Source organism: Mirounga angustirostris, unplaced genomic scaffold, assembly GCF_029215605.1.
Source record: "Mirounga angustirostris isolate CCGP_5_RB_7025 unplaced genomic scaffold, mMirAng1.0.hap1 SCAF_6, whole genome shotgun sequence".
Classification (NCBI taxonomy): domain Eukaryota; kingdom Metazoa; phylum Chordata; class Mammalia; order Carnivora; family Phocidae; genus Mirounga; species Mirounga angustirostris.
The window spans coordinates 43379042-43438990 of record NW_026991714.1 but is presented as its reverse complement, the minus strand read 5'-3'; the positions used below and the strand labels follow the sequence as shown (position 1 = coordinate 43438990).

At 38.4% G+C, this 59949-nt stretch overlaps 1 protein-coding gene and 1 pseudogene across 1 annotated transcript; one reads left to right on the top strand and one right to left on the bottom strand.

The window, feature by feature from the left end:
• The first annotated feature begins 9115 nt into the window (after nucleotides 1-9115).
• Nucleotides 9116-49896, top strand: SHCBP1L (SHC binding and spindle associated 1 like). The gene is made up of 10 exons (XM_045877282.3): nucleotides 9116-9811; nucleotides 11740-11889; nucleotides 24014-24228; nucleotides 25101-25187; nucleotides 25263-25481; nucleotides 41561-41666; nucleotides 46202-46355; nucleotides 47480-47730; nucleotides 48519-48641; nucleotides 49455-49896. Exons 1-10 carry the CDS (start codon nucleotides 9401-9403, stop codon nucleotides 49704-49706), a joined length of 1968 nt encoding a protein of 655 aa, XP_045733238.2. The 5' UTR covers nucleotides 9116-9400; the 3' UTR covers nucleotides 49707-49896.
• Nucleotides 49897-50463: 567 nt separating this feature from the next.
• LOC123846154 (heterogeneous nuclear ribonucleoprotein A3-like) lies at nucleotides 50464-59386 on the bottom strand (annotated as a pseudogene).
• Nucleotides 59387-59949: the final 563 nt, after the last annotated feature.

Sequence of the window (59949 nt, the reverse complement as noted above, 5' to 3'; positions counted from 1 at the left end):
CCAAGATGACCTTCTATTTTTACACTATATCATTTTCCCTCCTATGGAACGGATGTCCCTCTAGTACATAAATACATTTTATTTCAAAACATTTAAGTCATTCAGAATTATATAGGGTAAAACATTGAAATTTCCCTTTTACAAACACCCCCATCCCCAAACCCACTCTCTTCCCAAAGGTTACAGCTAGTACAGTTTGATGCCTGTAATGTCCTTCCATCCTTTCTCTATGCTTGTATATATGTCCAAGTACAAATTTGAAATTTAAAGAACCATAAAGGGAATCATATTATATATATTATCCTGAGAATCGTTTCCCTCCTCCCCCTGCCCGCCTGCCATTTTCCCTACAATATGTCTTTGGGGCTCTTTCTGAGTCAGTGCATCTAGGTTGACCTCATTTTGATAAGATGGATGTATCATCCGTGATTTAGGTATTCCACTAGTCATGGGTGTAGGTTGTTTCCAGTTTTACACTATTAGAAACAATGCTACAGTAAATACCCTCTACTGCCCAATGTCTTGGTTAAGAAAGCATAAACTCTGCAATCAAACTGCCTGTATTTGAATTGTGGTTGTCACTAACCTCACTGTGCCTCTTTCCTCATCAATGAAGAGGGGATCGCTGGGCTACTTTTAGAATTACATTAGTCAATGTACATGGAGTTCTACTATTATCTACTATAAGTGCTATTATCATCGTTATGATTATTCCATATGCCTTTCTGCACAAGCCATTTCTGGGGAACTGATTTCTAAAGATGGCATTGCTGGATTGAAGTTAAGCACATTTGACACTCTGAAAGATTTTGCCAGATTGCCTTCCTAAATGTCTTTAACAATTTCGACTTCTATCAACAGTGGTCGAGAGTGAGTTTCTTACAGTGGTCATTATCAATATTACGTGTTTGCCCTACTATTAGATATCTAGGCACCTTTTGAAATGTAGGCTAATTAGCCATTGTCCCTGTCATTCTTAGTGTCCTTTACTGTCAGACTGAAATGTAAGACTTCTGAGCACTATTCAGGCAAGTTTGGCCTGTTAGCTCTTTGCCCGGGAAGATATTGTCAGCGGTTTTAGGCTGTTCCCTGTCCATATCCCGTATTGCCTCTCTTTAGTGGAGCTCATGTGCCCCTAGTATGTCTGCTGGTTAATGTAAAATTAAAATCCTGTATTTATCTCAAAAAGAGCTAAAAATAAAAGCAGAACACAAAACAAGTATCAGGGAGTTAGTACACACTGTCAAAGTTTGAAGATTTAGCAGAACACCACATTTGTGGTTAAAGAAGTGTGAGACATTAGAGAGATGTGTCTGAGCTTGTCCCCTAGCAAAGTGGTGCCCAGTCTGACTCTGAGTCAGGACTGGGGCGGGCTGGGCTGAAGGATGGCTTCAGGCTCCACCTAGCCCTTTGGGATTAGGGCCCTTAAAACGGCCCAAAAGCTCTCCAGTGCCCTCCTCTGGCAAAAATGAGGAGTTACATGCTTCCAAGAGAGCTGCTCCTCCCAGGTCCCCCCAGAGTATTCTTTTACAAAGTTAAGGTCAAAGAGTTAAGGAAGAGGGGAAAATTCGTGTTCGAAGAGAGGAAAAATGAAAGTGCTTGAGAATAAATTGCTGATTGAAGTGCTTATTAATATTTACTTGTTTATTCAATTGAGAAAACCAAGTGGAGAAACAAATACAACAGCATTTCACAAAACAATATCAAACGTTTCACCAAAATGATAAAAACCAATCTCCACCAGACAAAACTTCTAAAATTCCTAAATCCCCAGATGTACTCATTTAGTGTTTTCTGACCAATGTGAACCTTATTTAAATGCTTATCGTAAGGAAATGTGAAAATAATATGCTAGTTGTATTACAGACTTTCTAAAACTGTAGTTATCTGTGTCCCTTTTATCCAAATTGCCCTCTGGAAATAACTGGGTGAATGAAAAAAGTTTCTTTCCCTTGTACTGTCAAAGTCCAATATTTTCCTCTTGACCTCCTGTAGATTTGTACTCACTCAAATGTCACCTATGGGTGAGACCTACCCTCCCTATTCTGTGTAAAAATTGTATCCCCAGCCCTACCCTCCAAAACTCCCCCATCTCTGCTCCCTGCCATATTTTTATCATTCTCATAGCACTTATCACTACAAATTTTACTTTTTCAAATTGACTTTAATTCACATACCATACAATTCATCCATTTAACACCAATAACTCAATGATTATTAGTGTATTCTCAAAGTTGTGCAACCTTCATTATAATCAGTTACAGTATGTTCACATCACCCCTAAAAGAACTCCTGGACCCATTAGCAGTTAGCAGGATTTCATTTCCCCTCAAGCCATCCCACTGCCCCTAATCCTAGGCAATCTCTAATCTGCTTCCTGTCCTTATAATTTGCCTATTCAGGACATTTCATATAAATGGAATCATACGTCCTGTGGGCTTTTGTGACTGACTTCATTCACTTAGCATGTTTTCAAGGTTCTTCCATGTTGTGTGTATCGGTACTTCATCTGGAATAATATCCATTATATGGATTATACCACATTTCCTTTTTCTGTTTATCAACTGAGGGACGTTTGAGTTCATTTCTTGGTTATTATAAATAATGCTGCTCTGAACATTCTTGTGCAACTTTTCGTGTGGACAAGTGTTTGTTTCTCTTGGGAATTTTACTTAAAAAAAATGTTTATTGTCTATCTCCCTTATCCAGAACGCAAGCTCAGGGATTTTTGTGTATTTTGCTATATTCCCAACACCTAACACCACGCCAGCACAAAGTAGGTTGACAACAACAATCTGTCTAATGAAACAACAGCACTTCTCTTTTCTCTTTGCTACATGGGATCCCTCAGTTCCTCTTAATTCTGGTCCCCAACTCTTCCCCTAAGTTCCAGTTAGTCATCACTAGGAGGAAAGGAAGGTGAATACTCCCAGTCTCTGCTGTCTCTCCAGTCCATCTCCCCAGTCCCAGAGCTGGTTGCATTACACTCCAGCCCCTGTAACATCTCTGTACTTATATCCAGTAGATCTGTCCACTCTTGAACCCAAGTCCCTACTCTACATAATAATGAAACCTCAAGGAAACTGAGTCTGGGTGAATCTCTGAAATGTCAGTGAGTCTTATCTATTCCTTTTTTTAAAAAAGATTTTATCTATTCATTTGAGAGGGAGGGGGACAGAGAGAGAGTGAGCACAGGAGCAGGGGGAAGGGCAGATGGAGAAGCTGGCTTCCTGCTGAGTAGGGAGCCCATGGGGGCTGGATCCCAGGACCCAGAGATCTTGACCTGAGCCAAAGGCAGATGCTCAACCAACTGAGCCACCCAGGCACCCCAACTCTTATCTATTCTTGTTTTGTCTACAGCTAGGTGTTATTATTCATCAGTGCTTTGCTCTTTCCCTCTAAGAGCAAAAAAGAAAAAAGAAGATCTCAAAGAGTTAATTTTCAGAGACTGGAAGACTGAAAGCATTTATAAGCCTACTTTCTGCTTCAGTGACCTAGGAAGAGAAGTTTTGATCAGAAAGATTTTTCAGGTAGACAATAATGAGTTCTAACTTTTTTTTTTTTTTAATCAGAGAGAGAGAGTGGGCACAAGCAGGGGGAGTGGCAGGCAGAGGAAGAAGCAGGCTCCCCCGCTGAGCAAGGAGCCCAATGCGGGACTCGATCCCAGGACCTTAGGATCATGACCTGAGCTGAAGGCAGCCGCTTAACCTGCTGAGCCACCCAGGCATCCCTAATTTTTAAATAAACTTTTGTAATGTAGATTATTTATATATTGGAGGCAGCCTGTGGATTTAACTTAGTGGTCCCTCAGCCCAACCCGAAGAGAATAAAAGCCTGTGAATATTCCCATTAATTTGTAAAACGTAAACCACATGCTAAGTAAGTTCTGCAATGGACATAAAGATGAGTAGACCTGATCCTGGGTGGGCATCAAGGAAGTGACGTCCTAGGGGAAGAGAAGAACGGATACACACTTCAACTCAGAAATTGGAAAAAATGTTGATTATACTCCTATAGTGGTACCGTTCTTAAAACTTTTACTTGTTATGTGTCAAGGACTGTGCTAAGTACTGGGGATAAAATATATCTGTCCCTGTACATGAAGTGTTTTCAGTGTTTGTAATACTGGGCAGAAAGTACTCTGACAACAGAGGAGAAAAAGCTTAGTTCTCATGAGGGCTGTGTGGTGGAACCTGGCCTAGGAGAATTCTGACAGGTAGAGACAAGCAGGAAGGGCATTCAAGGTAAAGAAGATGGCCTGAGCAAGGCAGGACAGTGGCTACTGGTTGGATCCCTGGAAACAAGAGATAAAGAAAGATAGCCAGGACCTTAGATTTCTCAAATTCAATTCTGCCACAGCCAGGCAGAGGTCTTTGTGAGAAACAAGATAAGGCCAGCAGGTTTGGGCCATAAAGCCCAATGTGGAAACTAGCCCACGTATGCAGGAACCACAGACTCTCTTGCCCCTCTTAGGCAGGCCTGAGTCCTGGTGCCCCCACAAGCCAGGGCCCCACTCAACAATCACCCTCTTGTATCTCACCACTTCAATGGGAAGGAAGAGCCAATTCAAGGAAAAGCCTCCAAGGAGAAAGAAGGGAAATGAGTTTTTCCACCCCAAGATGTAGAACAGAGCTGGCCTCATTTAACACCCAAGGCCTTGTTAGTTAGAATCACTAATCAAATGCAACAATTGTTTTAACTGCTATGGGAAAGCAAAAGTTGACTGACCATTGGGTGGGATGGGCCTCAGGCACTACTAAAAAAGTAGAACACTGAGGGCACAGAAACTCCTTACCACAAATTGTTATTTAAGTCCCATTTTACTGGCAAGGAAAAGGCCTTGAAGAGGAGAGAAATTTACCTTTATATCAGAACCACACCATAGAACCCAGGCAGTCTGGCCAGAGTCCCTGCTCTTGACCATTCATTTTGCAATATAACTTCACCAAAAAAATGAATGGAGAGAAAGTGCTGGAGGAAAAGAAAGCTCAAAGACATGAGTCCAGTGAAATCAGCTACATGGACATTCAAAAACTCTGCCTGTGTCCATCCTTCAAATCCCTTGAATCCCAGGCTTAGGGAGAGCATGACTAACACTTTGTATGGTTTCCCATCAATACCCAGAGCTAAAACCAACTGACTTCTAGACAATAATCTCAAGTGCTGGACTAAGGCTGTGTTCAAGGCCAACGGCTCAGAGGAGTCAGCAGCAAGTCCACTTTGGTAGAGTTCTGTTCTTATATCCCAGTCTGATAACTGTGTGGACTGGATGCTATGGCTTCCTGCCCCAAGCCTTCTTTTAGAACCAAGACATTCATTCTCTTGGATGTTGGGAGTGTAGGCTGCTGAAAACTCACCTCTAAATCCCTCTCTGGGAGTGACCCTCAGCCAAAAGGTGCTGCCACTACCCCACATCGGTTAGAACGGCCAGAACACTGACACCAAACGCTGGTGAGGGTGCAAAGCAATAGGAACTCTCATTCATTGCTGGTGGGAACGCAAAAATGATATAGCTGCTTTGGAAGACAGTTTGGCAGTTTCTTACAAAGGGAGCTGCCACATCAAGATCATGTCTCTCTCTGTGGGCAGCTCACCCCCAGTGACTAGAAGAGGCATGGATGTAAAGGCCCACCCCTTGCCATAACTCGAAAGGGCCGTCCTAGTCCAGAGCTTCCAGGAGGAAGGGCTGAGAACTCTGTTACAAACACATTATAGTTCCACAGTTCTCCTTGCCCATTCCTGAGTCCCCCATTCCCTTATGGATACTGTTCTCGAAAGCACCCCCCCAAATTCTCTTTATGCAAGTCATTGCCTCTGCTCCTTCCCAGGAGACCCAAGCTAAGACAAACAGTATGGAAGCAGATTATAAAATGATATGTTGGAGCTGAATCACCTTCTAGGCAGCTGTCAATGAGGACGCTGTCATTGGTGGCACGTGGAATACTGATCACTCCTAGCGTGCTGTGCTGGTGCAATTGTTCAAACTTCCACTCTGGGTGAGAGGGAAGAGAATGCCCTGGTGGTGCAATGTCAGGAGTTGGAGAGGTTTGGTGGACATAGTGTTTATAAGGACTATGGAATCAGTTGTCTCTTGCTGAGTATTATGTATTTACTGGCATAAGATAAAGAAATGCTGAGATAACCAATTTAAGGTGAAGTATCAAAACCAGAAGGCCTCCATTGCAGCACATAAAGAGACTCATTTCCAGCTGAAGGGCAGAAAAAACTTGGGCTCCAGGTTTTTTTTTATAAGAGTAATGGTGCTCCAGGGGCACCTGGGTGGTTCAGTCAGTTAAGCGTCTGATTTCAGCCTCAGGTCATGATCTCAGGGTCCTGGGATTGAGCCCCATGCTCAATGCTCCATGTTCAGCGGGGAGTCTGCTTGAGATTCTCTCTCCTCTCCTTCTCCCTCCCCATTCATGCTCCCTCTCAGTCTCAAATAAATGAAATCTTAAAAAAAAAAAGTAAGTTCCAGAAAAGGTTGAGTTCTCAGAAGCAGGATTGCTAAACCAGTCAGGCTCTGATTGGGAAGGAGAGATCCTGAGACTTGGTATGAGGACATCCTGGTTGATGCACTGGGAGATACTGAATCCCCAGATTCCCCTGAACCCTCTGAGCTCACTTCTCCCCATTAAAAGCTAGAGTCCCCCATGCTGGCAGATGACACAGGCTTCTGCCTTGGAAGACTACATGCACCACCGTTGAGGATCTACCCTATATTCCCTCCTGGCCACCAGTCCAATAAATAGGGTTAAGACACAACATAACCCAGCAGAGATGTATTGGGTCCTCTAAGGGAGAATAAGGACTGGCCAACATGTACTAGCATGACCTAGGAAAGTTTATGTGGGATTGGATACTGAGGGTGCTAAGTCAGAAAATGGAATAGCAAGTTAGATAAGGGAGAGTTTCTCAATATGGTTAGAATTCAACTCCTTGGGGCGCCTGGGTGGCTCAGATGGTTAGGCATCTGCCTTCAGCTCAGGTCATGATCCCAGAGTCCTGGGATCGAGCCCCACATCGGGCTCCTGGCTCAGCGGGGAGCCTGCTTCTCCCTCTTCCTCTGCCTCTCCCCTGCTCATGCTCTCTCTCTGTATCTCTGTGTCTCAAATGAATAAATAAAATCTTTAAAAAAAAAAAAAAAAGAATTCAACTCCTTTATCTACATAACATACATGACCTCTGTGAGATGGCTTTTGTATGTCTCTCCAACCTGAGAATTTGTCCCAGTTTGCCCCCTCTATTCCAGCCATACCAAGCTACCTAGACCAAATTCTTTTACTCTTCCGTAAAATCACTAACAACTCTCTCTGCCTGGAATGTTTATCCTACTCCATCTTCCATTCTATTCCCAGCTTAGGTGCCTATAATCTACTATTTCATAACACAGCCCATCTGGGAATTATATCTGCTAATGGAAGTAGAAATTCATACACATCCTTTCTGGGAAACAAGTTGGCAATACTAGCAGCCTTAAAATGTTTACACATCCTGACTTGGGAATCCCACTTTTCCCTGGGGGTGAGGGAGGGGGATACAAAATATAGGCAAAACTTATGCACAAATATATCAAAATGGTCAATTCATTATTATAAAAATTAACATAACCCAAACATCTGAAAGTATGGGTTTATGGAAATATATGCAGCTATTGAAAATAATGTATTTAAATAATTTGTAATAAGAAAATGCTTATCCAAACAAGCACCCTGAAAACGTAAGAGAATTTTGAGCATATATATATTATATATATATATTTTTTAAATCAGGGTCTTACCAAACACAATCATCTATTGACCCATCTGCACCCTTCACTAAGATTATGAGGATAGGAATTCTGTCTTTTGTTTCTGTAACTTTGGCATCTATGCATTGTCTGGCACATGGTAGATTCCTACAAATATTTGTTTGCGTTTGTGTTGGTTTGTTTTTTGGAAAGAGGTTGTTGTTTTTAAACTTTTGACTAGGACGAGTAGTCTCTGTTATTCTGAATCAAACCCCACAATTTATTAAAAAACAAACTTTTTGAAGAAATGCTAGAGTAAATAGATTTTACTTCTGGTGAGTGAAATCTGTAGCTAAGTACAATTTTAAACAAAATCCAGGACTCCTGACAAAAGGAATAAACTTAGAGTCAACACGTGAAAAATGTTGTAATTATTCCCTGAACGTGATATTAAGACTAAGATTTTCCTCAAAATAAACTCCAAATTCAACACAGTGTCCTTCCAGATGAGTGTGAGGGAAGGCAGGTGTTTTCCCAGGGCTGCTCTTTGTGGGAGCTGCTGGCCCCCCCAGGGCAGTTACTTCACAGCTAGAGAGCAAACAGAAGTTACTCCAACTGGCTCCAAGCACGTTTCAGAGTAATGTAACAGAAACGAGTGGTCTCTGTTCTTCTCCAAAATGTATTAACTTGAGCAGATTTTCATCGTGAGGGTATTCATCGTTCGCACACATTCCTCCCCGCTGGAAATCTGAGTCTACTTTAACAATTACATAACATGGGCGCCTGGGTGGCTCAGTTGGTTAGGCGGCTGCCTTCGGCTCAGGTCATGATCCCAGGGTCCTGGGATCGAGTCCCACATCGGGCTCCCGGCCCAGCGGGGAGCCTGCTTCTCCCTCTGACCCTATCCCCTCTCATGCTGTTTCTCTCTCGCTCACTCTCTAATAAATAAATAAATAAAATCTTTAAAAAAAAAAACAAAACAATTACATAACATGATCTTCAATGAGAATTTTGAGCAGCACAACAGAGACATGGAAATAGACTAACCTACCGTTTTTGGCAAAAAGTGTCTTGTTCAAAACGTAAAGGCAGTTTTGTATTGGGAACCGTGTGAATAGGTTGGGGAAAACCTAGGTCGCTGGATATGTCACTAGAGTGACCTTTGGTCATTCATGAGCGGAGGGCTCCAGTCACTATCGGTCTCCAGCGTAAAACTCAATTTTCTTTCAGACTGTGTTTGTGCAGATGCGCGTGTGTGCAGCGGTAGGCGGCGCATGAGTTAGGTCATGATGACCTGGGGGTGACTCACAAGCACCCTGAAAACGTAAGAGGACCCTGGGGAGAGAATTCTCTCCTTGGGTGGGTCCAAGGGAGCGGCGCAGGGTTAGGGCGAGCGCCCTGCGCGGGGGCGCCACCTAGTGGGGGCGCAGCCTTGAGCACCACACCGTCCACCGCGGCCCCCTCCGCAGCACCCGCGCCCCCCAGCACCTCGCGGGCCGCGGTCTCCTCCACCCCCGCCCTGCCCGCACACCCATCCCCCAACTCACCCGGGTCGCCTCCCCTCGAGGCCCCGCGCTCGTTGCGGACTCGGCGGGCGCCGCCCGCTCGTTGGCCAGCGGGCTGAGGGCGGGAAAAGTGACTAACGGCTGCAGCGGGCCCTCGCGGTGTGAGGAGATGGCGTCGGGGGCCCGGGCTCCCGTGCCGGAGGACTCCGTCCGAACCGCCAGCCCCGGCAGGCGAGGAGGGAAGGGGGTGTCCGCGCCCCCCGGGGACTCGGTGGCGGTAGGGACCCTGAAGAGCGCCGCATCCCCGGCGCGGGCGGTGGCGGCGTCCCCGCGGCCCGCGAAGGGGAAGGCGGGCCGGGAGGCGGCCCGGCGGCGGCTGCAGCTCCAGCCGGCCTCTCAGGCCGAGGGCCGGGGCGAGGGGGCGCAGGAGGACGAGGACGAGGAGCCCCTTCTGTCGGTGCCGGAGGAGGTTGAAGAGGAGGCGCAGCCACTGCCCCCGGTCTGCGTGTGCCCCATGAGGGGCATGTGGCGCGACGAGAAGGTGGCGCTGTACTGCGACGAGGTGCTGCGCGGCTGTAAGGTGAGGGGCCAGCTGCCGCTCCAGGAAGGACGGGCGCTCGGCATCTGCAGGGCCTCCGCCGAGCCCGAGGCACCGGCCCGTCCCGGCGGGTGACCGTTGGCTTTTCCCGCACACAAACCATTGTCAGTGAGGGGGCAGCCCTGGTGGAGCGTGCTCCCGGTTTCTGGCAGCTTCCAAGAGATGAAGATCGATAGGCTAATCAGGGCCCGGGTTTACATCTTAGATCGATAAGCCTTATCAGTGCCCAGGCTTGCGTCTTAGTTTTCGCATTTAACGGCTTGCGTCCACAGATAACGATACGATGACCCAGCCTTGACTTTTACCCGACAGTACTGCCCGGGTCTACACTCGATGTTCCCAGACTCTGAGTCTGGGAAGTGGAATGATGTTTCGTATCCAAGATACGTGCCTCGTAACACTGCATAGAGCAAATATATGTTTCTAACCTTTTTTTTTTTAAGTTATAGTAGAAGAATTGGTGTAGAAAGATATTCGTTGCACTGATATGTATTAGAATTAAAAATTAGGAACTAACGACTATGGGGGCAGTAAAGAACTTGTGGTGGCTGCATATACTGGAGACCCATGCAGGGGTAAAAATTAGGTTTTCAAGAACAGTTATATCTTACGCGATAATGTTAAAAAAAAAAAACAATCCAGGAGACAAAAAAAAACATGATTCATATGAATGGATGAATACAAACATAGAAAAATGACTGGAAGGAATTAGCAACAAGGGTTATTTGGGCTGTCAGGATCAAGAGTGGGTTTTGTTTTCCTTGCATTTTGTGCGTTTTTCAGATTTTGTTGTAGGCGGACCGTATTTTATAATCAGACGGAAATTTTATTTTTAAGAACACAGTTACCATAGGGGCGCATGGGTGGCTCAGTTGAAGTGACTGCCTTCTGCTCAGGTCATGATCCCAGGGTCCGGGGATCGAGCCCCGCATCGGGCTCCCTGCTCGGCGGGAAGCCTGCTTCTCCCTCTCCCGCTCCCCTGCTTGTGTTCCCTCTCTTGCTGTCTCTCTCTCTCTGTCAATTAAATAAATAAATAAAATCTTAAAAAACAAACAAACAAACACAGTTACCATAAAACTAGGACAGTATTAATGGCCAACTTATATCTGATAACAAGGGTTGGAAAAGAGGAAGTCTCTGAAAGGCAATTGAAAAACGTTTATAGACATTTTTGTGCCCTTAATCAGACGGGGTCTAATGACTGGGTTTCACAATAGCTTAGATGATTATCATCCTTGAGGTAGCTGATTTAAATTTAAAAAATAAAATGGGTAGTATTTTTTGAATGCTTAATATGCTCATTTGTTTTATAGAATGGAGTGCTGTTTTAAATTTTTATGTACTATGTTTTAAATAGGTTACTGTATCTTTAAAGTTTAGAAAAAATAATTGCTTTTTTTTTTTTAAGATTTTATTTATTTATTTGAGAGAGAGAGAATGAGAGACAGAGAACATGAGAGGGAGGAGGGTCAGAGGGAGAAGCAGACTCCCCGCCGAGCAGGGAGCCCGATGCGGGACTCGATCCCGGGACTCCAGGATCATGACCTGAGCCGAAGGCAGTCGCTTAACCAACTGAGCCACCCAGGCGCCCATTGCTGTTTTTTAAAAATGATAATTACTATTTTTTTAAAGTATAATTACAGTTCTTTGTCCTCAGTGGATTAATAAAACAGATTACTTAAATATAAATAACAAGTAGATGTTTCAGCACTGAATTACTCTATTGAGTGAATGGATCTCTTTTAAGTTTTTAATGTTTATGATATTTTCCAGTAAACATTGATTCAATTAAAATCTGTTACTTTCCAGGTTTTTTATTATTTAAGGGTATATTTAAATAGAAATCAGTAAAAATATTTCTATATAAATCTATAATTTTATATATTTATACATATTTTTTCTGTTGCTAGGCAGAAGATGCTGATGAGGCTATGAGTAATTATCTATCAGAAAAATTAAAGTTGAAAGACAAATGGCTTGGAGTCTGGAGGACGAATCCTGAGTTATTCTTTGTGAAATATGAAGAAGCTTCTATCCCTTTTGTTGGTGTACTGGTTGAGGTAAATAAATTTTACCTGAGCTTTGTTCTTTTGAGTGAAATTATCAGTTCTTTTTAAGACCAAAATATGACCTTACTAATTTGGGGCTTTGATACTTAAACACAGATTGACAAAGGTTAATGTCTATTTTAAGTTTCTAAGCAAATTAATAGCATAAAAAGAAGGGGGATATTAGCATTCATTTACCTGGGCACAGTTAATTATTACATGGAATCTAGTGTATCAGACAGTATTTATTAGCTTAGTTTCAATTGCTCAAATAGCAAAAGTGCATTTCTTTAAAATTAGTAATTTAGGCTTTAACAGATTTGGGCCTTCTTTTTCCATCATTTTCCTTTAATCTTCTTTTGTCTGAATTACGAGGTTTAGTTAAAGTAAGACAGAAAAAGTGGATCAGAAAACTGTTGGTAAAATTTGAAATTTCTTCCTATAAAAAGTACTCTTTTAGTATAATACCTCAACTTCCAAGCCTTCATCTGATAAGATTTTACTTTTTTAAGTCTATAGGTTAAATATTGTGGCATATTTGATGTCATAAGTTTGATTCCCTTAAAGATTTATTATCCTTGTATAGACATTAATATTTATAATTGCAAATGGTATCCCTGCCTCAGATATTTCAAGTTTGTTGTTTGGTCACAAGAAAAATTTGTGTTTGAAATTCATTACATTGCACACTACCTGAAAACAATTCAATTCTGTCTTCTATGGAAAAGTAAGTTTGTGGTATTTTTACAGATAAAAAATGGCATATTTTTTATCATAAAGACTATACAAAAAATATAATAGAGACTTGGGATTAGTTTTCCAATAATATTCTGTTTTTAGTGTTTCTTTGAGGTTTGCTCAACTTCACATTTTGAGTAGCTTTTCCCTGGAACTTTCATAACTTCTCTGGACTTTTTTCATGTGGATAAAATAAGTGGAGGTATACTATATTGGTATCTTTAACATTTTGGGGGGGGATTTTTTAGTCAAGTTTTATGTGGAATCCTGACGTATACAACACATTAAAGCAGGACATTTCTGATTGAAATGAAGGGGATGGCATTCTAGCAATTACTTGGCTTTTCTTCCGATACCTCATGATAGCCCCTATTCTCCATAAAACCTGGAAGATCCTTAAATTTATATGAAAACTCACTGGATTAGATTATCTAGAAAATATATCAAGTCCTAAGGTTTTACATGCAATACATTGATTGTTTGCTCTCTTTCTTACTCCCAAAATAACAAGATTACAGATAATTATATTGCTTTAGAATCCTCTAGGGATTACCAATCCTCTAGAGATTGCCAGTGTCCGTTTAAACATTAGAAAGGTAGGAAGGAAAGAAGAGAACAGAGCAAAAAGCAGAATAGTATGTTGGCAGATTCTAATTCTTTGAATTATGTGGCAGTAAAACTAGATCTTGGGACCTCTTAAGGTAGCTCTTGGGATCTCTTAAGGTAGTGCTGCACAATTCAGATGTTGTTTTGTCTGCCAAAGCTTCTTAAATCTTACTTGGATTGAAGTATCAACAGTTGCTATATGATACTCCTTGTTCTGAAGTCACAATAATTTATTTCTATGGACCTCATTCTCTTTTTCTTTAGATGCTCAATTTTCTATTGCTGCTGCAAGAATTTACCATGAGTTTGGTGACTTAAACGATACAAATTTATTATCTTACAATTCTATAGAAAAAAATCTGACATGGGCCCAGTGAGCTAAAATCAAGATATAGGCAAGGCTGCATTCCCTTTTGGAGGCTGTAGGGGAGAATCTGTTTCCTTGTCTTGTCCAGCCTCTAGAAGCTTCCTGCATTCCATGACTTCTGGCCCCCTCTCTCCATCTTCAAAGTCTTTCTCGGACTCTATCTGTCTGATTCTTTGCAGGCTGAAAAAGTGCATGTCCTTTAAGATTCATGATTAGAATGGGCCCAACTGGGTAATTCAGGATAACTTTCCCATCTCAACTCCTTAACCTTAATCACACCTGCAAAGTCCCTTTTACCATGTAAAGTAACATTAATATATTCACAGGTTCCAAGGATAAAGGCATGAATATCTTTGAGGGCCATTATTCTGCCTGGTACAAATTCACACAAAAACAAAGAAAAAATTTAGAAATATTTGACTGGAAGAAAATCTAGCATATTCTTAATCTTGGTTACAAAATGGTCCAGAAATTAAGGAACTTTTTTATAACCTCTGCAAAAAGCAGTTTGCCAAAATATATTAAGAATTTTAAAGTAGGGGCGCCTGGGTGGCTCAGTCGGTTAAGCGTCTGCCTTCTGCTCAGGTCATGATCCCAGGGTCCTGGGATCGAGCCCACTTCGGGCTCTCTGCTCAGCGGAGAATCTGCTTCTCCCTCTCCCTGCCTCTCTGCCTACTTGTGCGTGTGAGCTCTCTCTCTCTCTCGCTCTCCCTCTCTGTCAAATAAATAAAATCTTTTTTTTTTTTAAAGATTTTATTTATTTATTTGAGACAGACAGAATGAGAGAGACAGAGAGCACATGAGAGGGGGAAGGGTCAGAGGGAGAAGCAGGCTCCCTGCCGAGCAGGGAGCCCAATGCGGGACTCGATCCTGGGACTCCAGGATCATGACCTGAGCCGAAGGCAGTCGCTTAACCAACTGAGCCACCCAGGCGCCCAAATAAATAAAATCTTAAAAAAAAAAAAAAGAATTTTAAAGTAGTTCACTCATTATGTCAGTTATCTCAATAAAGCTAGAAAAAATAAAAATAACAAAAATAAATAAATAGACCCCACTGCACATAAAAACAAATAAAAATGAAAATGAAAAAGTTCACTTAATTTCTAGAATTTATTCTACAGAAATCAGAAATACAGAAAAAGATTTATATATTGAGTGATCACAGTGCTATTTATAAAATTAAAAATACCATAAGACTTTAATAGTAAGATGCTGGTCAAATAAATGATGATATATCCATAAGATAGGATATTATGTAGTCATAAAACTTATATTAACAAAAAACTTTTAATGATTTAGAAAAGCGCTCATTGTATATATAAGGTAAAGTAAAAGATTAGAGAACTAGATATGCAGTATGATCCAATTATGTTAATAATATAAGGACATAGGAATAAAACTGGAAGATAAAAAGGTTAATGGTAGTTGGTTATCTCTGTTGATAGGATTATGGTTGATTTTTAAACATTTTTTACAAAGAGCATGTGTAGTCACTATCAATAAATTTAGAGACTATTTTATTTATTTTTTTAAGATTGTATTTATTTATTCGACAGAGAGAGTGAGAGAGTACAAGCAGGGGGAGTGGGAGAGGGAGAAACAGGCTTCTCGCTGAGCAGGGAGCCCGATGCGGGGCTCGATCCCAGGACGCTGGGATCATGACCTGAGCCAAAGGCAGACGCCCAACCATCTGAGCCACCTAGGCGCCCCGAGAATCTTTATTTTTTTAAAAGTTTATTCAAATTCCAGTTAACATACAGTGTAATATTAGTTTCAAATGTATAATATAGTGATTCAACACTTCCATACAACACCCAGTGCTCACCACAAGTGCACTCCTTAATCCCTAGCACCTATTTAACTCATTCCCCGCACCCACCCTCCCTCTGGTCACCATCAGTTTGTTCTCTCTCTTTTTTTTAATATTATTTTTTAAAAATTTTTAAAAGATTTTATTTATTTGAGAGAGAAGGAGAGAGAGAGAGCACGTGAGAGGGGGAGGGTCAGAGGGAGAAGCAGACTCCTTGCTGAGCAGGGAGCCCGATGCCGGACTCGATCCTGGCACTCCAGGATCATGACCTGAGCCAAAGGCAGTCGCTTAACCAACTGAGCCACCCAGGCGCCCACCATCAGTTTGTTCTCTATAGTTCAGAATCTTTTTCTTGGCTTGCTTCCCTCTCTCTTTTTTTTCCCCCCTTTGCTTATTAGTTTTGTTTCTTAAATTCCACATATAAGTGAAACCATATGGTACTTGTCTTTCTCTGACTGACTTATTTCACTTAGCATAATACTCTCTAGCTTCACCCATGGTGCAAATGGCAAGATTTTATTCTTTTTTATGGCTGAGTAATATGCCATTGTATATGTACGTATTTATACATATATCACATCATCTTTATCCATTCATCAATTGATGGATACTTGGACGGTTTCCATAATTTGGCTATTGTAGATAATGCTGCTATAAACATTGGGGTGCATGTATCCCCTTGAATTAGTATTTTTGTATTCTCTGGGTAAATATTTAGCAGTGCAATTGCTGGATCATAGGGTAGTTCTATTTTTAACTTTTTGAGGAACCTCCATACTGTTTTCCAGAGTGGCTGCACCAGTTTGCATTCCCACCAACAGTGCACAAGGGTTCCCCTTTCTCCACATCCTCACTAACATCTGTCGTTTCTTGTGTTGTTGATTTTAGCCATTTTGACAGGTGTGAGGTGTTATCTCATTATACTTTTGTATTTCCCTGATGATTAGTGATGAGTATCTTTTCATGTGTCTGTTAGCTGTCTGGATAACTTTGGAAAAATGTCTATTCATGTCTTCTGCCCATTTTTTACTTGGATTGTTTTCTGGCTGTTGAGTTAAGTTCATATATTTTGGATACTAACTCTTTATCAGATATGTCATTGGCAACTATCTTTTCCCATTCAGTAGGTTGCCTTTTAGTTTTGTTGCTTGTTTCCTTCGCTGTGCAGAAACTTTTTATCTTGATGAAGTCCCAATTGTTTATTTTTGCTTTTGTTTCCCTTGCCTCAGGAGACATATTAGAAAGAAGTTGCTATGGCTGATGTCAGATTACTGCCTGTGTTCTCTAGGATTTTTATGGTTTCAGGTCTCACATTTAGGTCTTTAATCCATTTTGAGTTTATTTTTGTGTATGGTGTAAGAAAGTGGTCCAGTTTCATTCTTTTGCATGTAGTTGTCCAGTTTTCCCAACACCATTTGTTGAAGAGACTGTCTTTCTTCCATTGGATATTCTTTCCTGCTTTGTCAAAGATTAATTGACCATATACTTGCGGGTTTATTTCTGGGTTTTCTGTTCTGTTCTATTGATCTATGTGCCTATTTTTGTGCCAATACCATACTATTTTGATCACTACAGCTCTGTAATATAACTTGAAGCCCAGAATTGTGATGCCTCCAGCTTTGTTTCCGCCCCCCCCACCGCCCGCCACAGTAGTTTTGGTTACTCAGCATCTTTTGTGGTTCCATACAACTTTTAGGATTGCTTATTCTAGCTCTCTGAAAAATGCTGTTGGTATTTTGATAGGGATTGCATTGAATGTGTAGATTGCTTTGGGCAGTATAGACATTTTAACAATATTTATTCTTCCAATCCATGAGCATGGAATATCTCCATTTCTTTTTATCATCCTCAATTTCTTTTATCAATGTTTTGTAGTTTTCAGAGTACGGGTCTTTCACCTCTTTGGTTAGGTTTATTCCTAGATATCTTATTGTTTTTGGTGCAATTGTAAATGAGGTTTTTGCCTTACTTTCTCTTTCTGCTGCTTCATTATTGGTAAAGAAATGCAATAGATTTCTGTATGTCAGTTTTGTATCCTGCCACTTTACTGAATTCATGTATCAGTTGTATCAATTTTTTGGTGGAGTCTTTTGGGTTTTCTATATGGAGTATCATGTCATCTGTAAATAGTGAAAGTTTTATTTCTGCCTAGCTGACTTGGATGCCTTTTATTTCTTTTTGTTTTCTGATTGCTGAGGCTAAGACTTCCAGTACTGTGTTGAACAGCAGTGATGAGAGTAGACATCCGTGCCTTGTTCTTGACCATAGAGGAAAAGCTCTCAGTTTTCCCCATTGAAGATATTAGCTGTGGGTTTTTCATATATGGCCTTTATTATGTTGAGGTATGTTCCCAGTTTAGAGAATCTTTAATTTGGAGACGTTTAAGGGATCTCTCAGTGGATTCCGAAGCTGGTTATTTACCTGATTCTACTGTATCATAGTTCTAAAGAGGGAATAGTCACTTTGAACTGTTCTCAACATTTACATCTTGCATTGTGGCTATTTCCACAAACTCCCACCTTTAGTTATAAAATCATTGGTTTTATTTATTATTTATTATTTTTATTTTTGGGGGGGGAGGGGCAGAGGGAGAGGGAGAAGGAGAGTGAGAATCTTAAGCAGGCTTCACACCTAGCATGGAGCCCGATGTGAGGCTCAATCTCACAACCTTGAGATCATGACCTGAGCCAAAATTAAGAGCTGGACACTTAACTAACTGAGCCACCTATGCACCCCTAGAATCCTTGATTTTATTTTATTTTATTTTTTATTTTTTTTAAAGATTTTATTTTATTTATTCATGAGAGACAGAGAGAGAGAGAGAGAGAGAGAGGCAGAGGGAGAAGCAGGCTCCCCGCGGAGCAGGGAGCCCGATGTGGGACTCGATCCCAGGACCCTGGGATCATGACCTGAGCCGAAGGCAGACGCTTAACCATCTGAGCCACCCAGGCGCCCTAGAATCCTTGATTTTAAAGCCTGTCTGTAACTTGCTTTCTGAACAAATTGGGAGGCATTTAAATTCACATTTTAGACTGCTTGGGACCCTTCTCTTCCCTCTAGCTCCTACTCTGTCTCTTTCCTTTATTTCATCGTAAAGTCCCCCAAATAGTAGTTTATATTAAATGTCTCAATTCCTTATCTTTTGTGTACCCACTTATTGCTAAATGTTTTCTTATTGTTATTAAAATTCAATATGCACATAGTTAATAGAGTCAAATACAGTTACAACTTTTGTTATGAAATGTTGTGATCACCCAACCTCTATCCACCTTCTGCTGCAATTTCTTGTATTTTCCAGGTGCAGCCAATTTTAACCAGTTTAGTTAATTATTATAGTATCAATTCCCTATCTCCAAGAGACATGCTTATATTTCTTCCCATTCAGTTTTAAGAGAGGGAGACAAACCATGAGAGACCCTTCACACTGGGAAACAAACTGAGGGTTGCTGAAGGGGAGGTTGGTGGGGGGATGGGATAACTGGGTGATGAGCATTAAGGAGGGCACGTGATGTGATGAGCACTGGGTGTTATACGCAACTGATGAATTATTGAAGGCGCTTGGGTGGCTCAGTTGGTTGAGCGACTGCCTTCGGCTCAGGTCATGATCCTGGAGTCCCTGGATCGAGTCCCGCATCGGGCCCCCTGCTCAGCGGGGAGCCTGCTTCTCCCTCTGACCCTCCCCCCTATCATGTGCTCTCTCTCTCTCTCATTCTCTCTGTCTCAAATAAATAAATAAAATCTTTAAAAAAAAAAAGAATTATTGAATAATGCATCTGAAACTAATGATGTACTATATGTTGGCTAATTGAATTTAAATAAAAAAAGAAGAATCATGCTTATATTGCTACTTCTTGATTTCTCTGTTTTAGGTTTTATATATAGGCTCCCACTATGGAAAATGGGGATTTAGGTATTTTATATACCACCACCAATACATTCCCTGTTCCACCTTATACCCATATTTTTTACATGCTCCCATCCTCCCAAAACACTTAATAATTTTGGTTCTATCATATACTCAGTGTTTACTTCATTTGTATGTAGTATTCATTTCAGAGATAGATAAACTGGTATACTATGATTAATTTTCCTTTCCTGGACATTTAAAAAAGTTTTCCTAGAGTTGATTACCTTGTTTTTTTTTCATTTCTTTTAGTTTTCTTACTAGTTTGTCCTTAGACTCTTCCCCAGTTATGTAAGTCTTCTCAACATAAACATGTCTATCAATTTTGTCTTCTTAAAGAGGTATCTCTTGCATCCTTATGATCTGCAATCTGGATTGGTGATCTCTAAACCCGATGGATAGCTGTCTTTTTGGGATCTCCCTCCATCATTATCTTAGGAATTCCTTTTGCCATTCTCTTGTATAAATAACCTATTTCCCAGAATTCCTATCTTCCTTTTTCTTAATTCTTTCATTTTGGCTGGGACCTTATCCTAATAGCTTCATGGGTAAGGACACAAAGAAGATAAAATTACTGCAGTCTTGTGTTCTTGAAAATATCCTCATATTTATTTGAAAAATTGACAGGGTACATGATTCTAGGTTTGATTTTTATGACCAGAATTGGAAAAATACTGTTCATTGTCTTCAAGCCTCCAGTGTTGTTGGTTGAGAAGCCAATGTCATCAGTCCTCTGATAACACCTATATATTTTTTCTCTCTGGAAACTTGTAGGAGCTTTTCTTTATCCCTAGAGTCCTCCACCAAATGATAGCAAAGGAATTTTTTAAAAGGTATTTAAGGACAAGAGATGGGAAAGGTGATAATGGCAACAAAACTTAGAAGGCATAAAAGAGATAAATAAGTGGCAACCGACAGTAAAGCTAAGAAAGTTGAATTCTAAGTTTGTAGTAGGGAAAGCCAAAAAACAATTTGATATACACTAAATACCCTAAAGAATTGACTGTACTTACATCTCTGGAAATAGGGTTTAATATGGAGCTAAGAAAGAATTGTTGAAAGCTATTTAAGAAACAGAGATTTCCACTCCCAGAAAGATGGAGTAGACATATTTTTCCCTATTCTTCCTACCAAGTATAACAAAAAACCTGGATAATTAATATAAAACCAACATAAGACTCTAAAAGATGGATAGAAGGCAGAGTGCCTAGGGACCTCATGACCCAAGGAATAACAGTAACTTCCTTGAGGTTTGCTTCATATATCCTAGACTGGGTACCAGAGAATCTGGCAACCTAAAAACACCAATAGGTGTAGACTAAAAGTAAAAAATAAAAATGAAAAAGCCCACCCCCCCCAACTCCCCACTCCCAAAGGCCTGCTTTCTCTAGCCAAAGGACCAGGAAAGGGGCAGCCAAACACCACAGGGAAAAAAACCCCAAACCTGCTGCCCCTTTTTCCCCACTGCAGGAAAAGACCCAAGTGAAGAGCCTAGACTTCCACCCTTGTTAAGTTGAAACAAGGCAGTCTAACCCCACTGCCAGAGTGGTGTTAGAGAAGACCTAGTGGGAAGAAAATGGGGAGTTGGGTGATAAGGAACTTCCCCTGCCCCCGCCGGTGTCAATGTAGACTACGTAGGAAGACTATACTTCCACCCCTGCGAGTAAGGAGAGACTCCTTCCACTTCCTGGAGCAGTGGTGTCAGAAAAAATCTAGTGGAGAATCAGGACTCAACACCCTACCACGATGTCAAAGAAAACATGGGGAACAATAATGAGGTGCTCCTCTCTCTCCAAGCTGGTATTAGTGGAGATCTCATGTTGAACCTGAGCTCTCACCCCAGAATAGCAGTAAAGAAGAAACACTCCTCACCCTCCCCCAGTCAACAGACACAGAGTGAAGAATCTGGACTTCTCTCCCTATCTGGCAGTAACAGGGTGGCAACTTACTTTCTATGGCAGATTGGTGTCAAAAGAGGACTGATAAAATAAAAGATTTAAATAAAGTCAAGAATCTCACATAATACTCAAAATGTCCAGAAAAATCACTTGTCATCTCTTCTCAATCCCTCGTAAGAACTAGGATGATCTCAACTTGAATGAGATAAAACAATAGACACCAACACTGAGGTAACACAGATGTTAGAATTATCTGACAAGGACTTTAAAGCAGTCATGATAAAAATGCTTCACTGAGGGGCGCCTGGGTGGCTCAGTTGGTTAAGCGACTGCCTTCGGCTCCGGTCATGATCCTGGAGTCCCTGGATCGAGTCCCACATCGGGCTCCCTGCTCAGCGGGGAGCCTGCTTCTGCCTCTGACCCTCCCCCCCCCCTCATGTGCTCTCTCTCTCATTCTGTCTCAAATAAATAAAATCTTTAAAAAAAAAATGCTTCACTGAGCAATTATGAATGCATATGCAACAAATTAAAAAATAGAAAGTCTCAGCAAAAAATAGAAAGTCTCTACAAATAAATGAAATATATAAAGAAAAACCAAGCAATGTTTTAGAACTAGAAAAATACAGTAACTACAATAAAAAACTCAAAAGAATGTGTTGAACAGCAGAATGAAGACAGAGGAAACAATCAGTGAACTTGACAATAGAAAATTAGAAATTACCTAATTGAACACCAGGAAGAATATAAACTGGAAAACAAAATGGAGAGAGCTGTAGGGACATGTTGGACTCTAACAAAAGACCTAACATTCATGTCTTCTGAGTCCCAGAAAAAGAGAAGAGGTGTGGCTGAAAAAATATTTGAATAAAATAATGGCTGAAATTTCCCAAATTTGGCAAAAGACATAAATGTACAGATTTCAGAAGCTGGCTTGAGAAGTATGGTTAAGGATAGAAGTATCCCATTGAGAAGAAGGGAATAGGTCAAAGTTTATTGGTACTGAATGTTAGGATCTTCTGCCTTCTACTCTGACTCTGAACACAAGCAGCTAAGGCATATTCCTTCAGGCATGAGAGTTGGAAGATTTTTCTATATTCAGCTCAAAAGAACACATCTAAAGGTAGTTGTCATATTGAGTTCCCATGGAAAGAGCTGGTGCAGAACATCCTACAGATGTTCTACATCTACAGATAGAACATCTGTACTTATTCCACCTGTATACACAGACCTCCTTTTTAGTGCTCCACTTTTAAATATGAACAGACAGCCAAGGATCACCAGGCATTTGAAGAAACTCTAATATCAAAATTGTGGTTAAAACAGCAGAAAAGAAGACATTTTGAAGAAACAAATGATAAGGAAAAGGAAAATATATATATACACACACATATGTACATAAATATATTTAAAAACCTATTAATCTCAGAAATTAAAGACAAGATAAAAGCATCCATGAATCAATAACTGGAACCTATTTAAAAAAAATAGATGAGGAAGGAAAGCTTTCAAATTCATTCTATGAGGCCAGCATTACTCCAATACCAAAACCAGATACCAAAACACTACCAAAAAAAAAAAAAGAGACCTGCAGGCCGCCAATATCTCTGATGAACATAGATGCTAAAATCTTCAATAAAATATTAGCAAACTGAATCCAACAATACATGAAGAGAATTACTCACTACGACCAAGTGGGACTTATTCCTGGGATGCAAGGGTAGCTGAGTATTCACAAGTCAGTTAATGTGGTACATAACATCAACAAGACAAAGGATAAAAACCATATGATCATTTCAATAGATGCAGAAAAAGCATTTGACAAAGTACAACATCCATTCATGATAAAAACCCTCAACAAAGTAGGTTTGGAGGTAACATACCTCAACACAATAAAAGCTATATATGAAAAGCCCAGAGCTAACATCATACTCACTGGTGAAAAACAGAGCCTTTCCCCTAAGGTCAGGAATAAGACAAGAATGTCCACTGTCACCACTTTTATTCAACAGTACTGGGAGCCCTAACCACAGCAATCTGACAAGAAAAAGAAATAAAAGGCATCCAGATAGGTAAGAAAGAAGTGAAACTTTGACTATTTGCAGATAACATGATACTATATATAGAAAACCCTAAAGATTTCACCAAAATACTAGAACTGGTAAATGAGTTCAGTAAAGTTGCAGGATACAAAATCTTTATACAGAAATCCATTGCATTTCTATACACTAATAATGAAATAGCAGAAAGAGAAATAAGAAAATCCTTCCATTTACAATTGCACCAAAAATAATAAGCTACCCAGGAATAAACTTAACCGAGGAGGTGAAAGACCTGTACTCTGAAAACTATAAAACACTGATGAAGGAAATTGAAGGCAACACAAAGAAATGGAAAGATATTCTGTATTTAGGGATTGGGAGAACAAATATTATAGAGGGAAGGTGGGTAGGGGGATGGGTGAAATAGCTGGAGAGGATTAAGACTTATCTTGATGAGCTCTGAGTAATATATGGAATTGTTGAATCACTATATTATACACCTGAAACTAATATAACATTATTAACTACACCAGAACTAAAGGAAAGGAAAGGAAAGGAAAAGGAAAGGAAAGGAAAAGAAAAGGAGAGAGGGAGGGAGGGAGAAAGTTTGAAAAATTGTTATTTTATTTAATATTGAGCTATAATTACTTTGTGTGTGGTTAAAGAGGTCATAAAATTTAAAAGAAGAAATTTTATAAGCAGATCATGTGTGAGGAAAAAAATCCTGTGATTTATTTTGATTTGTAATTACAAATTTTATAATATTTGTCGTAGGTAACTTGTAAACCACACCAAAGCTTATCGTCTTGTTTCAAAGTTACTGTATCTGTTGCTGAGCCCTTTTCTTCTAACATTGCAAATATTCCAAGGAATTTAGTCAATGAGATTTTGGAAGAACTGGAGCATAGTGTGCCTCTCTTGGAAGTGTACCCTGTTGAAGGACAAGATTCTGATATACATGATATTGCTTTGGCCTTGGAAGTTGTAAGGTATTAGAGCTTTTTACCTCTTAAAGTTAAAATTCTCCTATTCAAAAAGTTAATACGTAAGTATATAAGCGCTTAATAAATACTTATTGATTTAATTTTTACTCACTTCTGAATTCAATTTGTCCATTTTTTTAAAGTCTATTTATTTATTTTAAGTAATCTCTACACCCAACATGGGGCTTGAACTCATGACTCCAAGATCAAGAGTCACATGCTCCACTGACTGAGCCAGCCAGGTGCTCCTGTCTGTTCTTAATGAACACATATTTGTAACTCCTTTAACATTCTCTTGCAGAAGTATTATATATGGGCAATGAAAAGTTTGCCATTTTTTTATCTTGCTTTTTCAAAAATTGATTTAAAAAAGTTCTAGAGACAAGTAACATTAAATTTTGTTCATATTTAAGCATCTTAAGTATATTAGATTTTATGTTTCATGTGTAAGGGCATTACAAATGCTAGATGTCATCATCTACATTATGATTGCTTCTTAAAAGTTGATACAATTTGAGAGAAGCTGTCTAAAAATATAATACAGAATATTTTGGGGGCATATTTTTGTTTTTCTAATGCTTTCCCTGAATATACAAATTTGATTATATCTTAAGTATTATTTCTTTGTTGAACAAAACCATAGCCAAAATCTAGGAAATTTGGAAACATTTTTCATTCCCACTTCAAGGAACATTATCTGTAGTAACCTCAAATAGAATCTAGATAATCTAATTTTTAAAGGTTTGATTTTAATATTAGTTCACTGAGAAGTCATTTTTCTTAGAATTCATACAAAGAATTCTGACATGACAGTGTCTTTAATTATATACATGGTATTGGCTCTTTTTGATCACTTATATTATTTTGATTCATTATAGGTTTTTTTATGACTTTCTTTGGAGGGACTGGGATGATGAAGAAAGTTGTGAGAATTACACTGCTTTGATTGAAGAAAGAATTAATTTGTAAGTATAGTTAAAAACGAACTCAGCACATTATTATTATAAGATAAACACTGTAATTATATTGATACTTTTCAGGTGGTGTGATATACAAGATGGAACCATACCTGGTCCTATTGCACAACGTTTCAAAAAAACTTTGGAGAAATATAAAAACAAACGTGTTGAGCTCATCGAGTATCAGAGTAATATTAAGGAAGATCCATCTGCAGCAGAGGCCGTTGAATGCTGGAAAAAATACTATGAGATAGTAATGCTCTGTGGATTATTGAAAATGTGGGAAGATTTACGCCTCCGGTAATAATTTGCTCTATTTTAAACAAAAAGATTACATGGTCATTCTTTTATCATATCACTTGTCATATATGTTACCCTGACTGAAGTAGATTATAAAATTAGATGTCCAGTTTTTGAGATAAGAACAAAGTGCAACTACCAGTATTGGAAAGTTATTTTTATATAACTGAGTTCACTGAAATCATTGGCTTTTTGGATTAAAAAACATGTCATCAAACTAGTTCTTTCCTTATCTTTCATCTTTACACTCTTGATTTTGGCCAAAGCCTAAGAAAAGAGGAGGTAGATCTCCAACACATATAATATGCAAAGTAAAGAGAAAGTTGAATAATTTGGCTGCCTCTTCATTTCTTCTTTTTTAACCAACATAAGTTGATAAGTTCTTTTTGTGATAAATAAAACAATGTAGATTTAACTAGCATCATTCTCCAGAATACTTTAAAATGTCTTAAAATATTTTTACATTACTATGTAGTAAAGTACATATTTCTGTTTTAGATAGAGAGGAAACAAGAATTCTTGCTCATGGTTTCAAAATTAATGGAAAATTTTGAATGGAGCCAAAGGACATATGACTATTTCATACTAGATAGTTAAACCTCTTCCTTTGTGTTCCACCTGTACACGTTCTGTGCCATAGAAATTCTGAGCCACATTTTATTTGTCCAACAATTAACTATTAGCCTAAATCTTTTCTTTTTGTACTTTCTTTCAAATTTGACTTACTTTTTTAATCATTAAGAATCCCATTTCAGTGCCTATTGTTGATGTTGTTATTGGGATTCCTATATAAGAAAACCTTGGGATTACTTTGGGAAGTCAGTATAGATAAGATTTTTGAAATCTATTTATCTAGAAATCCAGATTCAACAAAAGTTGAATTTGAATACAAGCTATCATCACTAGACTTCAGATTCTAATGGCATAGAGCACAGGGTTCTCTCATCTTAAAAGTTATAATCACAGAGAATCTAGGTTTGGGAGTGGTGGAGTAAGTTAAATAAGTTGGCCAATCCCTTACATAGATAACAATTATAAAATTTGAACAAAAATGTATTAAAAGTATCCAGCTATTTGAAGGTACTGTCAAATAACCAAAGCAGGCAACAGCCTTGAAATGTATTTATCCTTGGAATGGGTAAGAAATAGGAATTTGTTGCTTTTCAGTCTGAGAGGGATCACCAGTTCTTTTAGCTCTGGCAGCAAAAAATGCAGTCCAACTATTTCATGATGGCAAAGGACAGAGTTCAAAGCTGGCAGAAGAGCTGGAAATATAGGTGGGGCATCCTGAAAGAAGAGAGTTGTAAAAGGGGTGAGATCTAGAATTTTAGCATAAACTCTGCCCAAATTCTTCACTGACCACTAAACTGTGCTAGCACTGGTTGGGGAGAGAAATTTGGGAACCATGCTTTAAAAAAATATGTAGTTGAAGCATGGAGGTTGAGAGATGTCAGCTGCATTTTGAGCCCAGACAAGTTAACTGCCTGCTAGAATACAAGAATAACAATCCTCAGAAGAACAAAACACAATCTAGAGTTATGAGAATCTATTTTCCAAAGTCTCCAGTGTTCAACCAAAAATTAATGGGCATGGAAAGAAACCAGAAAATAAGATCCATACCCAGGAAAAAAGATATTTGATAAAATATGAGTTTGAATAGACCCAGATGTTAGATCTGAAAGACTTCAAAGCAGCTATTATAAATATGTTCAACAAATTACAGGAAAACTGGTGTTAATAAGTGGATGGAGAATCTCAACAGAGAAATGGAAACTAAAAAACAAATAAAATATTTTCAGATGTAGCTCTGACATGTAAAGAGCTTGTTAATTATCGCTCCCATCCTTAAAAAAAGAAAAAAGCTGAGCAAACTGAAAATGACTTTCTTCGACCCATAAGAAAACTGAGGTCATAGGGCAAACTGCCACCTTGAAATCTGGAGAAAGAAGTAAATTCAGAATCACAACCAAGATCTGCTTACCTGAAACAGATAACCACCTAGAGCCATAAACTGTAAGAACACAAGTGGTAATTTTGATGAACTGCTGGTGGTTGAGTGTGGACTAGTATGCAAGTGAGAAACTCCTGGAGGGATGAAATTCCTAGGGAGATACCCCACATCTCTGTGGGGTTTTGCCTCCAGGAATTCTGGTGAAGAGTCAAGAAAAATCCCATTATGCCTCTGGTTGGGGATGGGAAAAGTTACTATTATGAAATATACCCATAAATCGTAAAAAAAAAAGGGGGGGGGGGGCGCCTGGGTGGCTCAGTTGTTAAGCGTCTGCCTTCGGCTCAGGTCATGATCCCAGGGACCTGAGATCGAGCCCTGCATCGGGCTCCCTGCTCTGCAGGAGGCCTGCTTCTCCCTCTCCCACTCCCCCTGCTTGTGTTCCCTCTCTCGCTGTGTCTCTCTCTGTCAAATAAATAAATAAAATCTTAAAAGAAAAAGAAAAAGAAATATACCCAGAGCATCTCCATGACAAAGATTTATTCACCAGAGGAAAAGACTTTACCAGAGCCTTTTCCCACCTAGGGGAGCAGGGCATTTCCTTGACTCCAGTCCCCTTTAGCCTTCCTATCTGGGAAGTGGATGGCACTAAGAAACTTGTGAAGGTTACAGTCCAGGGACATAGATCCCCTCAAAGACTAATATTTAATCATAAGATTATAGGACAGTTCCTCTCCACCATACCATACCAACCACATCAGCCAGGCTCCAGTATAATAACTGGATTATAGCAAAAAGAACTACAAGACACAAACTCTGTTTAAAGAGGAGTTCTTAGGGAAGCTCAAAGGCAACAGGGGAGACACAAATATGGAAACCATAGGAATGTGAGGCCTCTGACACCTACAGCTATAGCAAACATTAAACACAGTTTACCTCCTGGCCAGATTAATATAAAACCTCACTCTAAAAGCCTATTTGCTTCAGTTTCTAGTCAATATATCATGCTTGGCTTTCCACAAAATATTACAGGACATACTAAGAGGCAAGAAAAAAACTAAGCCTGAAGAGAGAAAGCAAGCATCAGAACCAGACTCAATTATGATTGTGGAATTAATCAGATGGAATTTAAAATACCTAATTAATATGTTAGTCTCTAATGAAAAAAGGATACAAAATGTAAGGACAGACATAATGTAAGCATAAGAACACAAACTCTAAGAATGAATTAAAAGAAAATGCTAGAAATAAAAAAAATAAAAATGATGAATACCTTTGTGGGTTTACTGATAGATGGGATGAAACTGAGGAAAGAATCAGTGAGCTTGAAGGTATGTCAACAGAATCTTTTCAAAAAAAATGCAAAGAAAAAAAAAGAATGAAAAAAGAAAACATCCAAGAACTATGGGACCATTTCAAAGGGTGCAGCATATGTGTAATTGGAATGCCAGAAGAGAAAAAGAGCAAATGCAGCAGATGAAATGTGAATTAATAATGGTGAGAATTTTCCAAAATTAAATGTAGACACAAACCCATTGATCCAGGAAGCTCAGAGAACACCAAGCAGGATAAATACCAAAAAAAATCTATACATGGGCATATCATATTCAAACTGAAGAAAACTATACATAAAGAAGCTGAGGGGGGGAAGGAACACCTTATCTATAGGTGAACAAGAATAAGAATTACAATGTGCTTCTTACAAGAAACCATGCAAACAAGATGAGAGAGGAGTGAAATATCCAAAGTGTTAAAGAACTACCAACCTAGAATTCTATGTATTTGGTGAAAATATTTTTCAAAAGTGAAATGATAATAGCTCTTTTAGACAAAAAGGGAAAAAAAAAAAAAACTTGAGGGAATATATCACCTTGCAAAAAAAATGAAAAGTTCTTTAGAGAGAAGAAAATTGCTAAAGGTCAGAAACTCAGATCTATGTATAGGAAGGAAGAAGAGTTTGGAGAAAGAATAAATAAAGGTAAATTAAAATCTTTTATTTTTCTTTATCTCGATTGAAAAGATACTGTTTAATAGTAGTTTTGATGGTATTGGGTGATAATAGTGTATAGACTGGTAAAATAAATGACAGTAATATACTGAGGAGAGAAATGGGACTACTCTCTTAAAAGGTACCTGCACTATATATGAAGTAGCATAGTGTTATTTGAAGGTGGACTAAGATTAGTTTAAAATGTATATTGCGAGACTCCAGGCACCGAGCATGTGCCATGAGACAGCTTTTCTGGGACAGAATGGTGCTGACTGCACTGCAAGGCTCTCCTCCAGGGGAGGGAAGCAGTCCATGCCTTGCCAGGCCCTTTAACATTTGGAGTTTTGAATCCCAGCCATGTGACAGAGATAAAACACAGGAGAACTGGGGTCTCCGGTGTGCTGACAGTTGGGCACAGACATGTTGAGGGCAGCGATCTGACAAAAGCCTAGGACATAGAAGAGGAGATTGTTTGCTTTTCTGTGAGGGCCTCCTGAACACCTGTGGCCATGAGTTCCCCTCCCCAGGGACAAGAGGGCAGGGTGACACCATCCCTCCTCCCCTCCCCCCACCAGCGTGGTTGGACTTCAGAGAGAAACACAGCACCTCCAGTGGAGGCTGGAGTCACTTGCACAAAACCCTGCCCCCCTTGCACCCAGCAGGGGATTCTATGCAAAGGCAGGTCTGATTGTGAACCAGCTCATAGGGCCTCTCCCTCAGAAGACCAACACCCCCCTCCTACCCCCCCCCCCCACCGCATGTACCAGGTCAGCTGATCATGGAGTTCTCCAAAGTGTCAGCCCAATCCTGGTGGAAATAGGACCAGGCTGGCTTTCCTTCCTTCCTCCCTTCCTCCCTCCCTCCCTCCCTCCCACTCCTTCCTCCCTCCCTCCCTCCTTCCTCCCTCCTTCCCCCCCCTTCCTTCCTTCTCCTTCTTTCTTCTTTCTTTCTTTCTTTCTTTCTTTCTTTCTTTCTTTCTTTCTTTCTTTCTTTCTTTCTTTCTTTCCTTTTCTTTTCTTTCTTTCTCTTTCTTTCTTTCTTTCTTTCTCTCTTTCTTTCTTTCTTTCTTTCTTTCCTTTCTTCTTTCTTTCTTTCTTTCTTTCTTTCTTTCTTTCTTCTTTCTCTTTCTTTCTTTCTTTCTTATTTTATTTATTTGTCAGAGAGAGACACACCAAGAGAGGGAACACAAGCAGGAGGAGTGGGAGAGGGAGAAGCAGGCTTTCTGCCGAGCAGGGAGCCTGATGTGGGGCTCAATCCCAGGACCCCAGGATCATGACCTGAGCCAAAGGCAGATGCTTAACGACTAAGCCACCCGGGCGCCCCTCTTTCTTTAAATTTTATTTTTTTATTATTATTATCATTTAATTTCTTATATTTTCTTTTTTCTTTTTCCTTTGGTATCAAGCTTATAGTTTTTTTTGCTCATTTGTTGGTTTGTTTCTTTTTCTTTTTTTTTCGATCAGGCTTTTTCTTTTTTCCTTCTTTTGTATTCTTTAGAATTGGGTTTATAGTTTTTTTGTTTGCTTTTTTTGTTCCTTTTCTCTTTTCTTGGATCAGATTTTTTTTTTTTTTATTCAGGCTTATCTTAACAGACAAATCCAAGACACCTAGTTAAAGGTCTGAACATTCCCCCCTGCAAGCAAGGAGGAACTCTGTAGAGGATTGATCTGTGGGAAAGAGCAGCCAAAACACAACAGCAGAGAGCACACAGCATACACAGAAACACTTGCTGAAGCACCAGGCCCTGGACAGTGTATGACCCCTTCTTAATATAGTATTACTCTCAAGAGCAGAAACGAAACAAGCTTTGATAACACGCAAAAGACAGAAACCTAGACATAATGACAAGATGGAGGAATTCTCCCCAAAAGAAAGATCAAGAAGAAATCACAGCTAGGATTTGCTCAAAACAGATATAAGCAATATACCTAAAGAATAATTTAGAACAGTCATAAGAATACTAGCTGGGCTTGAAAGAAGCATAGAAGACACCAGAGAAACCCTGGCTGCAAAGACAAAAGACCTAAAAACTAGTCAGGCCAAAATAAAAAAATGCTTTAGCTGAGATGCAAAACCGACTGGATGTAATCACAATGATGATGGAAGAAGCAGAGGAACAAATAGGTAATATAGAAGATAAAATTACAGAAAATAATGAAGCTGAAAGAAAAAGGAAAAGAAAACTATTAGATTTTGAATATAGACTTCGGGAACTCAGTGATTCCACAAAGCACGATAATATTATAGGAGTCCCAGAAGAGATAAAGGGGCAGAAGGTTTATTTGAACATATTGTAGCTGAGAATTTCTCTAATCTGGGGAAGGAAACAGGCATTCAACTCCAAAAGGCAGAGAGACCTCCCCTCAAAATAAAAAAAAAAAACAGGTCAACACCAAGACATACCATATTGAAACTTGCAAAATACAAAGATAGAGAATTCTGAAAGCAGCTAGAGACAAAATGTCCTTAACCTACAAGGGTAGACAAATAAAGTTAGCAGACCTGTCCACGGAAATTTGGCAGGCCAGAAAGAAGTGGCATAATATATTCAAGGTGCTAAATGGGAAAAATATGTAGCCAAGAATATTTTATACAGTAAGGCTGTCATTCAGAATGGAAGGAGCGAGAAAGAGTTTCCAAGACAAGCAAAAGCTAAAGGAGTTTGTGAACACTAAATCAGCTCTGCAAAAAATATTAAAGGGAACCCTCTGAGCAGGAAAGAGTGACCAAAAGCAACAAAGACTAGAAAGAAACAGAAACAATCTACAGGAACAGCGATTTTACAGGTAATACAGTGCTACTAAATTCATATCTATCAATAATTACTCAGAATGTAAATGGATTCACTGCCACAGTCAAAAGATGTAGGGTATCAGAAAGGATTAAAAAAAAAAAAAAAAAGACCCATCAATATGCTGCTTACAAGAGAGTCATTTTAGACCCAAAGACACCTCCAGATTAAAAGTGAGGGGGTGGAGAACCATCTATCATGCTAATGGACATCAGAAGAAAGGGAGCAGCCATACTTCTATCAGATAAACTAGATTTTTAAAAAAGACTACTATAAGAGATGAAGAAGGTCTCTATATCATAATAAAGGGTTCTATCCAACAAGAACACCTAACAGTTGTAAATATTTATGCCCTCAACTTGAGAGCAGCCAAATATGTAAATCAATTAATAATAAACTCATTGATAATAATAGAATAATAGTAGAGGACTTTAACACCACACTCACAGCAATGGACAGATCATCTAAGCAGGAGATCAAGTTAAAGATCATCCTACTAAAGAATGAATGGGTTAACCAGGAAATTAAAGAAGAAATAAAAAAATACATGGAAGCAAATGAAACTGAAAACACGACAGTCACAAACCTATAGGACACAGCAGAGGTGATCATAAGAAGGAAGTACATAGCAATATAGGCCTTCCTCAAGTAGCAAGAAAAGTTTGAAATACACAATGTAACCTTATACCTAGAGGAGCTGAAAAAAGAATAGCAAATAAAATCTAAAACCAACAGAAGGGCAATAATTAAGATTAGAGCAAAAATAAATGATACAGAAATAAAAACAGTAGAACAGATCAATGAAACTAGGAGCTAGTTCTTTGAAAGAATTAACAAAATTGATGAACCTCTAGCTAGACTTACCAAAAAGAAGAGAGAAAGGACTCAAATTAATAAAATCATGAATGAAAGAGGAGAGATCATAACCAACCCCACAGAAATACAAACAATTATAAGAGAATATTATGAGCAATTATATGCCAACAAATTGGGCAATCTGGAAGAAATGGATAAATTCCTAGAAACATAGGAAACATTCCAAAGCTGAAACAGGAAATTTGAACAGACCCATAACCAGCAAAGAAATTGAATCAGTAATAAAAAATTTCCCAAGAAACAAGAGTCTAGGGCTGGATGGCTTCCCAGGGAAGAAATAATACCTATTCTCTTGAAGCTGTTCCAAAAAATATAAATGGAAGGAAAACTTCCAAACTCATTCTATGAGGCCAGCATTACCTTGATCCCAAAACCAAAGACCCCACTAAAAACGAGTATTACAGACCAATATCCCTGATGAACATGGATGCAAAAATTCTCAGTACTAGCTAATTGAATCCAACAGTACATTAAAAGGATTATTCACCATGATCAAGTGGGATTTATTCCTGGGCTGCAGGGGTAGTTCAAAGTCCGCAAATCAATCAATATGATACACCACATTAATAAAAGAAAGGATAAGAACCATTTGATCCTCTCAATAGATGAAGAAAAAGCATTTGACAAAATATAGCATCCTTTCTTGATAAAAACCCTCAAAAAAGTAGGGATAGAAGGAGCATACCTCAACATTATAAAGGCCATATACAAAAAACCCACAGCTAATGTCCTCAATGTCCTCAATATCCTCAAAACTCTGTTTTTCCCCTAAGGTCAGGAACATGACAGGGATGTCCACTCTCACCACTGTTGTTCAACACAGTTCTGGAAGTCCTAGCCTCAGCAATCAGACAACAAAAAGAAATAAAAGGCATCCAAATCGGCAGGAAGATGTAAAACTTTCACTATTTGCAGATGGCATGATACGCTATATAGAAAACCCAAAAGACTCCATGAAAAAATTGCTAGAACTGATACATGAATTCTGCAAAGTTGCAGGATATAAAATCAATGTACAGAAATCTGTTGCATTTCTATACACCAATAATGAAGCAGCAGAAAGAAATCAAGGACTTGATCCCATTTACAATTGCACCAAAACCCCTAAGATACCTAGGAATAAACCTAACCAAAAAGGTGAAAGATCTGCATACTGAGGGGTGCCTGGGTGGCTTAGTCATTAAGTGTCTGCCTTCAGCTCAGGTCATGATCCCAGGGTCCTGGGATCGAGCCCCGCTTCGGGCTCCCTGCTCCACGGGAAGCCTGCTTCTCCCTCTCCCACTACCCTTTGCTTGTGTTCCCTCTCTCTCTGTCTCGCTGTCAAATAAATAAATAAAATCTTAAAAAAAAAAAAGATCTGCACACTGAAAACTATAGAACACTTATGAAAGCAATTGAAGACACAAAGAAATGGAAAGATATTCCATGCTCATGGATTGGAAGAACAAATATTATTAAAATGTCTATACTCCTGGGGCGCCTGGGTGGCTCAGTCAGTTAAGCATCTACCTTCAGCTCAGGTCATGATCCCAGGGTCCTGGGATCAAGTCCCGCATCAGGCTCCCTGATCAGTAGGGAATCTGCTTTCTCCCTCTTCCCATCTCCCCTGCTTGCACTCTCTCTCTGTCACACATTCTCTCTCAAATAAAATCTTTTAAAAAAAAAATGTCTATACTCCCCAAAGCAATCTACACATTCAATACAATCCCTACCAAAATAACACTGGCATTTTTCACAGAGCTAGAAAAAACAATTCTAAAATTTGTATGGAACCAGAAAAGACCCTAAATAGCCAAAGTAATGTTGAAAAAAGAAAAGCAAAGTGGGAAGCATCACAATGCCAGACTTCAAACTGTATTACAAAGCTTCAATCATCAAGACAGTGTGGTACTGGCACAGCAGAATAGAAAACCCAGAAAGGGACCCACAACTGTATGGTCAACTAATCTTCAACAAAGCAGGAAAGAATATCCAATGGAAAAAAGTCTCTTCAACAAGTGGTGTTGGGAAAACTGGACAGCGACATACAGAAGAATGAAACGACCACTTTCTTACACCATACACAAAAATAAATTCAAAATGAATGAAAGACTTATACCATCAAAATCCTAGAGGAGAAAATAGGCAGCAACCTCTTTGACCTTGGCTGCAGCAACTTCTTACTAGACATGTCTCCTGAGGCAAGGAAAACAAAGGCAAAAATGAACTATTGGGCCTCATCAAGATAAAAAGCTTCTGCAGGGCGCCTGGGTGGCTCAGTTGGTTAAGCGACTGCCTTCGGCTCAGGTCATGATCCTGGAGTCCCAGGATCGAGTCCCGCATCAGGCTCCCTGCTCAGCAGGGAGTCTGCTTCTCCCTCTGCCCCTCCCCCCTCTCATGTGCTCTCTCTCATTCTCTCTCTCTCAAATAAATAAATAAAATCTTTAAAAAAAAAAAAAAAAGCTTCTGCAAAGTGAAAGAAACAAGCAATAAAACTAAAAGGCAACTGACAGAATGGGAGAAAATATTTTCAAATGACATATTGGATAAAGGACTAGTATCCAAAATGTATAAAGAACTTAATCAAACTCAGGGCACCTGGATGGCTCAGCTGGTTGAGTGTCCAACTCTTGGTTTTGGCTCAGGTCATGATCTCATGGATCATGGGATCAAGCCCTGGATCAGGCTCCACACTCAGTGGGGAGTCTGCTTGAGAATTCTCTCCCTCTGCCCTTCCCCCCTCAGAAATCTTTTTTAAAAAGATTTTATTTATTTGACAGAGAGAGAGAGCACAAGTAGGCAGAGCAGCAGGCAGAGGGAGAGGGAGAAGCAGGCTCACTGCTGAGCAGAGAGTCCAATGCAGGCCTCGATCCCAGGACCCTGGGATCATGACCTGAGCTGAAGGCAGATGCTTAACTGACTGAGCCACCCAGGCACCCCATAAATAAATAAATCTTAAAAAAAAAAAAAAAACTTATCACACTCAACATCCAAAAAACAATCCAATTAAGAAATGGGCAGAAGACATGAATAGACACTTTTTCACAGAAGACTTCCAGATGGCTAACAGATAAATGGAAAGATGCTCAACATCTCTCATCATCAGGGAAATACAAATCAAAACCACAATGGGATACCACTTCACACCTGTCAGAATGGCTAAAACTAACAACTCAGGAAACAACCGGTGTTGGCAAGGATGCAGAGCAAGGGGAACCCTTTTGCATTGTTGGTAGGAATGCAAACTGGTGCAGCCACTCTGGAGAACAGTATGGAGGTTCCTCAAAAAGTTAAAAATAGAACTACCCAAGACCTAGCAATTGCAGTACTAGGTATTTATCCAAAGGATACAAAAATACAGATTCAAAGGGGCACATGCACCCCAATGTTTATAGCAGCACTATCAACAAGAGCCAAATTATGGAAAGAGCCCAAATGTCCATTTACTAATGAGTGGATAAAGAACACAATGGAATATTACTTGGTGATCAAAAAGAACAAAATCTTGCCATTTGCAAAGACACAGCTGGAGCTAGAAAGTATAATACCAAGGAAAATAAGTCAGAGACAAATATATGATTTCACTCATATGTGGAATTTAAGAAACAAAACAGATGAACATAGGTGAAGGGAAGGAAAAATAAAATAAGAAAAACAGAGAGGGAGGTGTCCCAGCATCAGTAATCACTTTTTTTTTTTTTAAGATTTTATTTATTTATTTGACAGAGACAGAGAGACAGAGGGAACACAAGCAGGGGGAGTGGGAGAGGGAGAGGCAGGCTTCCCACTGAACAGGGACCCTGATGTGGAGCTCGATCCCAGGACCCTGGGATCATGACCTGAGCCGAAGGCAGATGCTTAATGACTGAGCCACCCAGGCACCCCCATCAGTAATCACTTTAAATGCAAATGGTCTAAATATATAAATCAAAAGATAGAGATTGTCAAAGTGGATAAAAAGACAAGATCCAACTGTATGTTATATATAAGAAATCAACCTTAAATATAAAGGCTTAGAAATGTTAAAGAGTCAGAGAAAGATACTGCATGCTAACACAACCATTAAAAAGCTAGATTAGCTATATTAATTTCAGTCAAAGCAGGCTTTGGGAAGAACCAGTTAAATTATCAGGGATAAATAGGGGCACTGCATAATAATAAAGGGTGCAGTTCTCCAAGAAGACATAGCAATCCTTAATGTGTATGCACCCAACAAAAGAATATCAAAATACATGATACAAAAACTGACAGAAATGCAAGGACAAATAGAAAAATCCACTATTATAGTTGGGAGACTTCAGCATCCCTTTTTCAATAATTGATAGATCAAGCAATAATAAGGGATAGAGGAGAATTCCTCAAATTGATGAAGAACATCTACAAAAAACCTACAGCTAACATAATACTTAATGGTGAGAAATTGGATGCTTTCCCCCTAATATAAGGAATAGGGCAAGGACATTTTCTCTCATCCCTCTTATTTAATATCATGCTGGAAGTCCTAGATAGTGCAATAGGACAAGAAATGGAAATAAAAGATATACAGATTGGGAAGGAAGAAATAAAACTCTTTGAAGGTGACATAATTGTTTACATAGAAAATCTCAAAGAATCATCTCATCATCAACAACAACAATAAAACCCTGGAACTAATAAATGAATATAGCAAGGTTAATATTTGAAATAACTTGCTTTCTTATATTCTAATAACAATTTGAAAATTTAAAAATATCATTTATAATAGAGCCAAAAAATTAAATATTTAGGTATAAATCTAACAAAATATGTATAGGATCTATATGTGGAAAACTATAAAACTATGATGACAGAGAAAATTGTAAATGAGAGCTATTATCTGTCAATATTGTTAAGATGTCAGTTCCTCCCAACTTGATGTATAGATTCAATGCAATCCTAATGAAAATCCCAGCAAGCTATTTTGTAGGTATTGACTAGTTCTAAAATTCATATGGAAAGGCAAAAAGCCTACAATAGCTAACACAGTACTGAAGAAGAATAAAGTGAGAGTACTCATATTACCCAATTTTAAGGCTTATTATAAAACTACAGTAATCAAGAAAGCATGGTATTGGTGAATAGACACATAGACCAATGGAACAGAATAAAGAGTCCATAAATAGATCCATACAAATATAGTGGACTGAACTTTAACAAAGGAACAAAGAAAATTCAGTGGAGAAAGAATATTATTTTTAACAAATGGTGCTATAGAGTAATTGAATATCCATATGCAAAAAGATGAATGTAAACACAGACCTTACATCTTCACAAAAATTAACTCAAAGTGATCCAATGACCTAAGTGTAAAATAAAACTGTAAGACTTCTAGAATAAATCAAAGAAGAAAACGTAGGTGATCTTGGGTTGGCAATGAGTTTTTTAGATAAAAACTGACAATATGATCTGTGAGAGAAAAACATTGAGAAATTGGACTTTATTAAAAGTAAAAACTTATGCTCTGTGACATTGTTAAGAGAATTAAAGACAAGCCAAAACTTTGAAGAAAATATTTGTAAAATACATATCTGATAAAAGGCTTGTATCTAAGATATACAAAGATCTCTTAAAATTCATCCCAAGTAACAAACAGCCCAAATAAAAATGGACAAACATTTTGAACAAACACCTCACCAGAGAAGATATACAGATGGTAAAAAAAAAAAAAAAAAAAAAGCCAATTAAAAATGCTCAACATCATTGCAATTAGGGAATTGCAAATTAAAAGAATGAGATACCATTACTTACCTACTGGAATGGTTAAAATCCAAAAAACAAAACAAAAACAGAAACAAACAAAAAACCTTGACAATACCAATTGCTGGCAGGGTTGTGGAACAAGAACTCTCATTTACTGTTGATTGGAATGCAAAACAGCACAGCTTCTTTGGAAGATAGTTTGGCAGTTTCTTAAAAGCTTAATGTGGTCTAAGCATATGAACCAGCAATAGTGCTCCTCGATGGTATTTATCCAAATAAGTTGAAAACTTACATCCACATAAAAACCTGCACAGACATAAGAAAGGATTACTAAGGTACACTCTGAACAATTATATGCCAGAAAATTAGATTACCAAATCAAGCGGACACATTCCTAAAAAGATAAAATCTACCTAACCTGACTCAAGCCAAACCAGAAAACCTGAGTGGACCAATAGCAAGTAAGGAGATTAAATTAGCAAATTAAAAACTACCTACAAAGAAAAGCCAAAGACCAGATGTCTTCACTGGTGAATTCTACCAAATATTTAAAGGATTAACACCAAATCTTTACAAACTTCAAAAAAAAAAAAAAGAAGGGAACATTTACCCAACTCATTCAGTGAGGCCACAATTATTACCCTGATACCAAAACTACAAAAACATCAAAGGAAACTACAGAATAATATCCCTTATGAATATAGATGCAAAAATCCTCAATAATATACTAACAAACTGAGTCTAGCAACATAGTAAGAGGATCAGACACTATGACTAAGTGGGATTTATCCCAGGGTTGTAAGGTTGGTTTAACACATGAAAATGAATCAATATAATACACCATATTAATAAATAAAAAAACAAAAGCCACACCTTAACAGACACAGAAAAAGAATTTGACAAAATGCAATGCTTTCATGATAAAAATTAAAATCTTGGAATAGAAGGGATATTTCTCAGCCTGTATAAGGCCATCTGTGAAAAACCTTTAACTAAGTCCTACTTAAAGGTGAAAGAATGGATGTTTCCCCACTAAGATCAGGAAGAAGACAAGGATGTCCACTCTTACCACTTTTATTCAAATTGTACTAGAGGTTCCAGCTAGAGCAATAGGCAAGGAAAAAGCCATCCAGATTGGAAAGGAAGAAGTGATAAAATTATCTCTATTTGCAGATGACATGATTTTGTATACAGAAAATCCAATAATGAAATACTGCTCAGCAATATAAACAAAATGCTGATACACAAAATAACATGATGGATCTCAAAACAGACTGAATGAAAAAAAGCTAGACACAAAAGAGTACCTCATATATTATTTCACTTTAAAATTTCATTTAAAAAATCCAAGAAAGGGAAATCTGTGACAGAAAGTAGATCAGTGGTTGCCTGGGAATAGGTGTGGAGGATTGACTGCAAAGATGCATGAAGGAACCTATCGGTGTGATGAGAATGTTCTATACCTTGATTATTGTGATTGAGTTAAGTGGGTATACACATTTGTGAAACCTCATGGATGGTTTACTTAAAATGAGTGTCTGTTATGTAAATTATACCTAAATAAATTTGATTTAAAAAAAACCCACTGATATATACTTTTGATTTTAAAACTAGGATTGCATGATAAACTACTGTATTTCCTGAACATAGGATGCTGTACTCTTTGAGCAGCTAGTGATCAGGTATATGGTGAAGAAATGTGTGAGTAGTTCTCTTTCTCAAGATCATAATCACTTGCTTAAATAGGTATAAAAATGCTGAATGGGTTGGGCGCCTGGGTGGCTCAGTTGGTTAAGCGACTGCCTTCAGCTCAGGTCATGATCCTGGAGTCCCGGGATCGAGTCCCACATCAGGCTCCCTGCTCAGCAGGGAGTCTGCTTCTCCCTCTGACCCTCCCCCCTCTCATGCTCTCTGTCTCTCATTCTCTCTCTCACAAATAAATAAAATCTTAAAAAAAAAAAAAAAAGAAAATGCTGAATGGGTTTACTTTTGAAATGTTCAATGAAACATGTCAAGCAATAAAGTGCTGCAGAGAACCCAAAATATAACACCTAAGGAGATTATTAGTAAAGCTACATCTGTTGGTAAAGGAGTGTCCCTTTCCGCTGATAAGTAATGATAAAAATTATGCTCAAACTTTCTTTTGATAACACTTACATGATTAAGAGTTAGGAAATAGGAATTGTAAAGAAGAGCAGAAAGAAGAGAAAGTGGAATTAATCAGAAGTGCTGAAGAGCAAACAATAATTAAAAAAAAAAAACACAACTCAGAGAGAAGCTAGAATTGTTCTGTTGGGAAGCCACAGTCAACATATCTATGGAGACCATATCCTTTGAAACAAAACAGTCTGTTGGTTGAACACAGTATCTAAAATTGGGCATTTCCCTAAACATTCTTATGCCCCGTATCACAGACATAACCCACCTTTGCTTTGTTATGAGTCCACATTCATTGGACTATGAAAGTACAATCAGGAAAATTTTCTACTGTATTAAAGAGTTGAGGTGAGAGGTATTGATTGCAGGGGGTTACATACAGATTTCCAGGTACAAACCATGAAAATGAAAAGATTTTAGAGTTCAAGGGTTTAAACACTCAGTTATCTAAAAGATTTTAATCATTCCATTGCTCTCAAGTTGCTCATTGCTCTCAAAGAGCTTAAAATTAGTGAAACCTACTTCTCAAAGATGCTTGGTGCCAAGTTTTATTTTCTAAGTAAGTATAGCTTGAGTCTTTTTCAGGTTAATTTAATCATAATAAATATTTTCAACTCTAGAGTTCATGGACCTTTCTTTCCAAGAATTCTGAGGCGCAGGAAGGGGAAAAGAGATTTTGGAAAGACTATAACACATATTGTGGCAAAAGTGATGACTACTGACATGGTAAGAAATACACTTTATCCCTATTTGTTCATTTGAGTTGTAGTTGTGTATAATCAGAAAAGAAGTTCTTTGAGGGTAGGGTTCTTATCTGACATTAATGCCTTCTTTCCCCCATTATATCCATTTCAGTGATTAGCATATAATAGGTACTAAATAAATAAATGTCAGCAACTATTTAGAGTACAAACCTTATTGCTAGGCACTATGCTAATAGTAGCTATGGGAAGGATAGGAGACAAATATGAAAAAGACTGCATTTGAGGGAGATACCATTTTGAACCAGATCCACAGTCTTGCTGCTTCATATATTTGAGAAATTATTGAAGGATAGTTCTGCTAGATATAGAATTCTTGGTTGACAGTACCCACCCCCCTTAAATATGTCATCCCACTGCTTTCTGGCTTCCATGGCTTCTGTTAAGGAATCAGCCATTAATCTTATTGCCAATTCCTTGTATACTGAATTGCTTCTCTCTCACTGCTTTCAAGATTCTTTGTTTTGACTTTCAACAGTTTGATTATATGTGTTGGTTTGGCTCTCTTTGTGTTTATCCTTGTTGATGCTCATTAAGCTTCTTGGATGTGTAGATTCACATCTTTCAACAAATTTGGAAAGTTTTCAGCCATTATTTCTTCAATATTCTTTTTTGCTCCTTTCTCTCTTCTCCTTCTGGGACTCCTATAATACATATATTTGTATTCTTGATGGTATACCACTGGTCCCTTCAACATTGTTTATTTTTCTTTATGCTTTTTTCTTTCTGCTCCTCGAACTGGATATTTTAATTGTCCTGTCTTCAAGTTTATTGATTATTTCTTCTTCCCACTCAAATATGATATCTAAGCCTCTCTAGTGAGTTTTTTTTTAATTTCATCTATTGTAATTTTCAACAATAGAATTCCTATTTGGGTCCTTTTTGTAATTTTTATTTCTTTATTGATATTATCTATTTGTTCATACATTGTCCTTTTGGTTCCTTTAGTTCTTTGTCCACAGTTTCTTTTAGCGTTTTAAGCATATTTAAGACAGTTGATTTAAAGTTTTTGTTTAATAAATCCAAAGGCTTGTCTGCACTTCCTCAGAGATGGTTTCTGTCAATCTTTTTTCCTATAAATGGGCCACAGTTTCCTGTCTTGTAATTTTTTGTTGCAAATCGGTTATTTTGAATATTATAATCTAATAACTGGAAATCAGTCTACCCTGTCCCCAGGGTTTGCTCTGTTAATTGTTGAGGACTGCAGTTGTCCATATGGTTAGCAAATTTTCCAACTATTTTTGCAAAAGCTGTGTTTCTTTTTGTGTGTGGTTACTGAAGTTCTATTATGTAATCTCAGCAGGTAGCCAGTTACCTGACAAATTTCCATAAACACCTACAGCTAAAAAACAAAAACAAGAATCTCTCACAGTCTTTGCAAATTAGCTCTGAGCTGAGGCACTCCTTCAAAGCTAAGCCAGGCTGCTTACAACTCTGCCTTGGCTTTCACCTCTTGCTTGCACAGGGCCCAATGATCAGTGGGAAGTAAAGCTTAGGGTCCTTTCAGATCTCTCCTGAGCATGCATCCAGCCCTGGTCATGTGCATTTCACTCTAGATGTCCTACTTTATGAGGTAGCCCTTATTTCCCCAAGAATCTTCCTTCTCAGCCTCCTCCTTTGCAGGCTTTTCCTTTGCCCCAGGTGTCTATAGGTAGTGTATGTTTTTAAATGCTTTCATCAAGTGATACCTACATTGTCACTCAATTCTGAGGGGGATGTGAAACAAGTCAGCTTTGTCAGTCCTTTCCCTGAGATACTGACTAGTCAAAATGCACAACCACTTTTTTTTTTTTTTTTTTTTAAAGAAAGAGAGCAAGGGAAGGGCAGAAGGAAAGGGAGAAGGGAGAATCTTAAGCAGGCTTCATGCCCAGTGTGGAGCCTGATGAGGGGCTCAATCTTACCACCTTGATGATATGACCTGAGCCAGAATCAAGAGTCAGATGCTTAACTGACTGAGCTACCCAGGCGCCCCTCAATTCTGTTTTTTGAAATAATAAAACAGTGTGTATCCTAAATACCACATCTCTATCTCTTGTTTTACAGAGCAAAACTTCTTGAGATATTTATACTTGTCTCTGTCTGCCTTCATATTCATGCCTCTACTCACAGTAATCTTGTTTCTGCCTCCAGAATACCAGTGAAAATGTCCTTGTGGTCAATGTGGGACCAAGCTGTGGCCAAATGCAGTAAGCACAACTCAAGGATCACCATCTCGTTTAACCTTTCAGCACCTGATATTATCAACTACTTCCTCCTTTCTTGACATCTTGGTCTCCTAATTTTCTTACCACCTCTTAGGCTACCCCTCAGCCTCAGCTTTGAGACTTCGTTTCTGCCTGTTCTTTAAACAGTGTTTAAAGTGTTCCACCCTGGAGTGCTATCTCCAGTGTTCCACCCTGGAGTGCTATCTTTCCTTCGTTATACAGTCTTGTAGCTATCTTATCCATTCCTATGCTCAAATTATATGTAAATAACTCCAAGATCTTTATGCCCAGTCAAATCTTAGTCCTATATTCTAGACTCTTACATGCAGTCTACTGTGTACCTCTGCTTAGTGACTCCACCAGTACTTCCAATTAACTGGCATCAAAACTAAACTCATGGGCGCCTGGGTGGCTCAGTTGGTTAAGCGACTGCCTTCGGCTCAGGTCATGATCCTGGAGTCCCGGGATCGAGTCCTGCGTTGGGCTCCCTGCTCAGCGGGGAGTCTGCTTCTCCCTCTGACCCTCCCCCCTCTCATGTTCTATCTCATTCTCTCAAATAAATAAGTAAAATCTTAAAAAAAAAAAAAACCCAAAAGCCCTAAACTCATTATGTTCCCCTGCAAACTTCTCTCTCCTGGATTTCCTATTTTCATGCATAAGAAAAATACAAATGAGATGGATTCTAGAGTTCTTCCAAATTATTTATTTACTCTCTGCCACCAAAGTATTTAGAATACACACATAAATGAATATAGTGGTTTGCTGAATTAGTAAGGATTGAGTTTCAAATATATCTGAAAAAATGTTCAGTCTTGCTTATCAAAGGAATGGAAATTAAAATGAGGCAGTGAGGATTTTTGCCTATTAAGGTGGCAAATATTTTATAAATTTAAAAGATACCCCATGCTGATGAGTTTACAGCAAAATGAGTTCTCAAACCAAATTTTAATTGGTTAAACTTTTCTGGAGGGCAATTTAGCAGTATGTATCCAAGACACTTAAAATCTTTTGTACCTCTGACACAATAATTCCCCATCTAGTAATTTATCCTAAAGAAATAACTAGAGACATGCATACGGATTTATTTGTTGTAGTATTTTCAGAATATTGAAAAATTGTATAAACAATCTAAATAAGAGTAAGAAAATCATAATTAAATTATAATAAATTATATGTCCATATGATACATTATTATGTAATCATTAAACATTAGGCTTTGGGACATGGGAAAATATGATGTAATGTAAAGTCAGGATTCAGGGGTGTCTGGGTGGTACAGTTGGTTAAGTGTCTGACTCTTGGTTTCAGCTCAGGTCATGATATCAGGGTCGTGAGCTGGGCTTTGTGCTCAGCCTGGATTCTGCTTGAGATTCTCTCTCCCTCACCTTCTACCCCTCCCACTCATGTTCTCTAAAATAAATAAATCAATCTTAAAAAAGTCAGGATTCAAAGCCATGTATATGTATGGTATGATATGTTGGTATTATGAATAATGAATATATGCGTGGGAGAAAGACTAAAAGGAAATATCTATATAAATACATTTATTTAGGTTAAAATTTCCATTTGTTATGTTTTCATTTTTTTATGTTTTTCTTATAACCACTTTTATAAGAAAAAAGATATATGAATGATAATGCCTTTTCTATTGGGATAAAATAATAGGCATTTTTCAGAATTTCAGTTTTCAAATTTTATTTTGAAAGTTCCCCACGCTTCATGGTACTAATAATGAAGTTTTCTTCCCTTTTGTACTCTCAATGCAGATTCCTGGTATCTTTTATATTTAGGTCTAGAATATTTAATATATAAAGTTTTATTGATTTACTAAAATTGTAGGATTAGTTTAAGTTAAAGAAATAAAATAGTAGACTGTAAAGAGATCTGGTGTCATAAAGCCCTGCCTCTACAGCTTCGCTTAACCACTCACCAACTCTGTGTCCTTGGGCAAATCATTTCATCTCACTGAGTTTCAATGTCCTTCACCTGATGCTGTTGTGAGGCTTGGGAGGTAATATGCTAAGTTAAAATTCTGCCTTCTGGCACAGTCTTTCAGAGCTGTAAAATTATTAGTGATTGTAAAGAAAATCCCATTTCACCATTCCCTTAGTTGATACACTGATATTTGGAATATTTAATGAACATGAAGACATATAGTATTTACAGTGTATTACAGTGTAATATACAAGGTAAGTCTTTGAGAAAAGCACATGTTACTGATAAGTTAACTGATTAAAATGACCTGTTTCAGTTTAATTCATTGTTAAAAGTGTACTGTTTTATTTCTTCTTTTCAGGTAAAGGACTTATCTTCAGACACACTTCTCCAACAGCATGATGATTTGGATTTGGCTTTGGACAGTTGTTATAGTGGAGATACCGTAGTTATTTTTCCAGGAGAATATCAAGCTGTAAATCTTGCTTTATTGACTGATGACATCATTATAAAGGGTTAGCTGGGCATCCTTTGCAATCTTTTTATAGCAATGTATCCTGGAAAAATTGTATATTATAAACATGATTTACTTAACAAAAAAATCCCTTATGTGCTTTTTACAGTTAAGATTTTCTCACCTGTTCATGAGTGTATAATCTGTACAGGTGACTTCATTTAGACATAATGTACCAAAGCAAATCAATGAGACTACTTCTTCCCCATGATAGTGTAGCACTACAAGCACAGATTCTAAAAAGATCAAGACCACAAAAAACCCAAAAACCTGTTTGTACTATTTTTACCCAAACTATGTTTACTTCTTCTATTGCATTTTTTTTTTATCACTTTAGTAGGAAAACCCAAATGTAAGGATATATTAAAATATATTCAGCATTTTCTCAGGTTAATTCATATGCAAACTTGCTACAAGTAGAAGAGTTTACTAAATTTCTTTTAGGTCCTGAACCTATTTTAGTAATTTTAATTCTGCCCTTTAACACTGAAGTAAGGATATTCCCACTGTCTGGCCAAAAGAAAAGAACCAGGTGACTTAGGCTTTGCCTATCAATTCAAAAATTGAGCAAAAAATTCACTAGATCTTGATAACTGTAATCAGTAGTATTTTGTTGAACTGCATGGGTAATAATATATTTGTCATTTTCAAATTTTATAGCCTTGAAGATACAACCCCTTATTTTTGGATTGTTAAATTTAGATGATTGCTTTGACTATTCTAGATCAAAATTGTGGATATGATTACATTAATCTTATAATCTAATTCACAGGTCTTTGACAGTCTTTTTTAGTTATGGTAATTTATTATGGTTTTGAAACCGGTTATGGTAAGATAGTTTTTATATCTTAGACATTTTGTAAATGACTGTTGATTATGTTAATAGGAAATTTAGGAAAATATATTATGGAATGAGTATGTTGAATAAATACATAGGTACATCTATACTGACTATAAACCCAGATTCTCCCCTCATGCATCAAAATATGGACAAAAGATTATATAATTAAGTAATTACATATATTACTTATTAAAAATGTGAAAAGAAAAACAGTATTATTGAATCACTAAAGAACTTTAAACTTTGGGATTACTGATTTAATCATGTTTTTCTCCATGAATCAGGAATTGGAAAGAGAGAGGAAATTATGATTACTTCTGAACCTTCTCATGACAGTTTCGTGGTGTCTAAAGCTGATAATGTGAAGCTAATGCATCTATCTTTGATACAACAAGGGACAGTTGATGGTATTGTGGTGGTGGAGTCTGGTCACATGACTCTAGAAAACTGTATATTAAAATGTGAAGGAACAGGAGTGTGTGTTCTTACGGGGGCTGCTTTGACAATTACAGACAGTGAAATAACTGGTGCCCAGGTATTTCATTTTATAAAAACAGCTTTATATGACAATAAATAACTTTGAGTGATCTTAATATGCAAAGGATAACAATTACTTCATCTTTGAATTGAGTTATAATCAAGCTTAGAAACTGATAAAATGAGGACAAGTACAGAGTGTCATAGCACACATAGGAAAAATGAACTAAGTTAAGTCCAAAGTAAAGAATTACTGGCTTTAAATGTGATTTTTTTTAAAATCTAGGAATTGGTGGCTACAAAACGGATGAGTCAGTTAACTTGTCTACTTAAAAAGAAATGAGTTTGGATCTTCAGATAACAATCACAAAGAGTATTAAAATACTGGAAAATTGAATGAAAAGAAAGAATAAAGGATGAAAATAATAGGACTCTTTTTTTTAATAGAATGACTTAATTTCCACTAAACTGAGGAAGTAAACATTAGCAGCATTGAGGGATTTACAATATATATAAATTAATTTTTATAACAATTGAAAGAACTGCTTAAAGAGATTTTTGGCTCCCTTCTAGAGATTTCATTTGGGTGGGAGAGCAATGTGACTCAATGAGACTGTGTGACCTCAACCCTCCTTCTAGGCCCAATGATCTTCTAACACAGATAATACTAGTTTTCAATGTTTTTAAACATAATCTCTACAATAAATCATTACATGAATTATCATATTTTTGTGTAACTTAGTGTGTTGAGACTGCTAAAATAGAATTACAAGTTTTAAATCTAAAGAAAATTTTGGAGAGGTACATGTGTGTTTTGAGATTGTTCTATTTGCTTTTAATTTACAGGGTGCTGGTGTTGAACTGTATCCTGGGAGCATAGCCATTTTAGAAAGAAATGAAATTCATCACTGTAATAACCTCAGAACCAGTGACAATTCAAAAAGCACCTTAGGTGGAGTTAATATGAAGGTATTTTCATATTTCTTAATATACAGTTGTTATAAGAATTATGAATAATTATCACAAAAATAACTAAAAAAATTACTTCTAGACAAAGTCTAGTCTAAATGTTACTGATTTGGAAAAGAATAGTAGAGATAATTAAAATATGGTTTAAATGAAGGCTGATATAAAACAAGTTTAGCTTTCTAATTTAATAGTTTCAACTTAAATTTTAGCAGATAACTTTGATAAAGTGGATAGTTTTGCTTTTATAAAAATGTTCTAGATTTTTCATTGGGCAGATCTATAATACGTTTTGGAAAGTAAAGCAAATAATAATATATTATGAAATATTTAAGTCTTACTTTCTAAGTTTATAAAATAATTTAAGCTAGGCAATTAAAATAACCAATTACAACAACAATAATTTGTAAGTGAAATGCCTTCCCATTCCTTTCTACTTCTATTAGTTCTACTCTTCTAGGTCCCTCTCTAGATGTATGTAATGAAGTTTTTCCCTAGAATTCTAGGTTACATATAATTATTTGAAATTACTTTATTTCAAAATTTATCATTTTTGATATCTGAAATTATTTTCATATTTGTTACATTAAAAGCTTCATGAGATATTGTTGTATAAAATAAATTGAAAACTTCATTTAATATTTCAACACTAGAGATTTCCTTGGTTATTATTACAGTAATCAGTGTGAGGAAAATATCGCTTGCTCAAAACAGATTCAGTTGTTTTAAAGAAACATGTAAACCTAAGAATAAATTCTACAGTTCATATTTTTATAGAAATTATTGAAAAACTAATTTCCTTGAATAATTTAACAGGTTCTTCCAGCACCAAAATTGAAGATGACTAATAATCATATTTACAACAACAATGGCTATGGTGTAAGCATTCTTCAACCAACTGAACAATATTTTATTGTAGCAGAGGAAGCCCTCAACAAAGGGGCAGCTTCAGGGGATAAAAAAGATGACAGTATGCTCTCTAGGGTAATGCAGAATCTGAACCTGGAGATGAACAACAATAAAATAGAAGCAAACTTGAAGGGGGATATCAGGATAGTCACAAGTTAAAGCATCTGGATTTATGTTAATGTTTTATATTTCAGAGATTTGTTTAGTAAATAATTCTCATATCCCACAGAAATGGTAGTTTTAATTAAATTCAAAACCTATTTAATTAAAAAATATTTAAACATTTGAATGCTTTCATTGGATGATTCATTTTAACTTTTTAAAGTAAGTTTTGAGATATAATTCACACACCATAAAATTCACCCTTTTAAAGTATATAATTTAACAGTATTTAGTATATTTTTAGTATATAGGTACCACCAACATCACTACTTAATTCTAAAGCAAATGTGGTTTTAAACATTGTTTTTGATACTCCTAGTCCAATAAGCATTAGGTGTTCTATGTAGATAATAGAAAACAGGTTTATAGCCAATTCCTGATTCACCTATTTATCTGTGCTAGGACTGGAATAAGACAGCACTATAGCACTCACTATATATTATATAGAATCAGGTTCAACTGCAGCAAATAAGGAAATCCAAAATAAAAGAAGTAAAGAATATAGAAACATAGGGGTGCCTGGATGGCTCAGTTGGTTAAGTGTCTGCCTTCGGCTCAGGTCATGATCCCAGAATCCTGGGATCCAGCTCCACACTGGGCTCCCTCCTCAGCAGAGTCTGTTGCATCTCCCTCTCCCCCTGCTCCTTCTCTCTCTCCCACTCACTCTCAAATATCTTAAAAAAAAAAAAGAAATATATTTCTTCCTCATATTCAGTAAGTCCAGAGGTAATCTAAAGTATAGGGTTAATAGATAATGCATGTTGGTACTCAGTGTAGAGTTGGTAGGTAGGTGTTCCATGTTAGAAATTCAGATGTCTGGGGCGCCTGGGTGGCTCAGTTGGCTAAGTGTCTGCCTCGGCTCAGGTCATGATCCTGGGGTCCTAGGATCAAGCCCTGCATCAGGCTCCCTGCTCAGCAGTCTGCTTCTCTCTCTGCCCTTCCCCACTTGTGCTCTCAAATATTAATAAAATCTTTAAAAAAATTCAAATGTCTATCTTGTCTTACCATTATATGGTTTCCATTCAAAATCACCACATGGGCCAAGATAGCAATTGAGCAATAGCTCAAGCCATTGTTTAAATTCCAACCATGCATCAGAAGGGATAGGACCTTTCTACAAAGTTACACACATTGTTCCAACTTACATGCTTCCCTCCCACTAGAATCTAATTACGTGGCTCCACCTAACTGCAACTGAAGCTAGGAATTAACTTTATTTTTTTAAGAGTTATCTTTAAATTGGATGGGTATGTGTCCTCTAAAATAGGGGGTTCATTTCCTAAGATATAACTAATGGTCTTTTTCACAAAGCAGAACTTATATTGTATTTTATTTTTGATTTTGTATATAAAAGGAAATAAGCACTCAGGCTCACACACTTATTTTCCTTCCTCAATTTGACTTTTATTTCATGTTATCTGTAACTTCGAAGGTGACCCTGTGTTGCCATAGAGAATCTCTTGAGGTTGAGAGTCTAATAAGGCATGGTTGTTCTTCAGTTTCATCAACAGCCTTTTCATTAATTTTTTTTACACAAGGTCCTATTAACTGGGTTACATGAGATAATTTCAGGTATTGTCATGGAGGCTTTAACAAGAACAGTCTTTCTACAATGAATTAAATGAGCTGTAAGAGGAGGGATTTTCCTGTTTCTGGCTTCAGGAAGAGGTGATGGACAAAGGATCTTTTGAGAGTCAGCAAAAAGAGCAAGAGCTTTTCCTGAGCACACTGCTCACTCATCGGTCATCTGCCTTTTACGTGTTGCTGCCATTGGTTTCCAACCAATTTCTCTTTTCCAGGCCCACTTCAGAGTAGGTTTTGTTCTTTGTTTTTCCTATTCTCATGTCTCTCAAGCACGTAAAAGCATTTTTTAGATTTTCTAAGAAATTTGGTCTTCGACAAAGTTTTCTCCTTCACCTTCCCATCTCTACTTTCCCCTACAGTGTAACAAATGACAAATTTAAAGGTTTAACACCAATTTATTATCTGACAGTTCTGTAGGTTGAATTCTGACATGGGTCCCACGGGGCTAAATTCAAGGTGTTGACAGGAACTTTCTTTCCTGTGCATTTGGGTGGCTGGCAGGGTTACTTTCTGCAGTTGTAGGATTGAGAGGTTTCCTTGATGGCTGTCAGCTGAAGGCCAACTACATTCCCTGGGTTATGGCTTCCTTCCTCCATTTTCAGAGGCATTGAGTCCCTCTCCTGCTTTGAATTTCTCCTGCCTCTTCTTGTCTCACTGCCCTGACCCACTCTTCCACTTTTAAGGACTCATGTGATTAGATATAGCCCACCTGGATAACCCAGGATAATTTCCTCATCTCAAAGTCCTCAACTTTAATGACATCTGCAAAGTTCCTTTTGCCATGTAAGGTGTGTGTTCACAGGTTCTGGGGATTAGATGTGGACATCTTTGGTGGGGGGCATTAGTCTACCATTTATCTTAACCAATTTTCTAGGTCAAGGGAAGACAAATCCTAAGTCTGTTCCTCAAATGGGATTGAAAAAGTTTCCTCCACCAGGACAACTACCCAATGCATAGCTTGTATCCATTTAAGAGACTCTAATTTAGAACCTAAAGGAGGGAAGGTTCCGTATTTCTGCTCCGCCCTTCCCTTTTGTGCACATAACTGGCTTTCCTACGAGACGTTAAGTTTCTTAAGAGAGTATAGGCTCTGGGTCTTAGGAACATTACATCCCACACTGTCTGTGCAATCCAAGTAATAACTTAGTTGTAAAGAATGATACCAGTGGCTCTCTGCCTATGCTAAAAACGGAAATAAGATTTACAGTCCAGGGCTTTTAAGGATATCTCATCACAGTTGCTGGGGATGAAAAGGTTAGGATTCTGAAGGTGTAGACTGGACAAATCAAGATTAGAAGAGTGGCCTGCAATGTGGAATGAAAAGGGATGAATTTGAATCCCTTTTTGCTTTTCGTAAGAGACTGGCAGTGGGAGTGGAGACTTCCTTTGTTCCATTACCACGCCAGCAGCAGCTAGGGTAGAGCCTCAGCTGAAGAGCAGAATGGGACCCACAATGCTAGCGCCTGTTGTCAGTTTATGAAGTAGAAGCAGTGAAATGGCAGGTGGCTACAGATCAAAAGACAAAGACACTCCTCTGGCAGCACAGGGCAAAGAAAAGTTGCTCTGATTATAGGATCAAGTGGCCATTCTTGGTAAGATATCTGTCCCAAAGTGCATATGTGTTATCTTCTAGACTGAAGAGTTACAGAAAGCATTGCATTTGAGGACAGGTCTAATTCTTCCAAAGTATTAAAGTGAAAAATGAGAAAACTATGTAAATATACTATACTTTCAGTGATTGAACCAAATCAGGTGTTCTTAAACTGGAATATATAAGACAGGTGTCAAGAGTCTGTGAATTACTGAGATTTTAAGTCAGAAAAATTTTGTGTACCTGCCTTTTGGTGGACGGTCTACAGCTTTCATCATATTCTCAAAGGAGCCTCTCAGTCCACAGAAGCCTATGACCACGGATTTGGATAACATTTAAGTTTCCTTTCACATATTATTGTTCAACTGAAACCTCAAAGTTGTCTTTTAACAAAATATGTTGCTTTTTCTAGAGAACACTCTGATTTGTTCCGTAGAAAACTCAGGCAACTTTGTAACTCAGTATTTTAATACCAAACATTATGACAATACAAATTTTTTGGTGATTTCAGATTTTGCGGCAGCATAAGATGCACATTTCCTTCACTTACCAATAAAATTCTGAAGCCATTGACAGGTATCATTAGAAATACTAGGTTACTTTGAAAATGCTCAAAACTATTACTAATGCTGAAAAAACTTAAATTTTACTTAGATCAGAAGGTTAACCAAATCTTACTGTATTTCCTATTATTTTATTTAATTTTAATTTTATTTATTTACTTGAGAGAGAGAGAATGAGAGACAGCACGAGAGGGAAGAGGGCAGAGGGGGAAGCAGACCCCCAGCTGAGCAGGGAGCCCGATGTGGGACTCGATCCCGGGACTCCAGGATCATGATCTGAGCCGAAGGCAGTCGCTTAACCAACTGAGCTACCCAGGCGCCCTTCCTATTATTTTATTTAATTTATTATTATTTTTTTAAAGATTTTATTTGAGAGAGAGAGAGACACAGCGAGAGAGGGAACACAAGCAGGGGGAGTGGGAGAGGGAGAAGCAGGCTTCCCACTGAGCAGGGAGCCCGATGCGGGGCTCGATCCCAGGACCCTGGGATCATGACCTGAGCCGAAGGCAGACGCTTAACCGACTGAGCCACCCAGGCGCCCCCTTCCTATTAAAGACTATAAATTTTCATTTGAATTACTAAAATATTAAAAATAATCACTATAGTTATTTTACATTTTTACATATAGGTTTTAAATATAGGTTTAAATATAGGTTTACCAAAGTCAGAAGTGTTAAACACTGAATTACGTAGACAATTTCCTTTATTGCCTCTATACTTATATTTCTAGGTTTGAAGGAAATACGCAATTTCAAAGTTTAGAAATTCCTGACTGATCACCCATTAACAGTAATACTAGGGTGACCAATTTGTTCCAGTTTGCCACCCTAATTCGTTCCCAGGAAGTAGATTCTTTACTAAAAGCTAAATCATCACTAAAGTCATCTGATAACCTCAGTTAGCTCTGAAAGATTCAATAGTAAATTTTACCCACATGAATCAGAAACTTTTTTTTTTTTTGGAATTTTGAGATTTTTTCATTTGAAGGTAAATCTTAATGCTATTAAATTCACAAATATGCTAATTTAAATACCCAATTCTATTTATCTAAAACACACATTGCAAACATACAAATATCTATTCTCTCCACATGTCAGAGCCCATTCATTTCATGGTTTGGAAATGCGGAGAACAGATTCCCCTTAAACTGCAAGTCAGCAGGTGTTTCTTTACAGTTAACTTTAGCAAAATTCATACAAAATAGTAATTAACAATGATCTTCTTGTTAACTAACAAGGAAACACCTTCAAAACTGCATTTTGTTAGTTTCTGTACTAAAATGTAGAAAAACTGAACTACACAAATATTGAAAAGTTAAAAATTCCTTAATTTTTTATTCCTGGTACCACTACCACAATTTACAGGGCAATATACCTAATGTAATGAAAAGAAAAAGAAAAAGACAAAGCTACATCAGATAAAAGACCTCAGGAATGTACATCTAATTGACATTACATTGCATTAATCAATAGCTGCACTTTTTGCAAACTGTGGCTATGACAGTCCTGAACAAGAAGGGTTTCCTGTTTAAGCTGCAGTAACTTTTCTGACTACGGATCATCGTTCCTTCTGTGGCAGATTTTTACAGTCCCTCTAATGCATTTGGGACGACTGTCTCAATGTAACCTGCAGCTTTCCTGACAACTCCTCGCTCTCTCCTGCTAAGAACTGTAGCCCTTTTCTTCTGAATTTTTTTTAGAACCTTCTGCTACCACATCCACCACTTCCACCACCAGATCCATAACCACCACCATAGGGACTGCCCGAGCTTCTTCCACCAAAACTGCCCCCCTTCATGGGTCCATAATTTGATTGCTGTTGTCCACTGTAATTTCCAAAATCAATGTAGTTCCCACCACCACCAGTTACCACCTCCAAAATTTCCTCCTTCATTGTAACCATCATATCCTCCACCACCACCTCCATATCCGCCTCCTTGGTTTCCACATCCTGGTCCACCACCACCATAGCCTCCTCTACTACTATATCCAGGACCACCACCATAGTTGCCACCATCACCTCCAAATCCATTATATCCATCACCTCCTCCATTACTACCTCTGCTGCCACCACCTCCGCCACCATAGCCTCCTCTTCCACCGAAGTTTCCACCACGGCCAAAGTTACCACCACCTCCAGTTTCCTCCATGACCCATGTAGTTGCCAGATCCACCTCCACAACCTCTTTGTGATCCAGCAGACTGCATTTGTTTAGAAAGGGCTTTTTTCACTTCACAATTATGCCCATTAATAGTGTGGTATTTCTGAACAACAACTTTATCAACTGTATCATGATCATCAAAAGTTACAAAAGCAAATCCTCTCTTTTTTCCACTGTCTTCCATAACTTCTATGGTTCAGTCTTGCCATACTTTTCAAAGTAGTCTCTCAAATTATATTCTTCTGTGTCTTCTTTTAATACCACCAACAAAAACTTTCTTCACTGTTAGATGGGCACCAGGCCTTACCGAATCCTCTCTAGAAACAGTTCTCTTTGGTTCCACTACACGCCCATCAACCTTGTGTGGTCGGGCACATTGCTGCATTCACCTCTTCAACACAAGAGTAAGTCACAAAACCAAAACCCCTGGAACATTTTGTTTGGGGGTCTCTCATCACCACACAATCTGTAAGTGTACCCCATTTTTCAAAATGTTCTCAAACTATCATCTGTAGTTTCAAAGCTCAAACCACCAGTAAACAGTTTTCTCAACTGCTCTGGTTCCTTTGGATCATGGCCCTCCTCCCCCCGGCAGCAGCAGCGACGACGGCCAGAGTTGGGCTGGGGGTGACCGGGCGGCGGTCTTACCTCCATTTTGAGACCGGACTCGCCTCTTCCAACTCAAGTTCAACATGGGACCAAAAGGAAGAGGCTGAGTCAGAAACCTTTTACACTACACCTAATGGGACAGTCCACAAATAGCAAAGGCACACAAATACACTTTAAATAACTTTCCTGTCTTCTGGCCAATCTTTCGGGTAAATCCAGTGGAATTCAGGAATTTTATTTCTAGTCAGAACCAAAACCTGTCAGTTCCAGTGCAATTCAAAATTCCATTTCTAGTGTCCTTTACTGCCCTACGATCCCAATTCTGCTTCTAGAATCAGAGGCAGGGAAACTGGCTTTCAAATATGGGCTTTGCCACAGTTGATGTCCTCTTTCTCATCTGTGCTGACCCTAAACTGACACACTGTTCATGTTCTCCTGGTCTGTTCCTTTGGTACATGTGATGTCCCAAGGGTTTTATGTGCAGCTCCAGAGCATGGGAAATCCCATCAAACTGTAGCTGCTGCTAAAGAACACAGGGCCAACAGTCTCTTCAGCATGGCTTCCTGGAAATGGCACATCAACTTATTCCCCCAGTTAACTTTTCGGCCTCTCTCTGGGCCCAAAGGAAATTTACAATTCCCTTCTACATCACCCTCAGCCCCAAAGAAAGCTGTTGGGTTGTCACTGCTATAATCTTCAAGCTTCTAAGTACACAGTGAAGATGCCATCACAGAACAGGTCCGTTTTCATCCCTGCCTAAATTTCTAGAAGGGCAGACCCAATTTTGTCGGTGCCAACTCCCACTGTATTTCCAAACCCCAACGTATGTGTGTGGTGATCTACATATTTTTTCTTTCCACATTCTCTCCCCCATACTGTGTCTAGCTCCTTTCATCTCCTGAATGGGAGAGGGGTACAACTGGCTCTTGTTTTGGAAACACTTTCCAGTCATCTTGCACCTGCTGCAACATCCCTTAAACTGAATATTCTGTTTTAGGCAGACTGTAGAGGGATGCTTGAGAAACACAGCACATTGGTTGAAATCTCCAGGTATTAATATGCCACAAAAAATACTCTATATGGCCTTCTGCTCCATAAATCTGATCATTCTTTTGAAGGAATGATTTCTGGATATGATGTTATAATGGACTGACAAAATCATCTTAAGTTGACTTCCACTTACAGTGATGATAGTCTGATGGTTGATTTTCCTCTCCACTCCCATGTAAACTAGAAAACCAAATGATCTATTTTTTAAAAGCTATCTCCATACACATTTTATGTATCTCTACATACGTATATGTGTGTGTGTATATATCTGAATCAACTGCTTTCAGGCATCAAACAATGCAGAACAGTGATCACCAAATTAAGGGGAACAAATGAGATGAGCCACCCTGCCTTTCTGTGTGGAGGCACTTTGATAGATCACGGCAGAGGAAGAGAGAACGAAGCAGAGCACAAGCAGTCTCACAGAGCTGGGGAGACAGAGGCCGGTTTAGGGAGGGTAGCTACGATTTGTGGGGCAGAATAGAGAGGAGGCAGCCACAAAGGGTTCTAGAAATCTGCACAGGCACTTCCTTAGATTTTTAGCTAAAGACTCAAAGACTATTAGAACTATGCCTAAGTCGTTTTCAAGCTTTAGAGAATGTAATTTGACATCTCTCTCAGCCATTTTAGTCATCTTTTGATTTCTCACTTCTAGTTAAAGTTACTGGAGAAATGAGTACCAGTTAAGCGAGGCATTATTCAATTTATACTTTCTGTGGTACAAGTTTTCACAACATGAAGGCAAGAGAAAGCATGGTCCAGTGATAAGGCTAGAAGTTCAGTATGGTTGGTAAGGAGGACTGAGGCAAGAGCAGGAATCACTGGTTTAGGCCAGGAGTGGGTGGTGGCGGTGGTATTAGCTTTAGATGGGGACGTTTACTCTGGCTGTAGTATGGAGAATGGATTGTAGACAGGACTTCCAGCAGGAAGATCAGTTAAGAGGCTGTTGCATCACTATACACCCAAGTTAATGACAGCCTGAACAGAGTAGGTAGTTGGTTTATAAAAGCACAACTGGAAGGTGTTTTGGGAGTAGAACGAACTACATGTGGTAATTTATTAAGGCTTTGGCAATTAAGTAGCTGAAACTCCCATGATTAAAACAAAACAAAACAAAAAAACCACACATACTTGAACAGGGAATAGAGTATAGAATAGGTCACAGGTTGAATTAGGTGGTTTTCTTCAGTCTGGAAAACTGCTGAGTTCTTTATTTCCATGGGGTATCTAGCAGCAGTGTATGTCCAGCAAGCAGTTGTTAATATGATCTGATGCTCCGCAAGGAAATCTCAGTTGGACATACAGATCTGAGACTCTGCAAATAGGTAGGAGTCATCAGCTGATCAACAGTAGGTTATCTAAAGGACATATATAGAATGAGATTTTGAAAAGGATACAAACGCAAAATATAACTTGCCCAAGATAATTCATGTGTCCTAGAGCAGTTTTAAGATATGAGTCTACTCACACGAAATAGTGCTCAACATTGCTCGGCATCAGGGAAATCCAAATCAAAACCTCAATGAGATACCACTTCAGACCAGTCAGAATGGCTAAAATTAACAAGTCAGGAAATGACAGATGTTGGTGAGGATGTGGAGAAAGGGGACCCTCCTACACTGTTGGTGGGAATGCAAGCTGGTGCAGCCACTCTGGAAAACAGTATGGAGCTTCCTTGAAAAGTTGAAAATAGAGCTACTGTACGACCCAGCAATTGCACTACTGGGTATTTGCCCCAAAGATACAAACGTAGGGATCCGAAGGGGTATGTGCATCCCAATGTTTATAGCAGCAATGTCCACAATAGCCAAACTATGGAAAGAGCCTAGATGTCCATCGACAGATGAATGGATAAAGAAGATATGGTATATATTTATACAATGGAATATTATGCAACCATCAAAAAAAAAAAACAAACCCTGAAATCTTGCCATTTGCAACGACATGGATGGAACTAGAGGGTATTATGCTAAGCGAAATAAGTCAATCAGCGAAAAACATGTATCATATGATCTCACTGATATGAGGAATTCTTAATCTCAGGAAACAAACTGTGGGATGCTGGAGTGGTGGGGGGTGGGAGGGATGGGGTGGCTGGGTGATGGATATTGGGGAGGGTATGTGCCATGGTGAGCGCTGTGAACTGTTTAAGACTGATGAATCACAGACCTGTACCTCTGAAACAAATACATTGTTAAAAAAAAAAAAAAAGGAGCGGGGGAGAGAAGATAGCAGGAAGGGAAAAATGAAGGGGGGGAATCTGAGGGGGAGATGAACCATGAGAGACTATGGACTCTGAGAAACAAACTGAGGGTTCTAGAGGGGAGGGGGGTGGGGGGATGGGTTAGCCTGATGATGGGTATTAAAGAGGGCACGTACTGCATGGAGCACTGGGTGTTATATGCAAACAATGAATCATGGAACACTACATCAAAAACTAATGATGTATGGTGATTAACGTAATAAAATAAAATTTAAAAAAAAAGATATGAGTCTACTTCTATTTAATCCAAAGCCTTTGTGATTTTTTTTAAAGATTTTATTTATTTGACAGAGAGAGACACAGTGAGAGAGGGAACACAAGCAGGGGGAGTGGGAGAGGGAGAAGCAGGCTTCCCACTGAGCAGGGAGCCCGATGTGGGGCTTGATCCCAGGACCCCGGGATAATGACCTGAGCCGAAG

Bases quoted from the DNA above. Each gene is read 5' to 3' on its own strand.
- SHCBP1L (XM_045877282.3), top strand. From the start codon at position 9,401: ATGGCGTCGGGGGCCCGGGCTCCCGTGCCGGAGGACTCCGTCCGAACC. The intron at 11,890-24,013 runs GTAAATAAATTT...TATTTGTCGTAG, and splicing joins TTGTTGGTGTACTGGTTGAG to GTAACTTGTAAACCACACCA. The intron at 24,229-25,100 runs GTATTAGAGCTT...GATTCATTATAG, and splicing joins TTGGCCTTGGAAGTTGTAAG to GTTTTTTTATGACTTTCTTT.